Raw genomic sequence first — 64,814 nt, 5'->3', positions numbered from 1 at the left:
TGACTTTTTGATACTATTTCTTTGCAAATAACAACAAAAACCAGTTTGATATTTTTAAAATTATATCTTGATAGTTTCATCTGGAGTAACAGAAAATATGTAAGAGTTTTTAAGTGGCAATTTTTTTTATTGAAAAATTCTATATTTTTTTCCAAAATTTTAAATGCAGTGTTACATGAACTCTCTCATGAACATACTCAGAAAATCTGAAAATAAGCTGTACTTCGTATTATTTTGTAATTTCCTGTAAAGTTTTAAAAGGTTAATGAACAGCATTTTTCGTGCATGTGTCCAAGTATACTAAATAAGTATTCCACAAATGTTTTTTTTCTAAAGCTCGTACAATAGCAATAAAAAATATTTTATTAGGGTTACGTGTGTGACCACGTGCAGCAGTTGAAGGCGATTTCCTAATAAAAATCCAGTTTACCTCGGATCTTTGCCAAGTTGCGCACAGAGCTTCTTTTATGCTCAGGAACTCACATGGGGGATTTTCCCCTCTGGGGCTTTGATCCCCCACCCTTACGGGGGTTTTCCTTTGTTCAGTTTTCATTGGATCTTTGCCAAATTTGGCACAGAAGTCCTTTGATGCTCAATTATTCACATAGGGGTATTTTTGCCCCCAATTGGAAGGGGGTCGACCTCCCTTAGAGGGGTATTCCAAAAAATCCATGAAGTGGGGTAGTGAGGCCTATTAGTAACTGATAACATTTTTTTAATTTAAAAAAAAGTCAGACATCTAAATTTAAATTTTGAGGCATAAAATTGCTCTTTCTTACGCATTGAGGGAAACCCAGGAAAGCTAACACTATTTCCCTCTTTTTACTTTAGCCTGATCTTTGAAAATGCGTCGACACAACTTTTATTTTCGAGGTAGACCATGCAATGCCGGGTAACGCAGCTTGTAAATACTTAAATTGAAAGGACAATTTCACAAAATAAAGAATGTAAAAAAGTAAATGTCAAGCGTATAAGCTATCACAAACTTCTAACACTTACTTATGTTATCTAAAACGATTTGGAATGTTTTAAATTGTCTGTAGAATTTGTTCACTTCTTCTCAAAAACCAAAAACTATCAAAAACTATAACTGTAATTTAAGGTAATTAGAACATCGTACTTTTGATCTTAAAGTATGCAGATTGCGAATACTTAGTTTAGCCTGCTCTTTGAGTATGAAAACTAAAATTATAATAATTTGTTCTTTTGATATATTTATTTTTATTATTACTATTTTTTTTAATACTCATTGAGTCTTAGATTCAATGACATCACACAATATTTTAAATTGAATTATGTAAAGTACTTTTTTCTCTTCCATTCAAATGTTAAGACCCAACTCGTAATGAAAACCATTAAGGAGCGTTACATGTGTCACATTGTTAAAATTTTTCTGCTGAATGTTCGAAGATGAAAGTCAGGTTACAAGTATTATGTATCAAGTTAATTTATGATATGAGATATTTTTCTTCTAGTCATCCAATTTAACCTTGGAGGAAAACTTTTGTTCCTTTTGCATTACGTGTGTGACCAATAAAAAGTGACCTGCATATTATAGGCTGTTAAAAACTTGTCAAAAGGTGTTATTAAAAAAATTTGAGACATAATTATAGTAAAGCATCTGTGTTCATGATAATTGATAGTTTTCCAAAAAAAAAAAAAAATTGATGCTTAAGTAAAAAAAACGGCTTTTACATTTATTTCACTAACAATGCTTTTTTTTTTTTTTTTTTTGACTTTGTCTAAATGTCATCAAATATGGCTAAAATTTGATATGAACATATTTTAAACTCAAAATTGCTGCTAGAATTGAAAAGAGTAGATATTTCCTTGTCATAAAATAAGGTTTGTTTCTATATTGTGTGAAAAAATTTTTTTGGTGTGTCAGGATCACTTTTCGTGGAATTGGCCGTATAATGATCTGCTTTCAATCAGGTTTAGTGATGTAAAATACCCGGGTATTTATTTTTAGGGGTAACTACCCAGGGTATATATCCGGGTAAATACCCAAAATGGGTATTTACCCGGGTATTTATTTCAAAAATTTATATTCAACTAAAATACTTTTCTGTATGTATTCCACTATGTATATTTATGACCAACCACATACAAAACAATAAATTTTTGCAAAAAATTGTATTTTGATCACATATTTGAAGAATTATTGTGTGAAACAACTTAGCAATCTACTAATATGATATTCACATTAAATGTGTTGGATATGCCTAATCAATGTTAATAGCCAAATTTCAGATATAAAAAGCCATTCTACCAAATTAAAAAGCTTAACTGGTTACAATAAAAAGCAAACATCAATTTTTTAAGGTCCTAGTTTTTTATAACCCAGTAATATGTCCCTGCATGACATCAAAATGTAACGAAATGTTGTTCAATTTATTATTACCATTTATTTACTTATATCTTTTGCAGAAATTTCCTCCAAACCTAGTTCAAGTGTTCAGGCGTATTCTGCATCCTTTTTCAGTAAAATGTGTTTGAAGATGCTTAAAATTTTTTTTAAAATTAATTCTAAAGGAAAGAAACTGCTGAGGTTTGTTTCAAAATATTAAAAAACTGATAATGGGAAAGAAAAATTAAAGATAACTGCACTTGCAGCAGGAAGGAATTTTGATACTGTCTCAGAAATTCTGTGTTACTGATGGAATGACTCATAAAATAAAATCCCAAAATAGTATTTTAAAAAGAAGCAAAATTGAGCCTAAAATAGTTCATTTTAAATTCTGGCAGTTTTTTGATAAGATTTCACTAAGCCTTTAATTTAAAAAATTATAACATATAAATTTTTATATTTTTAATCTTTCATTTTACGGTTTATGTTTTAAAAAGAAAATCATCACCTTTGATACCACCTAAATTTCTTTTTGCAAAGCGCTCAGTTACTATGGGATTTACCCTGCCTTCGGATAAATACCCAAAAAAATATTTACCTTCCCACCCTATATCACTGATTGCGTGCATTAAAAATAGTATGAATAAATTTTCATAATGAAGTACCGGGGAGCAAATGCAAATGAGCAAGACAACAGAAAACAATATTTTTTAATTTTTTTTGCTCATTAATGTGAAAACTTTCTATATTTGCCAGGTTATCACTTAAACAGTAATAAAATAAATAAATATATAACATCATAGTCTTAATAACTTCTCAGTTTATTCTTCCAAACATCCCTCACACTTCCTTTTTTTTTTCATTTCGGGTATGACTTACCAAGATTGTGATTTTGAAATCCTGAAGTTCATCATTGAATTGATCATACTTCTTCAGATATGACATTGAAAAGAAATATTCTTTGGTTCACACGATATGTTTCTTTCATAATTTCATAAAGTCTTTCAATAAAAAATATTATAAACTGTGTAGTACATATGCATTAGTCAGTTTTATCATCTATTTCATATTTAGATTTTTTTTTTAAAAATTCCCCTTCACTTTTTGCAAAATACCCAGTTTTTGGGTATTTACCCAGGCCTTGAGTAAAAACCCAAAAAATATTTAACTACCCGCTGGGTATTTACCCGATCCACATCACTAATCAGGTTGTAAATTTTTTGTTCTCACAACATAGTTTCTCACATGTTCAATCAAGCTTTATTGTTAATTAAGGATTTCCTTAACATACAATTCCTTATTGTTAGGATTGTTGTTTAAAAATGTTCCCTTTTAAAGAGTTTAATTGCATGAAGTTAACTGTTCTCATGAAAATTGAAGATTTTCTAAATATACAAGTAATTATTAAACTTAAATTATATAATCATACTCTTTAGGTTCTTTTAAAAAAATATCAAGAACTAGAAGAAAAATATGCTGATGATTCAGTTCCTATTCAAAAGCCTACGCATTGGTATGTTATTTTTTATTCTTCAAACTAGAAAGATTCTGTTGAGGGGGGGGGGACATCTTCCTTTTTGTTTATTCATAGATTATTTGTATTGGATTTTATGCTTATTCATATTTTTTAATTTTCAAATGTGCTTACATGTTTTTTATTTGCATAATTTAATTATGTGCTAAAGGTGCGACATCGATGTTTCAAAACATTGATGTTAGAAATTATAACATCAATGGTATTGATACATCAACCAAAAAACATTGATATTTTAAAACATTGATCTTTTTATCAATGTATAACATACATTTTTGAATATACTACACTAACTTAAGCAATACAAAAGAATACCTACCCGAAGGATGTATTGAAAATAACTGAACCTCAAATAATGAATATAATTTAATAAGAATAATTTCGCAACATCTTTATATTATAGTAGGACAAAAATTGATAATAAGACAAGCATCGATTAATACAAACTAGTTATAGTAATAAGGAAATATTTTCAAACTGAATGAAACTAAAAGTAAATTTACATCAAAAAAGAATCTAAGAAAAAATGTATCATAGCACTTACTGTCAGTTGAATGATGAGAAAAAGTTGTGCTAATTATTTTAAAAATACAAAATTAGTTCTAACAATTTTTTTTAAGAGCAAGAAATATGTGTTTTACTGTTAGTTATTAATAAAACACAAGTTGGAGGTAATATAGGGATGACTTGTTGGAGGAAATCGATAAGTAACCCTGAATATTGGTGTTGACAGTTTGGAGAAAAAGAAGTTTGTTTACTCTGTCCCCCAGAAGCACATTTCTCTTTTAGCAAACTATCCCACCAGTTAGAGAAACATCTCTTTCCGATAAAATAGAAGTTGCCATCATTATCAAATACTTTAAAGCAACTACTTTTACCAGCTCTGAATTTTTAAAGTTATAATTTTCACCGTAGTAACGTATAGGATTTTCTTTTAGTTTAAGAACTGGAGCCTTAAAATAGACTGTAAGTCTGGCACCAGACTACCAGTGTCAGGTTCTTCCAATAGCTTTGACCTTTTCCTCACTCTCTAGTTAATCTTCTACTATCTTGTAATGATTTTCCCAAAAGTCATCCTCTAAACAGAAAAATTGATCTCACAAAAAGGAGTGCAAAAAAATATTTTTTTTTGGCAACTCCTTTGGCAGTAATCTTAATTACCTAGTGAGAAAATTGGAGCAAATTTTATGATAATTTTCAATTAAAATGCAAAAACATCAACATCGAAACCAAAACATCAATGGTCCGGAAACACTGAAAGTCGATGTTTCAATAAAACATCAATGTTTCCAAAACATGGACATCAATGTTGCACCGCATCGATATTCTACACCTATTATAGAGATTCTGCTTTGTGTGCTGAGAAATGTGTGGATAAAACGTTTTATCCACACATTTCTTTTCGTATTTCTAGAATTCTCAGTAAATTTCACTTTCGCGTAATTTACAGACCCATAAATAAATTTTCTTTTTCCAAACTGAAAGACCCAATCCAACCACTTGATCAGTGGGGCACATATCACATCCTTGTCAATGTAATATTGGTTACGTGGGACAGACAAGGCGTTCACTTAAATTTCGTTTGAAAGAACATGAAAGCCACGTTAAAAAACAGGAACTGAACAAATTTTCAATTGCTAAACATTGTTGGAACACAGGGCACAATTTTGTCTTTTCGGAGGCTAAGATCATTTGCAGACCTACAACAGGAGGTGAATTAGATTTTCTGGAATCCTTTTACATTCATAAAAACTTAAATAATCTTTGCAATGAGTCTTTTGCTGTTCTGCATTTTTCTCCAATCTTATCCAATCTTACAGGTTAGAATACGTCATATTTTGCCTCAGCACTCGCTGATAGCTGATTGGTCAATGTTTTTCCAGTTACGTATTTAAACTCTCCCTTGACCTTGATTCATCCATTTGTTCATTTCGCAATGAGGAAGGAGGCTATTGCCTCCGAAACATGTCTGCGTTTTTAAAAACTTTTCATCCTTTTTGTGCTTTTAAACGTTGTTCCATTTTTATCTAATAACCACTTATGTTGATGTCTATAATTTTTTAATTATAGGGGTGGCTTTAGAGTTGTTCCATCAGTTTTTGAATTCTGGTGCGGTCGTACAAATCGTCTACATGACAGAATCAGATTTCGCTGTCCTTCTCCTGGTGAAACACCTGATGAAAAATTGACGTTTTCGGGGGAAAACGGATGGGTTTATGAATATCTCTCGCCTTAGGTTATGTTTAACATTCTGAAAGTAATTTCATACCTTATTAAATGCTTCTAAAATGAAATTATGTTGTTGATTTTCTTAATATTGAAAAATGAATTGAATTTTTAATTCAGTCAGAATGACAGCTAAATTATGAAAAATTGTTAGCCAAAGTATGATAATTTAATACTATTAAAAACGGTTCCATTATTTGAGTTGATCATTTTGGGTTAATTTCAATATTTTTAAAGTTGATTAATTAATGAACAAAGGATTAAATGAGTTAGTCTTATGTATCATACCTTATTTGCTTTAAGTTTTATTCTAGTTTGTTTTGTTTTTAGCCTTGTCAATAAAAGCTTAAAAGTTTGATTAAAGTTAAATTATTCACACTTAAAGATGTAACAGAAGAATATACACATGATTATTACAAATACAACAAATACAAATACAAATATTATGTGGCATTATATTATAATGTGGCATTATTTAAAAAAAAAACAAAAAAAAAAACTATTTTTTTTATGCTTTAGTTAAAACAAGCATGTAGGAACAAATATAATTGCTACATTTTCCAAACTGTTTGTTGTTCATAACATTTAATCAGTTGATCTCACAGGTTCGCTATATTCACTTTTTTTCTTAAATGAGAAAGAACTCAAATTTGTGAAAATGTAACTAGATATTTTCTCATTTTTGTTAAAGCATCTTTCCAGATGTTGTTTAAGAAAAATAGATGTGCATCGTAAAGACACATGATAGAAGTGTTTTCTCTTTTTTTAAACCCCCCCCCCCCTGAACTGTCACTTTACCCAATAGTTTTCTCTCAAGGCTACGCTCTCTTGTTCTTCCTGCGCCTGTCTTAGGCATATTTACAATGAAAATTGTATATTTTGATTTAAAAAAAAAACATTATAAACCAACGAGAAAACTAAACAATGCTTGAAATCTGCCTTTTAATCGTTGCCAAAAACAATAAAAAATAATAGTAATTTTTAAAGTTCATTTTGGTAACAAAAGTTAAATTAATTTTAAGGCTGAACTTAAGTAATATAGATTACCCTATTCACACTGATGATTTGACTTGAACCAAAGAAATCTTCGAAAACTTGTGATATTTGAAAAGTGTAGAAAATCAAAATATGTGCTTGCTTAAGTTCAATCCTTGTTAAATTTATTAACAAAACTAACTTTATTATTACTATTATTTTTTATTGTTTTTGGCAACAATTAAAACGTAAAAATATTTTAACTTTATAATTTCTATTATTTTTCATTGTTTTTAGCAACAATTTAAATACAACTATGCCACGTCCATCACACAAAAAGGTTGCGGATCAAAATTTCAAAGCCCTTGCTGAAAAAGTTCAAGTTGCTTCACTGGTCTCAAACAATCTGTGCATTACAGACTGGTGAAGACAGGGCCAGATTTAGGGGAGGGCAGGCGGGGCTACTGCCCCTGGGCCTCCACAATAAAGGGGCCCCCACAATAAAATTTTTACAAAATATCCTAACTTTCACAGGTCGAAAATATCGAGATATACATATATATCAAAATATTTGGATGTATATCAAAGTATCGGGTATTTTCGAAAATATGATGATCTTTTCGAACCCTGATTAGGTGCCTCCACTCTTTCGTTGCCCTGGGGCCTCCACAATTCCAAATCTGGCCCTGGATGAAGACTGCAGTATGCAACCGACCTACCAGATTGAAGCAATGTTCTATAATAAGTGGTTTATTGTATACTAGCAAAAACAGCCGGCGCCGCCTGGGTCAGTAATAATTGTGAGAAACATTCGCTACTTTCATTCATTTTCTGTTTTAACTGAATGAACTCAAAACACACCGCTTAGACATGATTCAAAATCAAGCTTCTTCCTTACCCATAAAAGTAAAATAGCAATAAATATAAAGAACGAAATAGTATTTAGTTAGAAACGAAAGAACGGCATTTAAGCATATAAAAATTTGAAGAATTTCCAAAAAAGGAACTAACAGAAACAAAGATCACTAAAAAAACCTTGCGCTTTATTTATTTAATTAAATAGTACACACACACAAAAAAAAAAGAAAAAAAAGGTCTCTACTTTGTTTCCCAAAGAGTGCAAAAAGTAGTTTCTAAACATTTAAATAAGAATCCAGAGAAGCCTTGATTCAAACTTTTCATTATGATAACGATTAATGTTGCTGTTGTAAGGCAACAAGTTTTTGTAACAATAGGTTTTATATTTAATCATTTAATGTGGAAATTACATGAAATTTCCTGTTTCACATCATAACGTTTTTAAACTAAGTTTTTTAGAAATTATAGCCTATGTTGCTTCCTGATTATGGGAGCTGTCTGTGGTGAAATAATGGTTTAAATTGGTCCAGTAGTTTTGAAGCTTACCCCGGACATACATACAGTAGTAATCATTTATATATATGGATAAGTATACATTGGGCTTCCACTGTCTTAGAATTAAAGTTATTAATTAATGTTCTTTTTTTTTCGAAAGGATGAATCATATTAGTTCTTTCAAGATTTCATTTCTAAATTTTACATTTTACTTTTAAGTAAAAAAATTAAAAACATTAAGGAATTTTCAAAGGTTTGCATCATTATTTTTATAAACAAAACACATTTTTTTTTCCTTTCTAACTTCAGATTTTTTTTTGCTACTGAAATTTGTCTGTAGCAAAGAATTGTAGACTAGTGAAACTCATTTGCAGTTTGTGCATAGATCATTGATTACTTTAATGTTATCACTTTTTAATGTTTAAAATATGAGTTTAGCATCCAGTGTTGTCTTATTGGTAGTCATATAGTGCAGAATTATAAATGTGTGATTAAAATACTTTGCAAATGTTTTGCACAAAATTTTTATTGTGCAAAATCTCTTTGTAAAGTTAGTCTTCCATTCATTATTTATAATATTTTTAAAGAATTATACATTAAAATATTGCCTTTGTTTGTATATATAAAGATTTTATTTGTATGAGGTTTCTATTTTGTTTAGAAGTAAAGTATTTTATTGTACATGAGCTGAAATTATTTCAATATTTCTATACTCTAATGTATTTTGTGTATTAATATATGTGTTTCACCAAAAAAAATGTAATCTGGTAATAACTAAATGAGTAACAGAGTAAGTTGATGTGTAAATTTTATGGAAAATAAATTAATGTTCCTGCTGTTAAGATGAATTTCACACTCCCATGCTAAAAACATTTTTGTTAACTAACTTGAAGCAATAAAAGTTATTACCCATTGCAGAGCCGGCTGGGCTCGAAGTCCCACAGGTCTGTGGACACCTGAATTTTGGAGACAAAAGTTTTATTTTTGAAGCTATGCCATTTTTTAAACCATTTTATTATTCCAGTCATATTTAGAATAAAATTTAAGTAACACTTCTATTTGTTTTTAACTTCACTCAAATTTCATAAATAGTTCTAAGAATTGTTATCTAATGCTGAAAATGAAATTTAACCCCATTTTAAGTCAGAAAGTATTATAACACGAGGTAAATCAATTTGTTTCAAACCTCATAAAAATGAAACACAAAATGTTGCTTACTATTAAACTAGAAAGTCTCTCCTCAAGGTATAATGGGTGAAAATTGTTTCTACTCTTACTCTTCTACAGTTGAATGAAGCAATAGCTTACTTGGTGATATTTGAAATTTTAACTCTAACTCCCACAGATTAACCCTTAACTCCAGTGGATAGCCTTAATTTTCAACTACTTTTTTGATTCTTCATTCCCCTAAAATAACTGTCTTACCAGTAAAAGTTACCGGATCGAGTTCAGCCTTGTCATAATAAAGCCTTTTCCTGCATGTAAAACATTACCAAAACATATTGTCAAATTATCAGGCCAGGGCGCTAGTTTCATTGTAGAAACACGCGGGTTACTCGATCATTGGCTATTATATATAACAGGTTAACTTATCTTATTATATCTGATAACAATACCTACCCCACATTTCCCTGCAATATTCCAGAAAATCAACTTTCTTTCTTGTTCCTTTATCTATTTTCACTTAACTTTGGCCTGAACTGGCCGTTTACCATAGTATCCATGGGTAGACAGTATAGGTATGAATGTTTGACTTGTTTCCTTGCAAACAACTACTTAGATTTTCTATAAGCAGGTACTTTTTTTTTTCGCACAAGTATAGCCTGTCAAGGTTCTTGTGCTAAAAAAAAAAAAACAATACAACCAATCAACGAAATTTCATCCGACCTGGTATCATCATGTATTTACAGAAGGAATATTAGCAAGGCGAATGGTTTTGATTGAGAGAATTTTTTTTAGAGTAGCTGAGGGAGCTTTGGAGCAGGTTAGAATAGGCTTTTAACAACTTAGATGAACAAAAAAATTGATTACCCAATAAAAATAAATACTTTGATTATTTGTTTCTTTTTAAACAAGTAGTGACGTATATATTTGACAGAAAAAAATTTTACTAAAAGAAAACTCATTTTAGAAACTAAGAATGGTAAAAGTCACTGCCTTCACGTAAAATTCAATAAACTTAAAGAAATCCATCCATTTTGAATTGGTTGTATGAAATTGCATACAAATGTTGTGTAAAATTATAACTAAAAAAATTTTTTCCTCAGTCAAAGCTTTACTAAATCTTCCAAGTATATTTTTTCAAATAAATGAAACAACGAGAAAAGTATAAAAAAAATATATACAGTTGGCTCTCTGTTTAATGACACTGTATTTAAAGACGGTAAGATTTTCACGGTCCCAGATGGTTCGTTTTAGTTTTAAAAGCATTCTATTTAAAGACGATTTTTTGTGGTCCCTTGAAAGTCGTTAAACAGAGAGCCAACTGTATATATATATTTAAAATATTGTTTTTCTCTCATTTCTTTGCACAGCAGATCCTCGTTTTACGCGGTTTCGATTATGCGCGGTTTAAGATTTGACACCTTTATTTTATTTTACGCCGATGCGGCAATGCAAACGGATAAACATGTAACAAACTGCATTTTGGAGTGCTAATAATCAAGCTTGGGGCCACTGGAGATATTTTATGCAATTGGTTCCAGAGCTCTTTCCAGAAGTAAAGTTAAAAACCTCACACAATTCAAAACTCACGGGAAGAAGAGCTTTTAGGAGTGACAAAGGAGGCCAAAAACGAGGATACCTATGTCAGTGAGGCACAACCAAAAACGTTCACATTGACGATTTTGAGCCATTCCTAGACAATAGAAATGATCTTTCTGATTTGTTAGAGAAGGAAGATTCTATCATGGAAATGAGGCAAGTGCTCATGGATGCGTTAATGCTCTACAAAGAATTACAGAAAAAAAATCTTAATGACTGCCAAAAAGACTATCATAGCCAGCTCCTTTTTATAAACAAAACACAAGATTAATTTATGTTTTCTTTATGCATGTTGTGCATAAAAGTCAATATAAGTACACATTAAACTTATTATACAATTAGTCATCACTAGAATGAATTAGTTTATCTACGGAACCAAACCCGTATTTAAACACTAGTATTAGGTCTCAATTTACGCGGCATTTCCGTGGAACGTAACCCCCACGTAAAACGAGGGTTTACTGTATATGTATAAAAAAGAAAACTTTGATTCATTGATGAAAAAAAATAACTTTATGTTTCACCAAGTATAGTACTAGTTCCTATTTCAAACACTTCTATTTTCTTTGAAGTATTGGAGAAGAAAAGGCAGGGCTTAGGAAAACTAGATTTTATTGTAGCATATAAAGCATGTTGAGCTACAATAAAATCTAGTTACTATTTACAGTATTAAAAAAAAAAATTTAAACCAAAAGCACATAAAAGATTGTTGCACAATTGAAATGTAGCTAAAATTATGTATGCCAATCTTCTATGTGCCATTTGCAAATAATCTTGCCGTTCCGACCACTGATAGGGACAAACCAAAAATTGAATCCCAGAAATTGAATTTCTAGCCTACATCAAAATAATTCTATTACAAAAATATTTTTTTATGTAAAAATAACAAAAGTACAGTATAAAAATATAAAACTTAGACGGAATATGAAGTCACAAAGTTAATACTATGGCACATTTGCATGTATTGAAATTATGAGTCTATGCTTTGAATGTCATCAAACTTGTCTTCTCGATCAATAGCAGAATCCTTCTTGCTACCATCTTTTTTATCTTCTGACAAATCTCCATCTTTTTTTTCTGTTTCTTTCAAAACCAGATTCTGTTCTTCAAGAGTCATCTCATCTTTATCAGGTGGACAATCTAAACATCTATTAGTCAAGAAAAAGAAAGAGGTTGAATGAATAATTACGCTTAAATGTTAATCACTACTATCTTTAATTTATTTGTTGCAATACTTAAACTAAAAAGATTTAAAACTCAATGAAATTATATCATCATTTTTGTGTGTCATGTAGTTTTAAAACACATTTCATTTGACTTCAATTCAAACAAATTACATATAAATTAGCCACTTGCGCCAACCAGCTTTCCTTGGAGAGCATGTTGGCCGATGCCAGCACTGTGTGGTCGGGCATTATCCTGCTGAAAAATTGCATTAGGTAGCCCTTGAAGGATCCAAGTATCGTTGGGCCATCATAGTGCCCTGAATACGAACTAGAGGTCTTGCGGTGGGACGTTCCACAGTTACTGCCGGATTAGATCTGTCTCCACGTCGACGCCACACGTGTATGCGGCGACTATCACTGGATAAGCAGAAGCGTGATTCATCTGAGAACACGAAATTTCGTCATTCTGTCATCCACGTTGCTCTAGTCCTACACCATACTAAACGTTGCTGTCTATGTTGTGGGGTCAATGGCAGTCTTCTTAGCGGACACTGATTGCAGACCACATGCGACCAAACGACGGGAAATTGTTCTGGTTGGCACGGAACATTCAGGGTATCTTGCACCAGCTGCAGAATCGAGGAACAAGTGACTTATGGGTCTGCTACAGCTTGTCAGTGGATGCGTCGATCTACACGTTCTGACATCACTCTGGCTGCCCCTGCACCCCTCAATCTTGCCACATTTCGATGTTCCAACCATCTTCGGCACAGCCAATGCACCATGCTAGCATCCATATGGGTATCACTTGCGATTTGACGCACGAACCAACCTCCCCTTCTCAGTTCGATCACCATACCCCTTGTAAAATCGTTATCTGCTTGAAGTGCCTCCGTTGACGTCGGCTTGGCATTCTCTCGTGTTACAGGTATCCTCCAAGACAAAAACGAAATTTCTTCGATAATTCTCCAGTCAGAAATAACGACATGAATATTGGCCACTCTGCAAGTTCCTTTCCTTATATCTTACTTCACATGCATCGGATAGCTGTGCATTTCCCATTATTTACATAACTCAGTGATGTACGTGTACTCTAACATTTGCATGAATTTCTGAACACTCCTTGGTGTTACATTCTCAATGTCGAGCAGTGTATATGTGTATAACATATAGGGTCTGGTGGGGTAAAGTGGTCATAAAATCGTATGTTTTCAACTTAGTTGGATAATAAATACAATAAATTCTTTAAATACTTCAACTTTTTTGTTATTATTTTACATTGCATTATTAAAGAACACGTACATTGAATTTCAGGAAAAAAAATATTGATATAAGTAGTTTTATAACATTTTCATTTCCCTTTGTATTTATGACCACTTTACCCCATGGGGTGGGGGAAAGTGGTCATAGCATGGGGTAAAGTGGTCATAGTTAAAAATAGATGCAAAACTGTTACAAATAACCCTATTATTTGTATATTTCGGTTATTTTTATAGTTACAAGTATATGTACGAGTATATGCAGGTATGCCCGAGTATATACGTGTCGTGTAAACAAGAGTAAACATGTTCATATATGAATAAATACATGTATACATCAGATACATGCATGCATGTGCCTACTCAAGTATATTCGTGTATACACGAGCGTATAAGCATGTATACGTGATTGCCGATAGGAGTGTATACGTGTCTACTCGAGTATATGCGAGTATATACGCGCAAAACGAACATCATTTGCGTGTTTGCACATGTATCTCGAGTATATATGTGCATACCTGACTTTCTGAGTATATACGTGTATGGTCGACGTATATACGCATATATAAGTGTACATAGATACACTACTGGCCATTAAAATTGCTACACCAAGCAGAAATTGCCAGAATGAAGCTAAATTTTACACACGTGACAATAAAATTGACATTAGAAAGTGATTACAAAATGAAAGCAAATTGATCATTTATGGTTGGAAAAATCTCGAATAAATGGAGGTTTAAGCACCCTGTTAAGCCACCTCTAGCGTGAATGTACGATGTACTTGAAGCAAAACAATCGGGCGTTGAGACATAACAGTCTCCTACGATATCTTGCGTCATCTCGTATCACAGTTGCTGTAAACGTGCCACTCATTCGATCAAACTCATACGTGTTAGCACTCACGACGGGGCTCCCAGGAACCATTTTTTAACATGACAATGCTCGGTCAAACACAGCAAGGGTGTAAAGGGATTTCCTCTTCCGCATTATCACTTTCTCTAGTCTGCGTGATGCTCTGGTCTGCGATTTGTGACTTGTCACAATTTGAGCATATCTGGGATCACTTGAGACGGTAAATTGGACAGCCTGTAAGTTTGATCAAATTAGTGGTGCGTTTACAGCAACTGTGGTACGAGAAGACGTAAGACATCGTACGAAACTGCTGTACCTCAATGCTCGACCGTATCGGTTCTTAAATTCCAACTAGAGGTGGCGCAACAGGGTACTTAAACCTCCATTCATGTGAGATTTTTCCAGCAATAAATGATCATCTTGCTTTCATTTTGTAATCGTTTACTAGTGTCAATGTTGCCATCACGTGTGCAAAATTTTGTTTCATTCAGATTATTCCTTCTTGGTGTAGCAATTTCAACGGCCAGTAGTGTACTTACATACATATACGAGTATACACGAGTTAATTCGTGGATATATCCAGTACGTGTTTGGTGCGTGTCTACTCACGTATATATACATATGTGGAAGCAAGAGTATATACGTATGCTTACGTGTAAACACAATTCTATACTTGTTAGACGTATATACGTACATTTACGTGTAAACACCAGTACATGTATCCACGTATATCTACGAGTTTATCCGCTAATATACATGTATGCTTACATAGTGAATCCAAGATCTTGGGCAAAATCTAAGTGGTGTGAAAGGGGAGGATAAGAAGCAAAGAATCACAAGGAACTTATGGTCGTTGACGCGCTACATGCACACAAAGCCAGAAATCGATGGAATGAAAACAGGTCTCAAATTTGTTACACAAAGATGATTTTACCCGACATTTTAGTTCTTAAGAAATATTTAGACAGTTGTTAAAAAGTAAGGCCTGTAGTAGCTCTAATATACGCATCGCAACAAAGGCGCAGCGACTGATGAAAGTTTTTCAAGAGTCTCGTAATTGCAACAGAGTGATTACGACGCATGTATTACAGATGCCGGCCGCAAGTTTCATCAATGACTTTAAAACTTTCTTAAGTCGTTGTGTAAAATTGTCTTTTTTGTAATAAATTTGTGACCTGTTTTGCATTCATTAGTTTCTGGCTTTGCGTGCATGTAGCGCATCAGCGTCGAGTTTGTGGCCATATGTTTCTTATGATTCTTACTTCTTATCCTCCTCTCTAACACCTTTTAAAAATTTGCCCAAGAGTTTAAACTCAACCTGCATGCATGTATATCATATGCTAGTATGTAAGTGTCAGCTCGAGTATGTACGTGTATATACGTCGTGTCTACCTGAGTATATAAGTGTTCGTATATGTACGAGTATAAGCGGGTATATACGTGTATAGTCGAATGTATATCTGTATAGGTAAAAAATACTACGAGATACCCAAATACCTGTTTATTGGTGCATTTATGTGAATACGTATATATACGTGCCTACACGAGTATATGCGTATGCATGCGCATATACTCATATATTTAACCTTGTTTTACTGTAAAAACAATACATATTAAGTGAAATTAATATTTAACTTATACCTGCCTTATACTTAAAGATTAAGTGATTTTAAAAGAACAATATTCGTTAAGCCTAATATTATGACCACTTTACCCCATCTTACTAAAATTGTTCTAAAAAATTATTCAAAAGAGATTCAGCTAACTGCTAATGAGTATAAGTTCTTGAGACATGTAGGAAGCTTCCTGTGCAGTCAATCTGTTCATAATTCTAACAAACAAAATTTCCCAAGGAAGTTAAAAAAGGTGTTTATATTTTTAAAAAATTCATAATCACTCAAAATATTTTTTTTTACCAAATAAAATTTTGCCAGTTGTAAAATTTTGTATTCAAAATGTAGTTTCTAACTGCACTACTCCAAAATAAAATTTTCACATTCATTCGAACATTTATTTTTAAGGAATAGCCATTTATTTGAATTATGACCACTTTACCCCATTGACCACTTTCCCCCACCAGACCCTATAGGATTTACGGTGAATATGCAAAAGTTAAAGGATTTGGGAATTAACCCAGCAAACATTCTCTTGAAATGCCCCTGTTACATATATATATTTTCTGATTTTCTGTAATTCAAAAATATGTCTCTTAAAAATCTAAAAAATATGATGTATATTTCTAAAAAAAGAATGTTTTAAAATTTTATTATAGCCTTTTTCAATAACTTTATAAAAAAGGAAAACATGTATTGAAAAGAACTATATGTTTCGTAATTTATTTATTCTGCAGAAGAATAAAAGTTATTGGCTATGCTCAAACTTTTTTAATCAATCGCAATTGGAGGAAATGTTTACAAAAACTAAAGCTACTAGAAAGGTTAGGCATTTTGCGCTGTAGGCTGAACATGATATCCAAAAAAAAAAAAAAAAAAAAAACTGATTAGCAATATGGGTAGGAACTGATGGAAAGTCACGCTGTGAGACTACCTCAAAGATCCTTTCTTCAGACCAAAGTATTTTCAACTGATGGGACAGGTGAGTGATGTACAATTCCCAATGGCAATACAACTATAAGAATTGATAGCTAATAATTTGTGAAGATGCCTGCTTATTGGGAGGAAGGGGAAATGTAGAACCTGATTTTCATTCTAACTTTTTCATTCATGCGACTTGCTCTATTTTTTTCCCTTTGGAATTCTTTATTCTGAAGTTGCTTTTGATTTTTGAATATTTTTTTCTGGTTCAGATGTTTTATTCATAATTTTAAAACATGCCATGTGTCTAGATCACAGACCGCTGAACCAACAAGAAAGATACAAGATAAACACTAGACTAGAGAATAGCGAAAAAGACCGTGCGCCCGAAATGCGACAGCGATTAAGGTGACAGCTTACCATGCCTACTGCCATTAGAGCTCACAAGAACTGATGAGATACTGCCAATGGGGGTCTCAGAGTGGACGATTCCATTTCCAAAATAGCTTCGTTGAAAAAGTCAGGACTTGGCTGTAGTAAAAAATTACTCCCTTCCCGGTCTTAAAGAGTTAAATGGAAAAAAATCAAGAGGGAAAAAGCACAATTAAAAATCTTGAATAAGTTTCTTGAATACAGATCCTCCACTAAAAGAAGCTCAAAAAACAAGGAGTCACAACATTGTCTATCTCCATCAAAACAAAATAGCATCATTCAAAACAGGAGGGGGACATGTAGTATTTTTTAAAACAATTACCTGCTTTCATTAATGCCATAGTTCAAGCAAGTTGAACCAACACATTCACAGCAACCATCATGAAACCACCTGTAACTGGAAGCTCCCATTGAGCAACAAGCACTTTTGCATTTGTTCCATGACATGCACTGAGACATAAAAGCTACTGTACAGTTGGGTGGTGCAACTTCTTCTGGTGTTTCCCCTGGTTTAGCTACAATGAAATAATACAGTAAGAAAGGTGAGATACACTATATAACACAATAAAGTAAAATACAGTGAAGCATCACTTATACTTTTTTTCATTTATACGCTTTTTCATGCAGACCTTTGAGAAACATATAAACTGCTTCACTGTATGAGTTACTACAACGGTTTATGAAATTTTATTTCAGTTTTTCTAATTATTTTACTTTCAAAGAGTGCAATCAATGTAAAAGGTGTTAATAGTCTCGCACAAAAAAGAAAAATAGTTTAAAAGAAACTATTAAGATTGTGGTATTTTTTCCTGTATATAATGAGCTGATTATCAGTTAAAAATGGGTAAAATTCACCAGATCCGGATTATACGCTGCCACAAATAATGTGTGCTTTTTCTTTTCTCAACACCAATGCATTAAACTTCAATATTTACAGCAGGATTCGCCAATGGAGACCGTTCCTCTGCCTGTAGGTTGTTTTACATAGCTTGCATGTTCCTCTTATTGGCCATTCCTTAATTACGTAAGGATTCTGAGGGGGAAGGGGGTTGGAAAAATCACTACATACCCTTACTGGGTATATTTTGGGTATTATATATTCTTACGTAATATTTTCCAAGTCGATATTTTATATTAGGAATCGCGCGGTCAAGTGGTTTGGAAGGGATCATATTTCATTTCCTTCTGGAAAGTAAAAACATATTGTCATAAGCTGTTTCTTACTTGTTTCTCAAAGAATGAATAGTGTAAAATATAATAAAAGAATTGCACTGTGTATGACATGTCTTTTTTTTAAAATTAGTATTGTGTCATATACAAAAAATGTATGTCGTAAAAACATCCAGTCTAGATTTTTTCTAGTAAATATTTCTTTACGCAAAAAACTTTTTTTTTTTAAATTTAATAATAGTGAATTTAATAACAATTCCAGTGATTAAGATTCGTTGTTTTCTTATTTTGAAAAACAAAATGGAATCTTACCTAAGATAGAGGGGAGGGGGGGGTAAAAATTTTACTTATCCTTACATGGGGGGAGGGGGGTCAAGAATTGCCAAAATCATCCTTACATAATTAATGAATGGCCCCTTACGTGATTCAGGCTGTGTAAAATAAACAACCATACAGTCTAAGAAAGAAGCCTTCATGTGCGCAAGATCAGACTGTTAGCCTGTTTGTTCCTTTGTCTTGACTCAGTGGTCTTTAAGTAATTAGCATACCATAATCATGATTTCAAGAAGAAATTTTTGTTTTTCAGATTAATTTTGATTATGTTTTAAAATTATTACATCTTCGTGTCTATAACTTCGTTGCTAAAATTGTATGTTAAATCAAAACTTCATTTTCTTTACATCATAATAATTCAAGAATTATGCTCATATATCGAGCCATTAAGCCAATTTCTAACCCAATTTAAAGTGCCTCCCCAAATAAAAATAAACCAATAAAAGCCAGTTTGCTTAACAGAGTAAAACCATTGAGAAGGGATAAAGTGGAGGGAGTGAAGACTTTCATTAGTGAAGCAAAGGCACCAAGATAGATTTCAAAGCAAAGCATTGGAAGAAATCAAGTTTCTTTAGCTAGTTTCAGACAAAATGTGGCAACTATTTGACGTTGTTGAGTCACATGACTTGGGGTCTTTGTTTCAGCTTTTACTAAGACTTGCTCCCTCTATTTACTAGTTCCTGCTCTAAGAGTCAAATATGTGGTACTTTATTGAAAGCTTTTTGAAAGGCAATGTAAACAACATTTGCTCACTTTTTGTATTTAAAGTCATGGTAACCTTGTCATAGAAGTGCAATAAATTAGTTATGCAGGATCTTCCCTTCATAAAACTATTCTGAAAACCGGACAGCAGACGATTATTTTCCAGAAAGTCCCATTATCTTTAGTTTTAACAGTTATGTAGCATTAAACAGAATAGACTTCAACATCCTCTTTATATTATTTTGATGAATAAATATATCTCTTCTGATACCAAGTGGACAGTTCTTGGTGTTAAAGCAAAATGTTTTATATCCTGCCGTTTTCCAATTTTAATCCAAAATCTCCACAATCATTTCGTTTCTTATTTAACAAATCTACACACATATCCCAAAATTCAATAAGTGCATAGAATTAAAAAATATATATCATTTTTTGGAAGGTGTTAACAAAGAATATTGGTTTTATTAATCTTTTGAGTGATTTGTGTCAACATTTGTAAAAAATACTCAAAAATATTAAGTTAATCTGATCATAATAACAAGATTACTATATTGTCAAGATTTTGCTAAGCACCTGGAAAGAAAAAAAAAAATTTTCATTTTGAGAACAAAATTTTATGATACTACTTTTTATGAATATAATTGAAGTGCATTTTCAACAACTTGAAACATTGCCAACTTTAAACAATAACTTGGATGACGACTTCTGAATTACATTGCTGCTATGAAAGTTAATTCTTGAGTGAAATAAGGTTGAGAAAAAAATGCAAGCAAGAGAAAAAAATAGAACTTGTCCCGGTGAGAATATCAGCAACAAAACATCAACCTCTTTTACAAACTTAAAATGTCAGCAAGAAAGAAATTTCAAAAAATGTTTTTTGCACGTGCACTTACCAGTTACAAATTTCACCTCCTTATCAAGTGAAATGAATGAAATTTCAGCAGGATAAGTAAAAGATGTCCATCGTAATAATCTGTCCTTTTCTTCCGTAAGAACACTGAAGAGATCAGGAAATGGCTCAGCTAAATCTTCAACATGAGACTTCATACTCAAATATGTATCTGTATCATTTGACTGAGGACACATTTCTAAAATTTAAGGTGTTTTTAAACTATACTGTAAGATAATAATATTTGAAGACTACTTAATATGCAATTTTATATAATTAATAATAAAATAATTTGACAATTGGCAATCAATGTCAAATAAAAGCCTTATCAGAGGCTGTTTGCTGTACTCAACAATGTAAAGGCCAATGAAAGGGCATGTACGTAGTATTTGACTAGGGCCAGACGCCTAGTCAAATACTAGGGGTCTGGCCCTATCGGGGGCCAATTCTGAATTGGGTCGAGTTTTGTAAAAATATTTAATTGGGGATGCAGAGAATAGTCATTCAGCCAAACATTGAATATTAGGCAACAGTAAAAGTCATATATTTGGCTATTTGACCAACAAATAGTTAACATATTTGTCTAAAAGCAGAACCCAAAATGCAGTTTTGTCAATTTTGTATGACTGTCAATTAATTGAAAATATGTTACTTAAATATTTTGGAGCAAATTTAGAAACTTTAGAATCAAACTTTAAAACATATTCAGCCAACAAATTACTAAGAATACTTGGTAAAATTTCCTTAAAATCTGAATTTAATATTTAAGTTCCAAAAAAAAAAAAAAAACAATTTTTTTCTGATTGGGATGCAGCAAAAAAAGAGCAGGGAATTATTAAAGACAATTTTATAGCGATTTATTTTAGGTTTAATATAAAATTAAGATTAATAGTTCGGGTATTGATAATGCATCATGGGATAAGAACATGAGATTGTCTCAACGTGTTTTAGGCTAATCTTGATATATTAATAGGCAAGCCGTTTTTTTTTCGGTGCCGATTCCTCCTCTGTTTGTGAACCGAGTTTCTTCACTCTTTTTTTTTGTTCAGTAGCTATTGCCGAGTTTTAGCGTCATCAAAATTTTTTTTCTAAATCAAACGCTTATTACCGGAGACATGATTTTAAAATGCATTTTCGTCCTAAATGGCTCCTTCTATGTGAACGGATGGTCCAATTTTTTTGAATTTTATATGGTTGGATAGGTCTTAAAAATACTCCTAATGAAGAAATTGTCAACATGCCCAAGGTCCAATAACCTAAATACACTAGAAAAAAGTTATAACCTTTTTTTATTTAGTGAAACTCAAAAATTTTAATTTTATCTCTTTTCCATTGTTGAAATTCATTGTTGGAAGCGTGAAACACTGCGTTTTAATTAATTTTTTAAACCGCTTTTTCTACAAAAAAAATACATTTTAGTGCTTTGAGGTTGGTACAGTTGGAAAGTTCGTGAAAAAACTTCCAAAAACGTTTGCCCCCCGTTTTACGGCTAAAAACCGGAAACCCGTTAAGATAACTAGAAAAGGAGCTAAAAGCAATTATAAGTTAGTGAAAATTCATTTTTATTTGCTTTTTCACGCGACATAGTGTGAAGAAATTGCTGGATAACATTATGTGTTGCCATTTTTTGCTTGAACATAAAGAAATAAAATTCTTGCATTTGTTTTTGTATCGAGGCTTTTTGGGCAATTACGGGCATTTAAAATATTTTTTGATTATGTTTTTGCGATTTTAATATTTAAATAAAATCATTTTCCGGAATGAGGGAGGACTTTCAGTTTCAATAAAACTACCTTCTTAAAATAAAAAAAAAAGCTTCCGAATAATACCTGCATTTGCTATCACCACAAACAGATTTTGAGGTGAGACTTTTGATAAAATTGGCGTATTATTAAGACGTTAAGTGCTTTTGCATGCACAATTATATGTTGCTGTGAGTAGAGTTCATTCATTTGACTGTTGGAAATTTTATTATTTCTCGTGGCAAAGGTCATGCCTATTTTTACAAAGAATATTGTTTGTACAGAAGTTTTACGTATTAAAGGAGTTTTGCGGTATCATTTCATTCAGGAAGACTTCCATATTTATGAAATTGACGGACTTTATCCCTTAGTGTCAAATGTTTAGCACCAATGCCAGGACGAGAAATATTTTTCTTTTGCATTTGTAAAAGAAGAGTAGAGAAATGTCTATTTGCAAGGAGCTGACTACGAATAAAGTCCCTCTTTAACATGGGGTTCATTAAATTGTAACCGTTCATGACAAGGGGGAAGAAATAAACAATAATAGGGAAATACAATGCAGAGATTGTGACATCAAGCGTTTTTTTTTTTTTGATAAGAACATTTGTGAAAACTGTGACATGTGGCAAAGGGAAGAGGGGGTATTGTGAAGTGTGAAACTGTGTGACAAAGAGGAGAGGGATAAAAAATTTTGATAAGTGAATTAGTCAGTTACCCCCTAAACTGTTAACAAATCACAAACACGATTGAATTTATAAAATTGCAACGTCTAGTGCAGTGGTTCCCAACCTTTTTTGGCCCATCGCCCCTTTCGGAAGTTAAATTACACCTATCGCCCCCCCCCCCCCCCGTTCTTCCCTTAAAAACACAAATTAGATGGCGCTGACTTTAGTGAAGATAAATGTTACTGAATGCCTAATTTTAGTTTAAAGCTTCAAAAAGTGCATGATAAAGCAATAATTAGCTTTAAAACTGAATTTTTTATTCTTAACCCCTTCTCCTCTCCCCCCCCCCCCAAAAAAAAAGAGAAAAAACGTAATTTGAAGGGCTTTAATTAACCAACGTCATTTACACACTTAGCAAAAATAAGTATACTACATTTTTCAGTAACATGCTTTTTTTTAAATTCAAATGCAGAAAAAATTGAAAATGTTAACTGTTAAGATTTGTTCTTTTTTACCTTTTTAATGACTGCCTTGTGCTTGATGGAACTCCGTTAAAGCTTTGATGTCTGGCTTTATATTAGTGAGAATTAATCTGAGGTCCCCTTTGAGGCAGATGTCCAATCTATTTCTTTGCTTCATGAGAAGCTGCACTACAGAGCTAAATCCTCTTTCAACTAAATATGTTGAGGGCAATGAGGTCAGGAGCTGTTCAACTTTTTCCCAAAGTTGTGGTAAGTACCCAAAAGCTTCACCAAGGCAAGTTCGTAACCGTATTGCTTGAAAGTAATTTTTGATTCACAATCAAATTTCAAATCCATAAACTCTGTCTGCAGAGAGTTTTCCAGTTCATCCACATCTTCAAAACTAAATGGGTCTAAAATCCAATCAGGAATTTGTAAGTTGATCAAATCTGCAAACCTTGATTCTATATTCTTTTTTAACTAATCAAGGTGATCAAAAAAAAATTAAAAAATTTTCGTCAGGAAGTTCAACATCCACGATTAAACTTTTTTTTAGAGTCGGAAACAGGATAAATTCTTTACGGCCAATATTTGCCTTGTGGATTTCGAATTTGGCAATGAATGCTGAAATTATGCTTTTGGCCTTGATGAGGTTCATCTTGTTTCCTTGAAGCTTAATGTTGATGTCGTTCATTTTTTCAAAAATATCTGTAAGATACGCAAGTTTCAATTTGCGCTGTTTCAAATTCTCACTTAAAGCAGGATCATGCAAGTCGACAAACTCAGCTACAGAGTCGAATAATTCAAAGAAACGGCGCAAACCATTTCCTTTGGAAAGCCATCTCACAGACGTATGTAAAAGCAAGCGTTCGAATTTTTCATCATTTTCATGGCAAAACTCTCGAAACAGGCTATCATTGAGAGAATTAGCTTTGATCTTGTTAATACCAGTAATGACTAATTGTAAGGTTTCATGTAAAACACCACGCAATTTTTTTGCAGCCAAGTGTTGACGATGAATGACACAATGGATGGTAATCACTTCTGGCACTTCTTTTTTAAGGTGTGCAAGAAACCCAATATGACGACCCGCCATGGCAGGGGCACCATCTGCTGCATTTGTCAATGGAATTTCTTTTTCTTCAAAATAATCCTTCATCACTTTAAAAATGGACGATCTCTTTGTATCAGTAACCAAAGTTCTGGCGAACATTTCCTCAGTTATCTCTTTCAGCTCATTAATAAACCTCACGTAAACTAATAAAATAGCTCTGTTATCTGTCACAGTTGATTCATCAATCCAGGCCCGTGTCCAGGATTTCATAAAGGGAGGGGTTTTTGCAGGCCTGTCACTTCAAAACATTTTCTTTTGAAGGGGAGGGGCAAAGCGTTTGATCGATACATTTTATCTGAAAAAACAACAAAATATGTACAAAAATGCTTAAATTCATCATGTTTGCAAGGATGTGCCAGTTGCGACAAACTGCTCCAAAAGACTGCTAAATGAACTTTTCTGCTCCAAAATCGGACAAACTTGCGCCAAAAGTGCGATTTTGCATTTAATGTTGCAGTTCCTTCAGCATATTTGGCAGTTTTTTCAGATTATCATCAAGTTTAGGCATTTGGAGCTTGTTTTTACGATTTTTTTTATATAGCCGTGATTTTTTGCGTAGTTCAAAATCCGATTACATCCGCTTTTGAAAAATTCAATCGATTTAAGTTATTATGTGATCATTTCCTTTGAGTTGAAAAATTTTGCATTGACCATTATTTTCAACCATTCTTATCTTTTGTTTTCAGAAGAAGAGGACTTGTAAGTTCGTCTTCTTGCCACGCCCACTCAAAAATGTCAAATCTAGTTGCATCCGAATTTATCTAAGCAAATGCCATGTGTAAAAATTAATATTGTTCACCAGTTTTTAATCTTGGGTTTCTTAAGATTTTAGGAAAGAAAATTGATCCCTAATTTTGGTTGGAGACACATAAGATAGCAAAAATCGGGGAATTCTAATGCTCTGGCGATGAAAATGCAGACATTTAAAGTTTCTGAGACTCAAGCATTACTTTCCATATTCTGAGCCTGCCTCAAAATTTTTATTTTTTCACATGTATTTTAAAATTCCTTTTCTTATGACATCATTTCTCAAAAGCATTTATTTTCATTGTAATTTCATTATTAATTTTGTGATTAAATATCAAATAGTTAAAAATTAAAGGTTTTAATGGTTTCCTTTGCTTGATCTTCAGATTTGTTAATCAAGTAGCTCAGTATGTAACATATATGACTATGTGTATAAGGTCAAATGTTAATAAATAACTTCCAGGTACCAAAAAAAAAAAAAAAAAAAAAAAAAAGATTAATAAATAGCTCTTTAAAACTCACTTGTAATTTGTCAGGTAAAGTTTTTAAATTTAATTACTATTTTTTGCTTTTTTTTAGCCTTTTTGAATATGTTTTTGAGTTTTATGTATATATATCTTGTGTCTTTTACATATATGTATAAATTACATAAAAGCAAACAAAATTTAAAAATAGATATCAAACACCAAAACTTAAATGTGAACAAAAGCAGTAAATATGTGAACTAAATTTAAATCAGTGTAAGAAAAAAGTAGAGCAGGACATGGCTTGTTTTTTGTGAAAAATATTAGACAAAAAAGAAAATAAATAAATAAAAAATAATAATAATAATTTGAATTCTGAAATTTTGAATCCAAATTATGTTTTTCGCAATCACGAATTGAGACAGGACCCTACTCATTGGAGTTATTGTTTCTAGAAACGGCACCTGTACCCCCCAAGTCTGCCTCTCCTCCTGGGCGGTTACGTGTGCATTAGTTGTGTGTGTGCGTAGACATGTGTGTATGCACGTAGGCGTGTGTGAGTGTATGTGTGTGAAGTCGTGTGCGTGTATGTGTGTGAACGTGCGCGTGTGTAGGACATGGACGCCTCCGACCAGGAGATCGGATAGCTCAAAACTGGAGCAGCCGCGCCGCGCCGCCAGCAGAGGACGGTGGGCGGTGGTGCTGCAAAGGCTTCTGGTCCAAATTGAAAAAGGCACGGACACCAAAAACGGTCAAATGAGAACAATAAGCAATCGTGATTGCTCAATAAATATAAAATAAAATAAAAATAAACAAATAAATAAATGTAATTAAGAGAGCTTCAATTAGTAGTTGGAGTGATGGAGTTACGGTTTTTTGCATCCTTAATTTCCTTTTTTATCATTTTATCATGTCACACATGTTTCTGTGCGTGAAATATACATAGTTGCTACAAATTGATGCAAAATTTAATTTTTTGCTGCTGCAAGCTGCTCCAAATTTGCAATTTTACTGCTCCAGGCTGCTCCAAATTCACCGTTTTACTTCTCCAAACTCACCATTTTCCTGCTTTTAAGATTGCTCTAAAAGCGAGTTTAGGACGACACATCCCTGTGTTTGTAAAATCCAGGGAGAGGGGTAGCTATTGACCCCCCTGATCTCCCAAATGACGGGCCTGCTTTTGGCTTCAATTATTTTCATTCTTAGTTGCATTGTCAGGAAAACACACTTCAGTGTGCAAATAATTCTTCACTGTTTAAGGTCACAATGAGGGGCTTAGCAGTTTGGAGGGGAAGGGGGATGGTTCAAATTCAAAGAAGATTAGGTTTTAAGTAATATACTACCTATTCTATTAATGTATTTTACACACAGCAGAACCTCGTTTAGCCAGCGCCTGTTTATCCGGATCAAATTTGTAGAAAAAATATATTTACGTAAATAATCATTAAAAATTATAATTTCAAGAACAGAAGTTTAAATGCACCAAATACTCGGTTTCATTTCAATTAAGCATACTACTCCTGCAAAGGACGTACAATAAAGTATAGTACTAATTTAGCAAACAATATGATATACTTTGGATGTCAGCCCAATACTATTGCAGCTGAATTATAACTGATGAAGTAATTGAGAAAAAATGGTATGATATAGTTTTGTTAGAAAGCATTGTTTTTTGGTGCAATAAAAGATAAGTCTGCATATTTAAGAATAGTATTGATTATTATTAGGATTTTCGTTTATTAGGATTGCCTTTGGTCCTATCTAGTCCGGATAAATGAGGTTGTATTGTACATGTAAGGATCGTTATGAACCCCACCTCCCAGAAGGAAATTTCTGGTTGGGCAAGAAAACCTCAGTATTTATCCATTTTACAGCTTGTTTAGATTCAAACCTATTATCTGTTTACAGTGCAATATATTGCAACAAGTACTGAGAAAATTTCACAAACTCTTTTATAACGTATGTTTTCAATTTTTAATATTGTAAGATAATGCTTAACAAATTAAATAGGAAGAGTTTTGATGCAGTTGTAAATTACATTAACAAACGCAATTACTTTGAAGCGACATAGCGGCAACAGTTATCGCTTTTTGTGAAATGGCCCAGATCAAAACCCCTTATGAGAAGCAATATTAAACAAAGTATTGACAGCCCATTCAACTGTTCCTCCATCTCTGTTTTTCCAAAATACGATTTTAGTTGATTAAGAGAAGACAGTGTCTTAAGTTACTAGGCAACTTCAAAGAGAATGCTTTTTAAAAAAAGTTCTGCACACAAATTTGAACATTAAAGCTAATTTTAAGTCAAATATGCACAATTCTTCATTTATTTTTTTATTTTTTCTCCAATGGGAGGGGTTTAACCCCTAAAACCCTCCCCTTGGACACGGCTCTGCATCAATCTGTGGTGCAAATTTACTTTGTTTCAAAACATTTATGAGTTTGCACTCAACGTCAGCAGCCATTTCATCTATTCTCCTGGAAACTGTGTTGTTACTCAGGAGGAGAGATTGACTTATCTTTTTACTGGAGCCCTCACCAAGCAAAATTTCAACTATTTTTTTGGCAGCCGGTAGAATATGAGATTCGCCATCGTATGAGGCTTACCACATTTTGCCATCAAAAGAGACACTTCGTAAGAAGCCAGAAGCCCTTTGTCAAGATTTGTTGCTTGTCTTCTAAGTAATTCACTCACCTTTGGCCGTTTATCTGCTTTTGTTTTGAGGTCTTGAAAATAACTAAGAGGTTTATTTACTTTGTCACCATGTACCCTTGACAAATGCTCTTTCATTCGCGAGGGCTTCATCGCTTCATTGCTAGAAAATGTTTTATCGCACAAAAGACAGTGCGGAAACTGCACATTTTGCTGTGACGTGAAAAAACCAACTTTTGAATACTCTGCTGAATACTGCCAGCACTTCTTTTTCGAATTCATATCGAACTTTCACACTACGAAACATGCACAGTTAAACAGAAATTCACTGAATTAAATCCAACAATAGAAACTACGTAAGGATGTTTATGCGATGATTGCAAGATTCTGAATGACAACTGATAAGTAAATGCAAAAATCCACGATTTTCTTTGATTTGAAGTGCCATATGCTTGGTTCGGTATTACACAACATAGGTATTCTGAAAGATATTTCTGAATTGTGTACCAATTTGTTTTAATAAATATAGTTTTTAAAAGGTCAAGAATTTCCCATTACCAGGTATCCGAATACCGGTGGCCCCCCTATTGTCCCCCAGAAATTTATCGCCCCCTAGAAGAGTTCGATCGCCCCTTTGGGGGCGATCGCCCCTAGGTTGGGAATCACTGGTCTAGTGGTTTTGAATGGACAATTTTTAATGTAGCAAGTACAATTTGTTCATTTGACTGTCTGAAATTTTATATTTCTAATGGCAGAGTTCAAGGCAAGTTACTCAATAATATTAATTTTTTGAAAAGAAATATTGTTCATGCAGAAGTTTTATGTATAATCTGAGTTTTGCAGCATCATTTCTTTGAGGAAGATTTCGCTAATTGGGAAATTAGCGCTCTTCATCTATTGGCGTCACATTTTTGACGCGAGAAATGTTTTCTCTTTGCATGCGTAAACAAAGAGTAGGGAACTGTATATTTGCATACGGTTTCCACAAAACAGAGGCTGTCCTCGAATGAAGTCCCGTTTTAAGGTGGGGTTCATGAAATAATAACAGTTTGTGACAAGGGAGACGAAAGGAATGAGAAGAGGGACATACAATTGGGAGAATGTGACATTGGGGGTATAGTGAAGTGCAAAACTTTGTGACAAATGGAGGAGAGGGTCAAAAATGTTTAAATGTGTGACATCAGTTATGCACCGGCCTTAACCATAAACAAAACAAAGACAACCTTTTTTTAAAAACTACTATTATTGCGACGTCCAGTATTTTCGAATGGACAGTTGTATGTTGCCACAAGTAGAGTTTGTTCATTTGATACTTGGAAATCTATATTTCTAATGATGAAGAATCAATTTACTCAATAACAGTAGACATTTTATAAGTAATATTGTTCACACAAAAGTTTTACGTAGAAACTTGATGCTTCAGTTTGAGTTTTGATGGTTCACTTCCTACGGGAAGATTTTGAAAATTGGATAATTGGCGATTTTTATCCATTGGCGTCAATCTTTTTGTTTCCAATGCCAGCACGAAAAATGTTTTTCTATTCCGTACGTAAGCAAAGTGTAGGGAAATATCTATTTGCATAAGATTAGCACAAAGCACCATTGTATCCAAACTAAAATTGTTCAAGTCAAGAATTTAATGACCACACCAATTTCTCAATGGGGTTGTTTTCATCAGGCAAAAGTACTACTTTTAGTCACTGAAATTGATAGAATGAGCAAAAATAAATAAATAAATAATGTGAACTCAGAATAAACTGTTATTTCTCCAACAGTTATTTTTATTAATTTTTTTAACTGTCCTATTTTGGAAATAAGGCATGGTCTTTATGATACTACAAGTTGTGTACTTTGGCGCGCTAAATGTTTATGCTTTGCTGTCAACTGCATTTCCAGGTTATGAAAATTTGCGCTGTGCATTAATGCATGGCATTTCATCGCTTTTGATGCCATGTGCAGAAGCATAAAAAATGAATTTCAATCTGCATACCAATTAAAATAATTGTTAAAACATTTTAAATTTTTAAAAATTATTTAAAAAATGGTTGAAATCTTTGCTTTTAAGCATGCTTTTTCATTAAAAAAAAAAAAAAAAAACTTTTAAAATTTCGGAAAAGACCCTTTTACCGAAATATCCCTTTTTATCCATTTATTTTAAGAGTAACAGACAAAAAGCAAAATTGGAAAAAATAATTACTGCTTGGTTATGTGTGTACATATAAAAATTGTATGTTTCCAGATATGCAGTAAACATGAGTAAGAGTAAAATTACAATGTTGAAAATAATTAAATTCATACAAGTTTCCTCAAATATTCATTTATGAATTAGGGTTGAATTTTGACCACTGGGCGAACTCTAGTTGCATTTAACATGCCAATTTAACATGATAAGTAGAAATTAGAATCTGACAAACATTCAATCACTATTCTAAACTTGGCATTTTCACCTAATATTTGGTAGTCAAACAGTGAATGCTGAATATTATCCCAGGAGTCCATTTAAAATAAGTATTTTTTTTTAAATGTGAATTTGAAAATGTTTAAGAACAACGTAAAACTATATTTAACAACATATTTTTAGAAAAGTTCTCCTTTCGAAGAATTACTATTCGTTTAAGATGTAAAACTTATGTCTACATAAGTTACATATACTGGATTAGTGGTATTAGGCAAAGATCTCCAAACAAAATTTACTAATAGTTCAAGTGGTAAAATTTAAGCCTACATAAGTACATATTTGTTTAAAACCTCACTATTTGCTAAAAAAAAAAGAAAAAAAAGAAAAAAAAAAAAGATTAAAAAAATTACAGAAATCACATTTAACTCAAAATTAATGGCTGATTGATGACTTCACTAATTTATTTTTGTGTTCCTTGTTTAACTGCAAAAGTTTCATGTAAATTTATGTTTAAAAGAAAAATATAATGACTCAACAATTGCCATGTATCTTTTATGGTTTCATCATATTTTATGTTTCCTACAAAAATATAGCTCTATTAAATACATTTTACATACAAAAATCAATTTTTCCAGAAAAGAACTGGAAATACTTTTTTCTGTTGCCTTAAAATTTCCAGAAGTTATACATTTTTTGTATAACAGGATTAGAGACAAGACAACAGACCGGATTAAATCAGACCAGACTGGAGTAACAACATCACTGAGCAATGTCAGCATAAAAAAGCTCAAAAATAAGTAAAAAAATGTACAAACCAACACAAGAACAACACTCTGCATATAGATAATCCAAACAGATGAAGCAATCTCTACTACAAGAAACATTCTTTGCATCACATTTGCAAGACTGAGTCAACATGCATTTGCTGACTATAGAGGCACAAACAGCTTCATTGCATCCCCCAGAAAGAGCCACATATGCGTACAGAGAGAGCAGAAGAATGAGGATAAAAAAATATTTCATCTCAAAGAATTTCTGCAAAGATAAAATAAAAACAAATTAGTGCATACTTATAAACCAGCAAAACATTACATATATGTAAAAACTCATCGACTCTTTTATCACGAGTAATGGAAAACATGAAACTAGCAACAAGTCCAGAATTTTGACCAGGGAAGGGTTGAGGTCATAAAATCTTATACTGCCACCACATTATGAAACTTTACTGGTAAACGAATGTGTTTTCTCAACAATAGGGAAGTTTTCGATATTTCAATTTTATTTTTATATGATATAGTAACATGTATGAACATCATAGGTGAAAAAATTTTTGCAATATAAGTAGTTTTTTTTTTTAATTAATTTTTAAAGTTCAAATGATTGTGACGTCAAATGGCGCAGGAAGTGACGTCATTGTCTCTTCCGCCGCGGGAGAAGCCGAAGGATGTGCAGTTGCCTTCGATGAAAAAACGTAAGGCTTACCTCCTCGCGTTTCTGGAACATTAAACCTCTCATCCTCTCAGAAATATTCAAATACCATCATTGATGTTACTTGAAGAAGATTATTAGATTGTGCTTTAACAAATCCGGCCTTCACAGTGTGTTCAAAAACATTATTGAATTTCTAAAAAATAAAAATATCAGAACGATCAAAATGTCCGTAGCCAAAACAAGGCATCTTCAGCGGAAGGCTGCCCATTAGTGCCCTGTGACGTAAGCTCGTGACATTTCAGAAGAGCGCACTTTTGTGTGTGGATTTTTAAAAATTCATTAAAAATCAATCACAGTGTTTTAAAATTCGGCGATGGTGAATTTTTTAGTTTTGAGAGTCAATTAACAATATTCAATAGTCAAAATATGAACATTTAATAGTTTGCAACTTCCCTATTATTAATAAATTTATTATGTAAGTGTGCATGGTATAAAAATATAATAAAGAAAAACTCCTAATGTCGTGTTAAAAAGTTCTGGACTCATTAAGAAAAACAACTTTAAATAATGTAACCTTTTAGGTACCTTGGGGCATATTTGTCCCATAACTGATTTTAACCTTCAAAAGTTAAGATTAATATCTCTTTTTAATAGAGTTCAGGTACACTTCACCCCACCCCTCCAAGGACAAACTGAAAACCTATTGGGAGCGCTGAAATGGGATTTTTAAAACAGTCAGGACCATCAAGACAAATAACCAAAATCACAACAAAATATTTTTTATCAGGAAAATCAGAACAATTACGAAGTCTGCATTTAAAGGGAAAAAATATAATGATCACCTTATGAATAGGTCATATTACACAAAAAAAAAAATGCTTTGTTTTTAAAACGTTGCTCTCCCCCCTCCCCTTAAAAAAAGGGGGAGAAAAGAACAACGGTTATGAGAACAAAATTTGCAAATGATTGCATACACATGCTATGTGGTTATAAACAGAATTTTTTTCATGCTGAAAGTGGGAGTTTATTCAGGGAAAACATTCGACAAAAACTCCCTTGACGTTGTTACCTATTTACTTTTGCTACAAGGCATTTATTTATTCCTCAGTTAACCCGTAAATACTTTTTAAATAAATTTTATCCACGTTTCAGATTCTTTACAAAGCTGCACCAAAATAAGTCCAACGGCAAAAGGAAGATGGGAAGATAATTAGCAATCGCTAGAAAATTAATGATGCTCGCAAAATTTATACAGCTCGATGATTGCTCGTTTGCATTACAGTAAAAAGATTTGAACCGATGCTTGAAATTGCATTGACGTACTATATTTATAATCATGAAACTAACACAACCAATATGCATAGCAACAGAACATTTTAAGAGGAAACAAAAGTGCATAAACTAAAAAAGAAAACATACGAAGACAGTGTAGCATTTAAAAATGCATTTAAATTACGTACCTTCTTAGGCATGCTGTAATCAGTGGCTATGGCAACTTCGATTGCACAACAATTTCCAGTTATGCCATCGTAACCGCAACTGAGTTAAAGAGCAAATAACGTAATTGGAGTGACATAGGGCCTGCATAGGCTATAGTGTCCAGAAAGAATATTTCTATAGTCCCTATATTTATATGCTTATATTCTATATTTATAGTTCCTCTTTTAAGCACTATACCTCGGCGGCTCAGCTCTCAAGAGTTTTGGTTTGATTTATTTTTAGAGGAGTTGGCAACAATAAATTTCATCCGGGCTCGTCGCGTGTCCCAAGTGCTAGGTCGTTTCGGTCATATTGAAAAAATTGTGCGAATATCTTAAACACCATTCTTTAAATCCACTTAACTTATCAAAATGCTTGGGGCATTTGCTCGAGCTTCTACTTCATTGTTAAAAGTAGCGAAACCAGCAGTATCCCTTTCGAAAATCGCAGGTGATGGAGCAAAATTCTTACCAAGTTTATGGTGCACATGTAAGTTAAATGACCGGTTTACTTTTTATATCATACAGAAAAGGGTTTTGTCACAATTTTTTTTTTTTTTTAAATTCATTAGGGTAAACACTGTGTCAAAAAAATCTGTATATTAAATTCTCTCTTATTACTTTACACATTTATCAACAGTGAAAACATCGATGGAACACTTATCTTTACCTATCCTTTATTTACTTTTCTGTACACCAAAATTTTTAGCTTTTGATGTTGAATGCTATGTTACAAACCTTTAACTCTTGATTTATGTTAGTTAAAAGTTTCCAGTATTTTATTACTTTAGTGCAGCCAACTCCCGATTATTCGCAAAATTAGGTAGCCCGGGTGCAGTGAAAAATGAATATTAGCAGATGTTCCACATGAAAGGAAAAAGGTTTCTTTTTATAACAGAATACAAACTACATTCTTCTGCCACAATAAAAATTATTTGTATTTCAAAAATTGAGAAATATAAAACTAAAAGAATTAACTGCCGATGAAGCTGAGTTAAGATATTTCACACACTTAAACAGTACAACACCTACTGTACAAAATATTAAAACTGAAGTTTTAGGTTTACGATCATGTGAAAGTCTTGTTTGTAGCTGGGGCATTTAATATGACCCTTTTTTGCCATTATTTTTATTTCAGTTGGCGTATTGGTAGGAAAAGCTCAAAATAAAATAATACACTAATCAAGTTATGGCAATAAAAGCTCACTTTACGGACTCTACATAAATGTCTAAATTACTGTAAAATGATCCCAGCCGTGAAAGCGTAATATGCCTAATTGTAATGCTCATTGAAAGTTAATCTTGAATAGTTTTTTTTTCCTTCTCAATGTTCCAGTACAATCAGCAACTTGGAATCCACTTGTGTATTTACATTGTTTTCATTCTATCAGTGTTGGTAGTTTTTCCCATGTTTAGAGGGTGCTATGCCCTGCCCCTTCAATATGTTCAATGCGCCCTGTTCTATTTTACATTTTGCCCTCTTTGACCCTTTGATGTTGTAATAATACTTGATTTTAAAAATACTTTTTTTGTTGGAAGGTCATGATTTACGCAAACCGTGAGCACATGCAGCCTTGAAAATCCTTGAATTAAAAACTCAATTTTTTTTTAAATCCTCAAATGTAGATTATGTACCAAAAATCCTTGATTTTTTAAAAATTCTAGTGAGCTAAGCACGTAATTGCTGTAATAAAAAAAATATGTGAAAACCACAGAAAGGTCTCCCCCCCCCCCCCATCACATAATGGAAATACCTAGTGTTCACTCTAGAAAAAAAAGGCAGGGTACTAGTCTTTGAAAGGGGCACTATTTTTATAAAAAAGGAATTATTTCAATGTGGTGTTCCCCCACCCCAGACCAATGATGCACCCCTCAAAAAATACTGAGCTTCCCCCCCCCCCCAAAAAAAAAAAAGAAAATAAAGAGGAGAAATAACATTTTAAAACGCCTTGCAAAAATTCAAACAGTGTAGTTTGCACCATGAGCCCCCCTCCCTCGATCACCGCCACCACTGACTTCAGTATCAAGTATCATGATTTCTTCCAGAAAATGCACTTGTCTTTAGTATTTCTAATTGATTTAGGGTTTACATATGGTTTTATGAAAAATTGTTGCACTGTCTTCAAAAGTGTAGAAAAGAGTAAGCTGATATCCAACAAAAAGCTGCGACAAGCTTTTGTCGGATGTCTTTTCATCCATAAGCTCACTACGTTTTGCATTGAAAAAGGCTTTCTCTGAAACGCCGAAACATATGTCTGCAGTAATCTGCAAATTTGTGCTTTTTAGATGTTGTTACTTTATATTACTTGACTGTTCAGCACAAAGGTATTTATCTCAAAACTTTCAGTTTACTGATGAGGTGGACAAAATGGGGCAACCCTGGTTTTGTTACATGATGCTAAAACCGGAAGTAGAAGACAAAGAATATGAATAGGATTATAATTTGTAATCTGTGTATCGTGTAAATATTTTTAAATAAATCCACTTCATTGTCCATTTTTGTAAATTTTCCCCCTTTTTCAATCTTTCAAGATATTTACTCAGAACTCAATTCTCGATATTTTTAAAGATTGTTTTGAATTTATATTTTTGTGGGGAAAACATAGTATTTCCCAGGGCGGTAAGTACCGGTTTTTACCGTAGTACAGTCGGCGCTCATTATAACGACCACTCATTATAAAGACTAATCCAGTATAACGACCAACTTGGTTCCTATGAACTCTATGTTAATTTGCTTTCGGTATAACGACCGCTCTGCATCATCTAATCCAATGCAGCGACCGAATTCATGGAACACTATTCCTGGTGTTTTTTCAATGATACTAATCTAACTTGAAATGACCTTCATTATCGTTTACGGACTGGAGGAAGGTGAAGATTACAAAGTGGGTATCCTTACAGCTTTGCATCTTTCTAAAACAGCATGAAATGAAGCATCAGAAAAGACCACCAAGAATTGTCTCCATCATGTTGATTTTAAAAAGCAAAATTAAAAACGCTTAAATGATTTGTCAGGCAATCCAAGATGAAAATTTCTAGGAAAATGAAATGCTGTAAAAAATTTCTTCAAAAAATGAAATTGGTAGAAGTGTTAAACTTTGACGATTATGCTAAAATCAATAATGATTTAGAATGTGTCAAACACGTGTCTATCAGAAAATGAACTACCTCTCGACATTGTGCACAAAAACAAATTGATGTAATGTGATCAGATGAAGAAGAAGAAGAAATTGAGATCAAAATTTTCAGTATGAAGAATGTTTCAAATGCTCAAGAGACTTTTTAGTTTTTCTTTGAAAGGCAAGAAAAGTACATCTATAACTGAAATTGAAAATTTTGTTTTGCAAAAATCACATGTGCTAAAAAGGAAAACAGCTGTTTCTGATTTTATCTTCAGAAAATAAATCATTTGTAAGTACTGTAATACAATTTGGCCAATATTTTCTACTATAAAATCTTTTAAATATTTTGTTATAATATTTTGCATCCATAATTTAAAAAAAAATAAATCTCATGATAAAAAATAATTTGGGCATTTTACTGAGATCTTTTGAAAAGTGCAAATTGTATTGGAACAACGGAGCATGCAGGATGTATGTGTACGGTTTTAAAAAATTCTATCTCTTATAACGACCACTTATTATAAAGACCTTTTTCTCTGGCACTGAGATGGTCGTTATATCGAGCGTTGACTAATTACTGGGGGTGGGGAAAAACCTTGCCAACCCTGTTATTCAGCCTAACTTTAACATGTTGGAATTTTTATGTCTATTAACTGTTGTGATACCAACACTGGATTTTTGAACTATACAGTGTATCCTTGATTTTACAATTGTCAAGGGACTGGAAAAAGATATTGTTGAATCAAGGATATCGTTAAATCGAGGAGCATAGGGATTCAATCCAGACCAATGAAATGCAGCGTTATAAATCAGTAAAAAAACTCGACTGGTCTCTCGGACCAGTCAATGTGAATATGTACGGGTCCTCAAACAACACCACTGGTCCGCTTTAAATGAAACACTAAATATGTTTGTACCACAACATTACTTACGCTTCATGATTACATTTATTGAGTTTTAGTTCATTGTTAACTTAACTGCAAAATTACTGTACTGCAAATAAAGTTCAAAATGGTAAACATAATATTAAATAGCAATGTGTGAATGTGAACACTTAATATTAAATAACAATGCAAAACAGTATAAAACATTTTTCTTTTGATTTTTCTTCTTTTTTAGCATACTTGAATGTTTAAAATTTTTAATAGGCAATTGGTAATAAACATTAAAATCTGCAATCTTAAACATCCAAGTATACAGTCTGAAAACCAATTTCATTAAACAACACTTAAAATAGGTTACCAAAAATTTGTGAACTTAATTTGACCATTTTTACTTTGTTTCAGGACATTATTTTTTCCTCCAAGTGTGAACAAAATGTAAATGTGCAAATTAAAATTAGATAAAACTTTTGAAGATAAAGTTAACTGTAAAAGAAGTCATTCAGCGGTTTGACTTATAAATAGCTAAACATTGACTCGGCTAATGCTTTTGTATTTTTTCCAGCAGAGTGATCAAAAATAGCCTGCAGTTTGTGTTCCCATGGACCACTGATTATTTTTTTATGTTGGCCAGAGGCAGGTTTCACTGGTCTGGGACCAGTGGACCAGCAGTAATTTCTAACGCTGAAATATATTATTAAATTGAGGGAATCGTTAAATCAAAGTCACACTGTAGTAAGAAATATGTAAACTGGTTACAGTTAGAAAAGCGAGTGGAATAGTTTTAAATGCATCTTTCTGACTTGTTACATAACTTGTCTTAACTGTTTGTGTCCCAGTCTTGATCCTCACCCTTGTGATCATTCTGTTGATATTAATGACACCAATGAAAGGTTCTGTCATATCTTTTCACCCCTCTTTTATGGCTGCACTTGAATTTCAAGCATTGTGTTTTTTGCACAAACACTGAAATTAATGCTTTATAAATGTTTTTTGTTTAGCAAACCAAAATTATGCATCGGCAGCAACTGCTGCACAAGCAAAAGGAAAAATTGTAGCAGTCATTGGTGCTGTTGTAGATGTACAGTTTGAGGACAATTTACCACCTATTCTAAATGCCTTAGAAGTGCAAGGAAGAAAGCCACGATTAATCCTTGAAGTTGCACAGCATCTAGGTAAAAAAAATAATTTCAGAAGTTTTTATTTTAATGTAATTTTTGTATCTCTTAGTTTGAAAGTAAATTTCCTTGTATCAGAATATTTACAATGCATGATGTGGAGTAAAATAACCTTTTACCAGAATAATCATAACCTAAGCTTAAAATATAACAACTTAAAATGTGCTAAACATTTTAATAATGGTCCCCTGTGATTGAGCGTCCTGTAGGGAACAATATTGGGTCTTTTTTGACATTTAAAAAATGTATTAAAGCACCATAATGCAGGAGGCCTCGCGTTTCAAAACTTTTTTCCTGAATTTTTGAAGGTTTTTTTAGAACAAGATTGACCTAATCGAAGGCTCTGTTTATAGAGGTGCGAATTAGTGGTCGCCACTCGCCAAATGGGCGACCACAAATTTTCAATGGCAACCAAAAATTTCAGTGCCGATCGCCACTGGGTGATCAAAAAAAAACTTCTTCGAAGTTTTCGTAATTGCTTGCATTGTGCTTCAAAAGCAGTTTTTCATGCTCTTCTAGGGTGTGACATCACTTATTAATGTGTAAGAAGAGTTGAAATATTGCCTCTCTCCTTGCTGATTCACAGACAAGTCGCATTTAATGCTCAAAATCAGGCCTGGATTTATCTATAAGCTACCCAAGTTATAGCTTACAGACCCAGCTTTGTTGGGGGCCTCCAACTCCCGAAAAACTACATGACTCGTTCCTAACAGAATATATATACACTCCTGTTTGTGAAAATCCTTGTTTGTCAAAACCATGAAGGAAGCATCATAGTTGAATAGTGATGTAAAATACCCGGGTATTTATTTTTAGGTGTAAATACCCAGGGTAAATACCCGAAATGGGTAAATACCCGGGTATTTATTTCAAAAATTTATATTCATCTAAAATACTTTTCTGTATGTATTCCATATTATGTATATATACAACCAACCATATACAAAGCAATAAATTTTTGCCTAAAAATTGTATTTTGATCACATATTTAAAGAATTATTGTGTGAAACAGCTTAGCAATCTAATATGATATTCACATTAAATGTGTTGGATATGCCTAATCAATGTTGATAGCCAAAATTTCAGATATAAGAAGCCATTCTACAAAAAGAAAAAAGCTTAACTGGTTACAAAAAAAAGCAAACATCAGTTTTTTAAGGTCCTAGTCTTTTATAACTCAGTAATATGTCCCTGCATGATATGTGCATGACAAAATGTAACGAAATGTTGCTCAATTTATTATTACTATTTATTTATCTTTATCTTATGCAGAAATTTCCTCCAAACTTAGTTCAATTGTTCAGGTGTATTCTATATCACTCACACGTATATATATATATATATATATATATATATATATATATATATATATGTACACACACATAATATACATAAACATTTAAAATTTATTTAAAAATTTTAATCTTTTATTTTAGGGTTTATGTTTAAAAAAGAAAATAGTCACCTTTTAATACTACCTAAAATTTTTTTGCAAAATGCGCAATTACTAGGGGATTTACCCTGCTTTCGAATAAATACCCAAAAAAATATTTACCTTCCCACCCTACAGGGGAACAAATGCAAATGAGCAAGGCAACAGAAAAGAAAATTTTGCTTTTTTTTTTGCTTATTAATGTGAAAACTGTTTCTATATTTTCCATGTTATCATCTAAATATCAATAAAATAAATAACACCATAGTTTCTTAATAACTTCTCAGTTTATTCTTCCAAACATCCCTCATGCTTCCTTTTTTTTCATTTTGGATATGAGTAACCTAGATTGTGATTTTGAAATCCTGAAGTTCATAATGAATTGCTTATACTTCTCCAATTAGGACATCGAAAAGAAAGATTCTTTGGTTCACGATATGTTTCTTTCATGATTTCATCAAGTCTTTGAATAAAAAATATTGTAAACTGTGTAATACATATGTATATATCAGTTTTACCAATTTCATATTTAGATTAAAAAAAAAAAATTCTGATTCACTTTTTTGCATTTTTTATAAAATACCCAGTTTTTGGGTATTTACTCAGGCCTTGGGTAAATACCCAAAAAATATTTACCTACCCGCTGAGTATTTACCCGATCCACATCACTATAGTTGAATGAAATTTAATACAGTTCAGTAGTTATGGTACAAATAAATGATTACATTTTCAAACCAAACAAACAATAAAAAGATATAGAAATCAGTATTTTGTGTGGCCACCACGCGCCGCAATAAGAGCTGCTACACGATTCGGCATGGAGTGAAACAAAGTTTGAATATCTGCCTGCGGAATATTCCATATTGTTTGTATGCATGACCAAAGTTCGTCTGTCGAAGCTATAGGACGAGGATCACTAGCGAGACGCCGCTCGACGAAATCACACACATGTTCAATCGGTGACATATCCAAGGAATATGCAGGTCAAGAAAGAAGCTGTACCTGTTGCGAATCAAGGTAGGATTTGACAGTCCTGGCGACATGTGGATGGGCATTATCCTGTTGGAATACAGCCCCTGGCAATCCTTGCAGGAAAGGAATAGCTTGGGACTGTAAAACTTTGTTTATGTATCTGGTACTGTTCAAATTGCCCACAATTCGTAGAAATTGTGATCGTCCTTGATATGTAAGGTTGCCATTGGCGACTAAAAAGGCGACTTTTGCGACTATTTCTTACCGTAGGCAACTATGGCGACTTTTTTTGGCAAAAAACAGGCCATAAACGACTATTTTTAAAAAAACGGCGACTTTTTGCAATAAAAAGCTACTATTTTTTCATCTTTTATGAAATTCACTGAAAAAGAAATAGGAAGAACGATTTTGAGCCAATCAGTTGCATTCCAACACACTATGGAGATTGCATCATACAGTTTTCAGCCAATAGCATTTCACCGCGCGGCGAACGTGTCGATCTACTGAGGTCGAATTCAAATGCAAAATTTTCGTTTTCTGTAATAAAGTTGCATTATTAATATGATGATCTCCAGTGATTTGACTAAAGTTTTCCTAATATGTACGGCAAAAAACTAAAGCCGTTCTTATTTGTTAACATTTTAGCGTTGAACACGTGCTTCGCCGAAAATTGCATGCCGTGTTCGAAATTGAAATCTTTTAGCATCCGGTTAGTGTTTGAACTATGGTTTTTATTTCAATAATTTCTTAATTTTTTCTTAAACTTTGCTCTTAAGTTGTTATTAGTTACGTATTTTCGTAAAAATACGAAAATTAAAACTAGCAAACTTCCTTACTTTTAAATTTATGTCAAAAATAAATATTTTCAAAGCTACTTGAACTGAATTTTCCTGTTTTTAAGTTCACATAGAAATGAAAATATAGAGAACAAACACTCAAGCGTTGAACACGTGCTTCGCCGAAAATGTCTTGCCGCGCTCGAAATTTTAATCTTTTAGCATCCAGTTAGTGTTTTAATATTTTTAAATGGTCTTCTTAGATGTTTTAACTTATGCCATCTTAAAGCAATTTATTTTGATTTTTATTTCAATAATTTCTTATTTTTTTAAAGCTTTGTTCTTAAGTTGTTATTAGTTACGTATTTCCGGACAAAAACGAAATTTCAAACTAGCAAACTTGTTTATCTTCAAATTTATTCCCAAAATAAAAATTTTCAAAGCTACTCTAATTTAATTTTCTTGTTTTTTGAAGTTCACATAGAAATGAACGTAACTAAAAATTGAACTCTAGGAGAAATTCATATGAAAATGAAAATTTGACTCCTTTAGCTGGAAACTGCTTCAAGTGATCACTAATAGCACTAAAATATAAAATGTAAAAAAATGAAATGAAAATTGATTTAACAATTAACAACTCATAAATTTACTTGAATGTTCATGTATTGGTTTGCAATAATTAAGTTTAGCTTATTAGGTAATTTAAAATATGTTTTCACATGTAGAAGTCTGATAACATTACATCAGCATCTGCTAAAATAAAAAACCTGTCACTACAGGAACATAAACTGGGTCCTTGCCCTAAAAGTTAGGCTAAGAAGTAGAACTGGCCCTGCCATTATTTAAGAATTTTTTAAGATGTTTTGCTTGACGTTGTCATGGTGCCATGTTCACATGTGCCCCCCCCCCCTCCCCTATACTAGTTTGTTGTTTACTTGGCTTATTTCAGAAACCATTTTACCTATTACATTAATTACTTTCCCTATACAGCATAGCTGCCAAGTGCTCCGTTTTTCCCGGAGTTTCTCCGATTTTTATTGCGTGCACCGAAAATCCGATTTATTCCAAAAAACTCCGTTTTTTGACTTTGCTTGTACACTTTTCGATTTCTGAGGAAAAGAAGAAATTTCCCTATCCTGGAAGCAGAGCCGGCCTTAGCACAAGCGGGGCCCGATTGGAGAATTCTGGCGAGGCCCTTTATAGAATGATTACAAATTTGAGAAATAGCGTCGATTTTTCCGCGGCGAGCAATTATTCGAAACTACTGCAATTATCCGTCTTCCATCAAGTTGCTACATCACTTTTTATTTTGATTCATTCATTTATTTATTGAGAAATGAATGAATGAATGGCCACAAAAATATGTGTTAGTTTTATAGGAACGTAAGATAAGTAGCTATGAAATTCTTTATGCACTATCCTAGGCGGTAGGTGCACAAAAAAAGTGGTGGGTCAAAAGAAGTGTGGGGATAAGGAAACGGTGCAACGGGTGCTGATTTTTTTTTTTTTTTTTTTGTAAAATCGGACTTTATTACGGGATTTCAACATGATTAAATAATCTCCAAAACATGTGGAATATGGCTTCCAAAAATCAATCCACCCAGTAAAAAATCATTTTCCTATAGATCATTAATTTTAACTCTGAAAAGTAAGGGGGCGGTTTCTCCCCCCTCCCCTCCCACACGTACGAGCCGCCTATGTGCGCAATTTATTGCTTTGACGGAAAAGTAAAATTCACCGAAATTTTCCAATTCTAAAAAAGAAAATTTGGACTGTCTTTGTTGATGTCGAAAGTAGAACGGAGTTGCAGGGAATGGGAGACCTCCTCTTGGAAATTCTTCAAAATAGAAGTCTTTTTTTTCTGAGCAGTTTTCAAACGGAAATGAGGGGGGAGTTAGAAGTTAGATAAACCGCCTACGGTCCCCGGAGGAGTCTTCAAAACTGGCCTCTGAAACCGCAAATGAGGTCTTTTTTTTTTTTTTTGTGAAATTAAGGGAGAGGGGGCGGAGGTTTCTACTTAGATAATTACTTTTGCAAATTTAGGATAAGTTGAGGCTAATTTTGATAACGAAAAGAAATTGGGCGTTTCTCTCAGAAAATTTTCCCGAAATTGTAGTTCCAATTGGGTAATGTTTGATGAAGATGAAGAAAGGAAATTTGGTGATCGCCTGCAGAAAACTTTCAAAATTCAAGGATTTAAGGCGCTATTTTAAACTATCATTAGTGATGTGTGACGTTAGAAGATTCGACGACTCTTCACAAAATTTTCGATATTGATGAGTTAAAAACGCAGTTTAAAGCCCTGTTTGGTAACGATAGAGGACAAGGGAGGAAACTCTGCCCGGAATCTTTTTCGAAAATGAAATCAATTTTAGGCTATTCATGGAAAGGGAAGAAATCAAGGGTTTTCTCGTGGCAATATTTTCTAAATGCGAAATTTTAAGCTATTGTGCTGAGGCTTAGAAAAAGGGTCATTAGAAAGAGGTGTTCAGAGACCTTCCGCTGGAAATGTTTCGAAATTTAAATCGTAAAAACACTATTTTAGACTACTTTTGGAGATGTTAGGGGAGAAGGGGAGGGCGTTGTGAAATTTATGAATCCTCCTTGATTGGAAATGCTTTGAAACTGAAAACTTCGTGATGTAATTAGTCTTTGGTGGTAAAGTTGAGGTAAGGGTAGGCGTTCTATGGTAGCCTCTTCCTGAAATTATTTGAAATTGAAGTCTTAAAAAAGCATTTTAAGTTACCTTCGTTTACATTAGGAGAAATGTCAGGATTTGATGGCTGGCCCTAGAAATTTGTAGACATTGAAGATTTAAAAACCAAATTCCAGGCTAAATGTATAACGTTAGGAGAGGAATGAAAGCAATAGGCAATTTGTTCTCTTTAGAATGGTTATAGAAATGTTTTACACGTATTAAGCAAGCACTATTTGAAGTTTTTTATTTATTAAACTATTTATTTATTTAATTATTTTTTTTAGAAACGTACCTACTTTAGTTTTAATTGTATACTAGAGAAATTGTCATTGCTGCTGAGTTTTAGCATTTTTTTTCAACAAAAATGAAAAAATAAAAAAAATAATAAAAGTAAATATGTTAAGTGAAATAAATGAAAATGGGGAATTCCTGAACTAAAACCTTTGAGAATTCCTAAACTTTCGGGGCTTTGGGTAAATTCCTGCATTATGAGATAGTACGGTCCTGGGACAGGGCCCCTTGACCTGTATGTTAATGCTCACCGTATTAATTGCCGATAACCATTAAAAATTTGTCCATTGGTTCCACACTACCTAGTCCCTTTCTCTAGATCGGAATTAATGGGGTACAGTGGGTACGGCTTTGGACATAGACAAGAAACTCTCCCTAAATCCATTAATCGAACTGAAAATAGCTCCATACTATCAAATTAAGTAGTATCACTTAAGCGTATTATAATAAATATCAGTAAAGTTCATTTGAACTTTTTCTTTTCTTTTTTTCTTATTTATTTTCAGGAGAATATGGAAAAAAAGACTTTTTAGAGCGGGGCCCCTGCTGGCGCGGGGCCCAATTGGGTCTTTTTGCTCTAATCGGCTTTAAGGCCGGCTCTGCCTGGACGGTAGGAATTGTGCACAAACTCAACAAAAGAAGAGGCAATTTTATGCCCTGGAAGCAGTAGTGTCAAGATAAACACTGAGTGGGAGCGCTAATCGATCGGAGAACATCGTTTTTTCATTGAGCATTTCAGCTACGTGCAAAACGTAGCCGCCATGTTTGGTCATTCAGAAGATGGAAGTAGACGATGCTTAAGTGCTTTCGTTTTCAAAGACAAAGCAGAATTGGGGGTTTCTTTTAACTGCAAACTAATGAAAATCAGCAAAGTGTGCTGCAAAATGTTTTTTTTTTGGTTATTTTTAATAATTTTATTGAGAAATGAAAACAAGTATGCTATTTAAAATTTCATCTCATCCCTATTGCTTTGGACACGAATGTGCTAAAGATTCTCAATTAAATATTTTTCATGGGGATTTTTTATTTTCAAATTATTTTCATGCAACAAATTCAAAATTTTATATCTGAATTTTTGACTTAGTCGCCATATTTGGTCATTTGCGAGATTTAAGTATACAAAACTCTTAAAGTAGCCAAGTTTTCAAAATCGGAATTAGATGTTTATTGCAATGCAAACTATTGAAAATAATGCGAAATGCGCTTCTTTTCTTTTCTTTTTTTTTTTCGGAAAATTCTCAATTTTTTTTCTTGAAAAATGAAAAATTTTTTTCTTCAGAATATTATGTTATCCTGATTGGTTTGGATGCTAATGTGCTAAAAACTGTCTATTTCATCTAAATTTTAGTTTTTTTTAAAGATTATTAATTATTTATAGTTACTTTTAATGCAACAAATTCAAAAATCTATCATCTTAAATTTTTTGCATTGTTGCCATGTTTGGTCATTTGCAACATGGAAGTAGACAAGACTATTAATAACCTAAGTTTCCGAAAACAGAATTGGTTGTTTGTCTCAATGCAAACTATTAAAAATAACAAAAGGCAAAAAGTTATGTTTTTTTTTTTTTTAAATTATTTTTTTGAAAGAGAAATTTTATCTGAATTTGATCCTTATTGCCTCGGAGGCTTTGTTATAAGCTGAAACCATTTCATCTAAAATGCAGGTTCCTGCTGACTTCTCATTTGTTTATTTTTTTTTAAAATAAATCAGAAATCTATTTTAACTTGAATTTTCCATGTACAAAAAAAGTATTGAATGACTCTATTTTAAAATGTGTGAAGTCCTATTCATCTAATTTTTTCATGAAAGTTGTAAAAACTGCCCCATCTCCCCTCCAGTTTGTGTTTCAAAACTTGGTGACAGTTGTGGCCACTAAGTTTTTGGAGTATAGTGGCCACTGGCCACTGAGACGATTTCCAAGTCTTGACCTTTACTATGAAGTTGCTTTACTTCCAAGTATAAGAAGTAATCGTGTTTTTTTTTTTTTTTTAAATCTTCAATATGTTCTTATGCAATGCATTTTCAATACATGTAGGATATGTATAAAGGAATATTTTTAAAAAGGGTTGCAGTTTTATTAAATTAAACAGTAATCATGTTTTTTTTTTTTTAATTTTCAATATGTACCTACGTAATGATGCTTTTTTAATGTAAAATATTTTTATCTTATACTTGGTTGTAGTTTTGTTGAAAATCTAACATAAAAATTCAGAAACGCATTGTAATGGTGCTTAGAACTTATAGAAACTTACGGTACAGAAGGAAGGTTTAGCACAGGCCACAATTTGGTGCTCCTATTTTAACCCTCATTGCTCCTATTTTTTCCCTTAAGTGCTCCTATTTTTTTTATCTTGAGGTTGGCAGCTATGCTATACAGCTATTGCTTAATTATTACATTTAAATAGTAGTATGAAAAAACTGTCTCATTTTAGTTCACAGTTCTTAATTTTTAAAAACGACTAAACTTTGAAATACACAAATCAACGATCAGCATTGAAAATAAAAATCAACATTTAAATGTATTGACAATTTAAAATTTAAAATGCATGGGAAAGTGTCAATACTGTCTTCCAACTTAAATACTTTGAAGACTCATGAATATGTTTTACAAGTTCAAACTCAATTTATAATTCCTTTGTCTTGACTTTAAAAAAAAGATCTTCATTAAATTCTATTATTATTAGTCCATTAAAAAATGCTGAATGAACCAAGTTAATCTTGAAAAAAAATATTATGTTTGGGAAAATAAGTTTTTATTTTCTTGTAGTTACTATAGGTAGTCATCTTTTGATTGTGTGACACAATGTATTTTTTGAATTTGTAAGTATTTAAAAAAAAATTTAAATACCAACTTCATTACTATTCTGAGAGTTGCTTTTTTGAAGTAGTAGTTCCAGTAAAAAATGTTGAATGATGTTAAAGCACATGTTAGATCTGAGAAATTAAGTTTTGATTTTTTTCTTTTTTTGCATTTACTATAAATAGCTATGTTTTAAGATTTTCTGTTGTGTGATTTTGTTACACTTAGTATTTTTTGAGTTAGTAAAAAGTTAAAAGAAATTGGAAAAAGCAACTAAATGGGTGAAAAATGCAACTTAATCATTGTGCTGAGGAGACTATTTAGACGACTTTTTTTTTACAAATTAGGCTACTAAAGCAACTATTTTGAAGCAAAATTTGGATGGCAACCCTAGATATGCTATGGCACCCCAGACCATAACTCCGGGTGTTCGTCCACTGTGGTATTCAGTAATGCACTGTGCAATGTGCGTTCACCGGCATAGTGCCTGACACAAATTCGGCCATCATGGTGCCACAAATTGAAGCGGGATTAGTCAGAAAAGACGACCTACTGCCAATCAGCATGCCAGCTCCTATGCACATTCGCCCATTGTAGCCGCAGGCGGCGATGGTTTTGCGTGAGAGGAATCCTGTATAAAGGAATCCTTGTGCACAGCCCACGCTGCAGCAGATGTCTCCGAATTGATGAAGCACACAATGAAACACCTGTAGCTGTTGACCACTGTGCTGTCAATTGTTTAGAAGAAGCTGTGCGGATCGTCAGCACCATACATACCAGGTGTCTGTCATCGCGAGCTGACGTCGCATTTCAGGGTCCACTCCCAGATTTCCGAGCTGTCCGACCCTCGTTCGTCCACTGCTTCTAAACATGCATGATTGTGCTGCTGTTACACTGCACACAAGCGGATACTGTGCGATTAGGCAATCCAGCTTCACAAAAGCCTACAATTCTTTCTCGTTCAAACTCCGAAATTTTCTCACATTTCGCTTTCTTTCGTTGAAGAGGTATAGTAAAGATTCAGTTAACGGGGGGGGGGGGGTATATACTCTAGCATATAACCACCGATAATCATACACGCCTCGCTACAGCCGTCTACATTCAGTTCGATCCGCCGTTCCGAGGGCACTGCTCAGCATACGCATGTGCTACCGGTCTGCAATTCTAATCATTTGCATATCATGCCCTACTTTACATTTCCTGCAATTTTCAGCTCACTCGTGTAAGTCCTTCATGGTGTTGCAATTTTCGCAAACAGGAGTATATATATAAAAAATCTTTAAGTGCTCGAAAACGAACTTTTTGAAAATATAGTTTCAAAACTTGAATTTTAAAATGTCTAGTGAATGTGAGGGGAAGGTGGGATGACCTAACCACACATGCCGAGTTCAGCTCCTTGCTACTTGCCTTGCGGCATCAAAAATGTTTAAATCATGGTTCTCACTTTTCTTTAACTTTTTTTTTCACATGTTTTATATTTTGTTAATTTTTTGATCCCTAATTCAGTATATTGGTAGTTTTTCTGTTAATGCTTGCTTTTGTCTTACTTCTACTGTTAATCTACTTTGCACAAGTGAAAAATATTACACTAATTCTATTCTTTTTTCTTTTTCTACGATAGTACTTGTATTTAAAAAAGTATTGTTGTAAGGAGAAATCTACAGTATTTTTAAAAAAGTTTAGAAAAATTCAGTAAAACGATTCAATTAAGTATGAAAATGTTAGAGACTAGACTGCAAATGAAAAGCTTTAAATAAGTTTATTTGTTCTAGAGTCCGTGAAAATAAATAAGTTTAAGAGTAAAATGTTTGAATGACAGGGATGTTACTCTCTCGTTACCTATCTTCTAAAGCTCTGCACCATTTCTTTTATGAGTTGAATGCATTTTTTACTTGTGATCATTTTGTTTGGGTTTGGGAGATGATCAAAAATCAACTGTATGAAAAGCAGATGTGAGCAAGTGATGTTGCATTGCCTTTTCTCATCTCTCTGTTGATCAATGTCAATGATTTGATGATCCAAAGAAAAAATCTTCATTTGCAGAAGAGTGAAACTTATAAAAAGTTTTGGCTTGTCTATTTTTTTCCAGATATTTTGTATTTTGAATTATGTTTTATAAAGTTTCAAGATGCTGAATTTTATATCTACTTTTCAAAAATTTTCCCAGGAGAGATACCTCAGACCCCCTCAAACTAAGGATATTCTATATTGCATTTAAGACTGTCCTTGAATCACTCTCCTGATACTCCCCTTCCTCCAAGGTCAATGATAAAAATTTATGTATGTGGGGATTATATCAAAGATGTTTTGTTAATTTTAGTTAGGATTAAATTACATCAATGTAAATTTGTTTTATTTATAAATTAACAGAGGTGTAAGGCATGACTGGAACTGAGGCGTTGAAATCTTTAAGAGGCTGTTCCTAGGAATTTTTTTGAGGGGTCTCGCTTGTAGTGAGGGGGGGGGGGGGTGACATTACTTTTGCAATGGTCAACACTGTAATTAATATGATCATTATTATTTTTTAATTGAGGGACCTTAGAAAAGTCATTGTCTAGGGACACCACTTCCATAGTGAGTGGCATTTTGGCAGAGTACTGAGTACCCAGTCACTTTTGCCGAGTATCATATAGTTGAATATCAATTGTGTTTACAAAAAGAACCATAGACATAAAGGGGAACAGCGTTCTTACTAAAATATGAATCTGGAGCATAGAATACATTTTTGAATTGAAATTGCATTAAAATTTATCAGTCCATAAAGATTTTGGTTCAAAAAATTTTACAATGTTAAAACACTTTTTATAATATGAAAAAATAATAATAAAGATGATTTCTTGAAAAGAAATTCAAGCTAATTTCATAGAGATATTTATAAAGTATTGATTTTAGCTCCCCCCCCCCCCCTTCTAATGAATTGATAAGTTTGTTGTATTTCTATTATCTTTAAAAATAACCAGAATTTATATTATTGGTAAAAACAATGGTAATGTTGTGTATATATCCTTATTTTATTTATTGTTTTGTCATATAATTTTTATTATGTATCATTTTACTGTTATTTAATGTGATTAGGCGAAAAGGTATACAATTATTTCTGTAAGCGCAAAATCCTTTTTTTTTTTCTATTTTAATGTGGAAAAAGGAGCTTTTTGTTAAACACGAAGGGATAAAGTGCACGAGGTGAAAAAGTCGGGAGTAAAGTGTGATAATCGGCAGAACAATTTGAAGCAGGAGACCCAGCAACAAACATTGTGGATTTTTAGAAATGTATAGTATGCGTCATTTGCAGCAGCTAGAGTAATCACTTGATGAATCATAAGAAAGTGTAGGGCTCTTATCTGCGCCTACAATTAGGAATAGAGAATTCATAGAAGTAAAGCTACACTGGCCCAGTTGGAGCTACTTTCTGATAAGAAGAACTAGATATATGATATTTTGGAATCATTATTTACAACTAACCGGTCTTGCAGTGGACTGTATTTTGTTCTTCTATTCAAATCTTTTTTTCCTTTTTAAAACTGATTTAAGTTTCCAAATTCATAATGTTTTATTAATTCCTCTCAATTAATCGTCAAAAAGAAATAACAATCAGCTTCTTACTGGTAATATTACTTCCTTTTACAGAAAAAGAAGTATTGTATTCACGAAAAAGTTTTCAATCGAAAATCAACCTTAATTTCCATTTTACTCGCCCCCGAATGAATGTTGAGGGGTTTTTTTTTCGACTGGAACAAACATGGATAAGTGCCTAAGTATGTATAGACACGTGAAATATCCATTTTAACGATTCCCAAGTTAAGTACAACAAGTTTTCTCGTGACGTATGTGCGTATGTATGTCGCATAACTCGAACGGTATGTCTTAGAAAGTTGAAATTTGGTACCTAGACTCCTTCTAGCTGTGCACCTCCTCTTTTGGTTTCATTCGGGTGTTTCTAAAGGGGTCTTTTGCCCCTTTTTGGGGGGGAAATCATTGTTAAATTTGATGTAAACTCAAGTGGTGTTATAATTTGGCGGACACTTGGCAAATATATCGCCATTATTTTGGTCGGCAACTTGGCGACAAATTTGGCGATAAATTTTTTTTAAATCTGGTTTCAATTTGGCGATTGCTGGTGATATTTAGAGAGTAAACTATTGAATCACATTTAAAATGCCAATAATGGGGAAATGACACTAAATTGGAGTAAAAGAAAGTCGTGATGAACAAAAACATCAGCTCATTTTTTTTTAAGTAGATATACAATGTGATTAACTGATGAAAATATTACATGCTAAGAAACCGGTTGTGATAGTACTTTTAAGTTTTAAGTATTTCTAATTGTTTTAACAGCACTATTAGAAAACAGAAAAATATTGGTTTTGTCACTACCATGCTCGCTCCTCCTTCTCCTTATGTTTTAATTTTATTGATTTAATTGACTTTATGAACATAATGAAACATAAAAATGTCATTAAAATGTAAAACCAGAAAAGGGGAATCAAACAGGGTGCCTACATAAGCATTATTTTTTATTTTTGACAATGTAAAAAAGAAACAAGCCTAAAATGGAAAAGTACCTTTTGAAGCTCTTGTTATTGAAAGACTTTCAGTTCTGTGATGCCGTAATTTTCTAAAAATGTAGTGTATTAATTTGGTGTTAACCTAAGTTCTCTTGATGAATGAAATTCAGTCTGATATTGAAATTGAATTGTTATATGAGGCAGTGAGATAAGCAAAGTATAAGCAAGTGAGTATCGAAATTAAAAATTTCGAGATAACCTGTTAAAATTGGTTAGAACCTCTTCTCTGTTTAGAGACAAAAGATAGAACTAGTGTCCCTAGTAGGTCCTGCAAAAAAAAATTCAATGTTGGTCTATCTTCTATCTGAACTTTGAAAGCATTTTCCTCAAACCTTTAAAAAATCCTTTGCTTTTCACTGCCACATGCAATATATGGTAAATTTTAATCCCTTAATTTTTGGAGATAAAAGTGTTGAATGTTTTTTAAATATATTTTAGGAGAGAACACAGTTAGGACAATTGCAATGGATGGTACTGAAGGTCTTGTCCGTGGTAATGTTGTATTAGATACAAATTCTCCCATCAAAATTCCTGTGGGTCCTGAAACATTAGGAAGAATTATCAATGTTATTGGAGAACCTATTGATGAAAGAGGACCTGTAGTTACTGATAAATTTGCTGCTATTCATCAAGAAGCTCCTGAATTCGTTGAAATGAGTGTTGAACAGGAAATCTTAGTAACTGGAATTAAAGTTGTAGATTTGTTAGCCCCATACTCCAAGGGTGGAAAAATTGGTGTGTATTTCTTTTTTCTCATTTTTTTTATGAATCTATTTTGTAAAAATATTTGTTTAATGATGCAATTTTTTTCTTTTAATTTTTCGTGTTCTTGCAAGTTATTTGATTTATGAATGAAGAACAATAAAATCTTTTTTAAACTTAAGTTACTTCATTGAAAATACTGTAGATCTGAATGTTTTTGTAGCTTAATATTTTGAAAAGATAAAAACTTTTCTTAAATGCTTAGTTAAGACTTGAAATAAAATATTCCAGTTTTACTGCAACGGTACTTTGGATATTAATTTGTTTGATCCAGGTACAAATTGGGCCTGCTTTTTAGCTCTTTATAAAGTTCTGTGTCATAAGTCCTCCTTCTCCAAGTTTTTCAAAACTTTTGAGCTCTAGCAAATTGTCTGAAAACACAACGATGCATTTTTAGTAACTCAAACTTCCAAGTCATTCCCAGCAATTTCCTTTACGCCAAAAGGATTTTAGATTTGAATTGTGATAATAGCTGAAAATGTTCGTTGTTGCAGGATTTGTTTGCACGAAAAGTAAAAGGAAAATACCCATAAATAGTTCACAAAAAGAAAGATGTTTGTGATTTATTTTTTTGTATAATGCAGTATTAAAAATAAAAGGGATCAACCCCTGTGATATATATTCTGATTCGGGAAAATTCTCGATTCATACTTATTTTTCTAAAATTAATTGGCATTAATAACATGTCATTGGATATTTTTGATTTGAATAATTTGTAAGTTTAAAATGCTCAAAAACCATTACAGTATTGTTTAAATTAAAAATGTTTAAAAAAAACTCTGCAAACAAAAGTAGCAATTCAATCTTAGTTAATTTCTTTGTTCAAGAGGGTTCAGAATTGTTCTAAATAAGTTTGAATAATCAAGACTGCTCAAAAACACACAAAATGAATGATTTTTAAAAGAAATTTTGGGAGATTTCATATACAATATGGACACACCAATTTTTTTTTTAAATGACATCTTTAATGTATAATTAGAAAGTTAAAATGTTAACCTTGCTCTTAAGTTCTATAATTTGGTTGATCTTTTTAAAAAAAATTTAATATTGCGAAATGTTTATATATTAGATTATTTGAAAAAAAAAAAAAATACTTTGAATCATATAACCTGTTAAATTTACTTTTAGGTCTTTTTGGAGGTGCTGGTGTAGGAAAAACTGTACTCATTATGGAACTGATTAACAATATTGCCAAAGCTCATGGTGGTTATTCAGTGTTTGCAGGTGTAGGAGAAAGAACCAGGGAAGGCAATGACTTGTATCATGAAATGATTGAGGGTGGAGTCATTAGCCTTAAAGATAAGACTTCAAAGGTATGCCATTAAAAAAATTTTGTTTAGGGCATTTTTAGTTCGTACTTTCAGCAGTTAGTTACATTTTAAACTGAAACAGAATTGTTTGCTGCATTGGTTTCAAATGTTTTTTTTAAAGAAATTTCGAAGAAATTTGCTCAGGCTATAATTAAGTTAATTCTGCCAATCAATCAGTTATTAAGGAAGATGGTGTAGGATGTGAATATGGCTCAACAGTTAACTTAAGTCTGGACTAAATGCTAAATGATCGTAGAAGTCACAGCTGCCATTGCTAAAATGGTTACTATGTATAAAAAGCAGTTTTTTTTTTTTTTTCTCATTTTCACTTATAGCAATGGTAATTTTTCAGATAAAAGCTATATCCAGTAATCCCCCATCAGTAACTTAGTTCAATTTGTCTTCTGCAAAGAGAAAAAAGGAAGGAATTGATAGAACCCAATTTAAAATAATATCAAATATTTAAAATATTTTTTATTACACATTTCATGAACATTTAATTTCCAAAATATGAAAATGTAATCCTTTTATGATTCATTTATCTATTGCTATAATAGTGAATGCTAATGTTTTTTATGAGCAGCCCAAATGTTTCAACTTTTACTCTAACTATTGACTAATTGTTGCATTTACATTTACCATGTATTTTGAACTAATCCATTTGCTATTATTGTTCAAAGTTCATTTGAAGACTAAAGTAATTGCTTTCAAATAATATATTTTCATAAAAACATGCATTTAAGAAGGATTGGTGAAATGTTCCCCATTAGTTTGTAACATGATTTTCTAATTAATACCCATTTTCATTTTTTATAATTTTTGTTTGTTAGATATTAGAATTCCTCTTGTTTGTTCATAATTGTATAATTATTCTTTTCAGGTATCTCTTGTGTACGGACAAATGAATGAACCCCCCGGTGCTCGTGCTCGGGTTGCTTTGACTGGTTTAACTGTTGCTGAGTATTTCCGTGATGAAGAGGGACAAGATGTATTACTTTTCATTGACAACATTTTCAGATTCACACAAGCAGGTTCTGAGGTAATATAATGAAATAGATCTTTTATATTTTATTTTTATACTTATTCAAGCTACACAGGGCAGAAAAAGAGCCGGACCCACAGGATTTTATTTAAAAGACCTGTTTTTTTTTTGGCCTTTTTAATAATATACTTTGCTATTTATATTAATGACCTTTTTTCTGTAACGGGCAGGTAACTGATTTTTTTTTTTTTTTTTTTTGCAACAAGCTTGCTTATTTTGTTTCCGCTGTAAAAAAACCCTTTGAAAAGAATGCTTAATACCAGCATATCCTTATTAATATTCGATTCAATTCGTGTTTCTTCAAATATCTTAAATTCATTCTGTTCTTATTTCCTACTTGCATCAGTATACATTTTAATGAGGTTACTAACGTCAATTTAACTAATGAAACTATTTTTGTTGAAAATAAAATGATAAAAGAAATACATATGCAAAAACTGCAATTCATTTTAATCTGACAAAATCTTGATGCTGAATTGTTCAGAAACAAATTGTTACAGAATGCTTGCATTAAAGGGGGGGGGGAGAATACTCTTGATGTAAGAATTTTTTAATGGTGTGAAATTTTTTTTGAATTCTGGGGATGAAAAATATTTTGCTAATTAAGTGCTTAATTGCATGTGCTCACTTTAAAACACTAAATAATTTTGTAAGATGTGTTAGATTTAAGGCTCAGTTTTATATTCAATTTTGTTTTGATATCCATTTGACGTTTTATTAACTTTTAAATTTAATTCTTCCCTCTGAATTATTTTTAGGTATCTGCTTTGTTGGGTCGTATCCCATCTGCTGTAGGATATCAACCTACATTGGCAACTGACATGGGTACTATGCAGGAAAGAATTACTACCACCAAGAAAGGCTCCATCACATCAGTACAGGTAATTTTGTTTTAGGAATTAAAGGAAGACATATATATTTATTTTTAGATATTTGCTAATCATTATTATTTGATCTAGGCTATCTATGTGCCAGCTGATGATTTGACAGATCCTGCCCCAGCAACAACATTCGCTCACTTGGATGCTACTACTGTATTGTCTAGAGGTATTGCTGAATTGGGTATTTATCCTGCTGTAGATCCTCTTGATTCGACATCTAGGATTATGGATCCAAATATTGTAGGACAAGAGCATTATGACGTTGCTCGTGGAGTTCAAAAAATCCTGCAGGTCTGTATAAGATCAGCTATTATCTTTAACATACTTAAAATACACCACCAGCTCAGTTATTCCATCCAAGGACTGCAGTTTCGTGCTTTTTAGCACTTATGAGCCCGGAATAGGAATCACATGAGCTGGTGGCGAAAATCCCCTTAAGGGAGCCAAGAGAGCCAAACAAACTGGTAGCTAATGTAGAATTAGCACACCAGATGAGTGACCGCAGCAATGGTGCGGTTCAACTCAAAGATTGATGGCAAGGCATGGTATTTTGTAGTAAGTTGTAGTAGTAGTTTTTAACTTACTACAAAATATCTTTAACGTGGTTCCTTTTATTGGCTACAAGCGTCATTAATAAACCTTGTGCTCTAGATAATCTAAATTTTAGGTTTTTGCTATTATCACTTTGAAAGCTTAAAAACATCCTTATTCAATATTCTTATTAAAAAACATTCTTATATTGCTCTGGTCTGACCATTTGTTATTTTTCCTCAGAAAAAATGCTCCAAGTAAAGACTTGCTTTTTTACGAGAAAAAATGTGGGTTAGCTAGTAGTAAGAACTTTCTTTTTGGTTAAACTGTAAAAGAAAATTACTTTCATGTATTACAAGTTTAAGATGTCAATTTTCTGAATTTTTGAATTGGTCACAGTTGCTTCTACATTATTAACCCGCGAGAATGCACGCTACTCGGGTGAACAAGAGAACGTGCAATGGGGTGTCCTGCACCCCAGTGGAGAATATCCATTATTTACTACACAAAAGTTTCTCTTTCACTGATTTTTTTTTTACTTCAACTTTTGTGTGCTAAACACAATTACTTTAATCTGTGCAAAGCAACCTATTTGATAAGTTATTTTTATAAGTTAATACCATAATTTAATATTTCATGTGAATACTTACATTAGTTGATGCATTCGGCACACATAACATGTTCGTTAAAAAAAATTTTCAAACTACCAGATTTTAATTGTCTTTATTACAGAAATAACAGTATTTTTATTTTTCACATTTTTTTTTTGGTGTTGGCTTTGAATTTGAAAAATTGCTTTTCAATATTTCTTCATGTTTTTTGCTTGACATTGCTTTCTGTTCCATGCTGTTCTTGCCAAGTTGGACTCTTAAGTCTTTAGTGAATGATCTTATCTTTTCAAATTTTATGTGAGAATCTTTGATTGAGAGCAGCAAACTTCTGCAGTTGATTGTAGCTACATTTAGAAGAGACAAAAATAACACCCATGGCCATATATTTGAAATCCTTGTTGTTGAATAAGCAGCAGACCAATAAATGCTTTCACTTCTTTTTTGCAAATATCATTAGCATTGTTTTATTGAATAAAATTATATCTATATTTTAATATAAGTATTAGTATTCTTCACTATAAAGTCTAGGATGCATTTGTCAAATAAAATTGACCACAATTCTGAAGGTGTCGAAGTATTGCTTGCTTCGTATTTCCCATAAGTTTCTAAATAATGTTCTTTTCTGATATTCTTTCGTTGGAACAATATTTCCCTTTCATTCCTTTTGTTTGACTAACTACGATGAAAAAAGTTTCTTTTTTATAATCAATTATTGCGTCATCTTCGGGTAAATCCTCAGTTTTACTACCAGAATTATGGCAACTATAATTTATCAGGATACTTATCAGATTCTATTATCAATTCATCATCAATGGAAACTTCACCCAACAGCCTTTGCAAATATCCCATATCCTCGTCATATGTCAGTTAGTCGAGCATTTTCAACAAAAATGAGAGAATCACAAGGACGCACGAAGGGTACTTTACACCCCGTATAAGGAATTTCATCATGATTTAAATCAATTGATTTTTTTAAGTCATTGAGTTAAAAAAAATTGATTTGAATCAAGTGATTTTTTTTATCAAAATCCTTAATTAAAATCAATTCATTTTGTTTTTATAAATTAATTTTGCATTTTTAGATTTGTGTTGCTCTAAATTTAACTGCACAGCATTATACAATAGACATAGAGGGACTACATAGATCCCTCTTGATGTGTGTGAAACAGATTTTCTTTCTTGCAATATTACTTTTACTCAAATTACCGTTCAATTCAGTATAGAACCAAATAAAAATTTTCAGTTTTTCCCATACTTCGCTATATAATTAAGAAAAGTAATTGCTCAACATATTCTTTTACATTAAAACATACATGATGATGGAAACCGTATTTTTAAGCAAAGCATTAAAGAAAAATCGCTTCTTATCAAAGTGTTATAACGTATTTATAAATCCTTAAAATGTATTGAATAGTTAGAGAACTTATCTTAGTTTCAAAAATAAGCTGAATAGAATTATCTACTGTGTGAAATATATTATGTTTTTAATGTAAAGTAATAAATAATTATAAATTTAATTTAAAAAAAAAAAATCTGACTTTTTTTTTTTTTAAACCAAAAAAAATCACGAACTTTGTTTTCAAGTAAAGGAACTCAAAGTTTGAACAATAAGGTTCTGTGGGGTGTGAAACACCCCCCTTGCGCTTCCTTGCGGATTAAACTTCTAACTTACATATGGCGCATTATTACTTTCAAGTGCACAAGAGATCATTATCTTTAAATAAAATATGTGTTTCATGCTATTCACTGTTCTTAGCCTTGATTTTCAATAAGTATAACAAGGCAAATTCATTTAACTCGAATTTCTTTTATACTTGAATGAGTTGTTTCCTAAAATTTATAACAGTACGTTTATTTTGTACATTATACAAAATGTTTCAAAAATTAAATTGTGTAATGTACATTTTTTTTCTTTTGCTCTATTTTGTAGAAATACTGCTGTTAAAATAAAATTTATTCTTTATGTGAATTAAAAAGTACCGAATGAAATGTTTTTTTAAACTGAACATATGCAAACTTTAAGAATTGAATATATACCTTTGTGCTTGAAACGTAAAAAAAAAAAAAGATAAAACAACTTTTCAAACTTTTTTGTATGCTGATTGCTATTGTTCAGTTGCTTTTCCCAGTATGTTCAACATCCTAATTTTCATTTTTGAAGTTTTGAAGCTATGCACTTATGAAAAATAAAAAAAATTCAGAAGTACTGCCAGGGCCCTATCATTCTTTGATACCACAATATAGCATAATTTTTGCCTAAGCAGTTACATATAGTTTTGAAGAACTGGATAGCATTTACGAATCAGTCAAACCTCCTAAACAATTTTTAAAAAATTGTAAGATTTATTAGTCTTATTCTAGTTATGGAGTCTTTCTTTAGACATTAATGTTTTAAGCAAGTGAAAGGTGTAACAAAATTCATACATGTGTTGTGTGTCAAATATGAGGCGCTGTAAATACATTATTTTTCGTTGAATGAGGAAAGGAGAATAAGACATTGATTAGTGGTGTATCTTTCTGTAATGTTGCTAAAAAAAGAATTCCTAATCTCTACTTGATCTACTGGCACAAAGAACAAGGAAACTCTTTTTTTTTTTTTTCTTTTTTTTCACAGTTCTCTAAACAAAATTTTTGTTATTTTGGTTCTTTTTGTTTTTATAACCAGAAAGTTAACATGCACATTTTATTCCATAGTTCTTTACCTTTTAGTGTCACTAAGGACCTCAAAATTGTAATTTTTACATTTTGTGATTACCATCATAAGCAGAGGTTCTAAAAAGTAGTAGATAGGAGGAAAGTACTTACGTAACATTTACTAAATTCTAGATTATTAAATTATTATTCTGTTTATAATTGCTAATTTTAGAGGTAAACTCATTGGAGAAGATAAATCAAATAATCAGTAAGTTTTCTAAATTTTAGTATCAACTTTTTTTGAGTAGGTCCTTTAAAATATTTAGAAACTCCTCAAGTCTGAAAACTCATTAATTTTGACATTTGAAAATGAGTCTTTAACCTGTAATAAAGCTGAATCGATTAATATCCAGCATTGTTTTTAGTCATTTTTGTATGTAACATTTATGTAAACATATCTTGTTTTAGGATTACAAATCTCTGCAAGATATCATTGCCATTTTGGGTATGGATGAGTTGTCTGAGGAAGACAAGCTCACCGTTTCACGTGCTCGCAAAATTCAAAGGTTTTTGTCACAACCTTTTCAAGTAGCTGAAGTTTTCACTGGACAAGCTGGAAAATTTGTGCCTTTGGCTGAGACTATTAAAGGCTTTAAAAGTATTTTAGGTGGTGAGTATTCAACTGCAATTTAATACTTGAAAAATCCTCTAAATTGCTTGAATATGATTGACTATTAAAAGGGTCCATTCCATTTTCACTAAAAATCATGTAGGAAGGAGAGTGTTTCCAAATATTTAGCGTCTGTCTTGTTTCTGTTAATTTCAGAACAGTGCAGACTTTTTTGGGAGGGAAATGAAAAACTTTAATACCAGTCGGCTAAAAATATAGAATAAAAATATGCCTATAATTTTAAATATTTTTTGAAAACATTTGTTTAAAGTTTTTAGTTGCAATAAATGTTTAGAATAATGTGCGTAATTCTCTCCAAATAGGCCAAATAAGAGGCGAGGGTTAATTTGAGTTCATCAATATTGGAAAAATTGTTGACCCTGATCAATGGACAGTATTCACCTGACGTCACTGCGGGTAAAAACCCTCACTGCAGTGCATTGTGGGAACTGTTGCAGACGAAAATCCGGTACTATAGCATATAATAACACTTGCTTTTGTATGGCCTATAAACTCTTCTTTCTGTTCAAAAATGGGAGGTTTTTAAGTTTTTAACTAAGAAAAGTTTCATAAAGAATGATGAACGATTCATTTGATACAAAATACTCTCTTTACTATCGTATTTTCATGGATTTAAGCCTCTTTGGTTCCTTATCAGAAACATGGTGAAAACTCGAATTCTCCTTTTATTTTTTTCCTTTTCTTGGTATTTTCCATACAGTCTTAAGTCTTTTTATACCCTAAGCATGTTCATTATGCGCATGAAGTCCAGCAATCCTTAAATAAAACGAGTTTTTTTAGCACTACTGACACTACGTAATTGGTCAAAATACCCGCAGACGGACAGCTGATGGGATCGTTGCCAAACCGTGAATAAGGTCCATTGTTTTATTTTTTGCACATTTTTTTTCTTTTTTATATAAGCGAGGGAATGATACCTATTACAACCTTTATCTATGTGAAAATGGCTGCAAGATTGGTCTATTAATTAGCGCTTGTTCTATTATCGCAATGGTTTGTTTTAATCCCATAACATAATAGCCCTAATTCATAACTCCCTCACTTTTGAGGGAATATGAGGGAGTGACAAATTTTAACTTTTACTAATCATTTTGTTTTTACAATTATCTACATTTAGTGTACAATTAGTGGGTTTTAACTACACCTAAATACTTATAAATCAATAGCAATAAGAATTTTCAATATTTACCAATATTCAGTAGGGACTAATGAGGTAAAAAAGTTCATCTTCTAGAATTTGATGCTAAGATTTTTATGAAGAATGTTACACAGTGTTATATGGTTGGATGTAAATGCTTAATAAAAATGTTGTCTGCTTATCTTATGCAGGTGAGCTTATCTTAGGCTTATCTTATACATTTTATTACTGTTGACTTAAAAAAAAAAGAAATATTTTTGATTTCTTGACACTATGTCCACTTAATCACTCAAAATCTTTTAAAATAAAAATTGGATCAATTTCTTAGGAAAGAAAGCTAGTAAATTGCCTGCACTGGGGTTACAAATGTTAAAAATTATTTTTGATTTTATTGATTTCAAAACAAAAACCATACAAAAAGTATGTCAATCTTTTTCTTTCAATAAAGATATTTCATACATTTACTAGTAAATTTCATCTCAGGTTTATTATCCTTTTGTAATGCTCATTATTAAGTAAGTGGGGCTCAGCATCTTTCCTGTATATTGTACAAAAGTTCTAGTTGCATGTAAAAAGTTAACATTCTTTCATAAGGCTTTTCGTGTTTTGAAAAGTCTCTATTTTCTACAGCTGCATTCCTAGACTCACAAACAGGGAGAAAGGATTCTTGTTCTGAATTTAAAAAATCTTTTCCTCTGTGGTGAATTGCTTCATATTGTCTTAATAATGTATTTTCAGCATCCACATTCAATGCTCATTTCTGCCATGGTAAGGTAATGCACAGTATTCTGCAGAAATGAGTTTTTCAGAAATTTGAAGAAACATGTTTTGGATTCCATACTAACAATAGGGAAAGGGAATTCAACATTTTTTTTTTTTTTTTTTCATATTTTATTTTCAGAGGAAATCAAATAAGCAAGGGTGTACCATGCAGCTAAAATACAATAGATCACACAAATAATAATAATAAAAATGTAGTTACTGTGCTTTATTTTCCTTTAGCAGTTTTCATATAAATTATTCATCTTCAGACTTGAAACCCTAGAAACATAATGAATACCCTTTCATTGATTTCACTCACATACAATGCTTCATAAGCCACAGAAAAAAGAAAAAAAAGCTAAATGGAGTATGATATTCCTCTCCCTATAAAACTAAGTAATAAAAAATTCAACTTATTTAACCTTTTCGGGACAGAAATTACATATCTGAAATGGTTTGTGTTGGAAGCTTATTTCATTCTCCCAAGAGTTAGGCTAGCATGCCGATGAGTATTTTCTTTATCATTCAAGCAATTTTACTCCATTTTTCATGAAGAGTCCTTGAAAGTTTGTTTACCCTGCAAGTAGTGCATGCCTCAGGAAATATGTATAAAATTTACAGTCAACTCTTGATAACTCTAAACCTTATAACTTGAATATTCCTTTATCTTGTTTTCTTTTGTTCCTAAAATAATTTAATGTTTTCAATAAAAAGTTTTCTCTATACCTCAAATGTTCTGCTTTTAAGTGGAAGTTTTTAAGAGAGGTTTGTTTCTCTTTTATACCTAAGAATGCAGCCAAAATAGGGGGAAAAAAGTTCTATTATGTATAAGATGAATTATTTATTTACAATAGTACTCCTCAATGCATGCAGTGTTGCAAAATTACATGAGGAGTAGGCGATCGGGCAAGTTTTTGCTGTTGCAGACAACCTAAAATTTTAATAATATTTGAGAAGTGTAAAATTTTCGCAAAAATTGTAAAAAGTAGTTTTTGTTTTCTGGTTGACTCAAATAGTCGGCTTTTAGGATTAACAAAAAAAAAAAAAAGCAATGCAAACTGAAATTAATCCTACAACATACAAGCTGAATGACGTTTTAAGATGTGATATAAAATGTAAGCAGTTCAAAAATAACTTCCTTTTTTGGAGTATCTTAATGTAATTTATTCTCTGTAAGGACATTTTTACTTTGTCCTAATAGTTAATTTTATCTGAACTATAAGTGTTATAGTTTAACCATAATGCGCTATTCCTATATTAGAGACGAAAAACTGTTCTTCAGAAGGCTGGTAAAGGAACTTACAATACTCAAAGGCTTTAGTCAGTCCCGTGGGACTTTGAGTTACTGAGCGTTGACTGTATAATTCTTATCTCATGATCATAAAAATCTACATACAGCTTCTTGAATTTTAATTGCAATTAATTTTCATTCTTGTCTATTAGTATTTGTATTATTATTTACTCTATTTTATTAGGTGAAATGGATCATCTACCTGAAGTGGCATTTTATATGGTAGGACCACTGGAAGAAGTAATGCAAAAAGCTGAAAAACTTGCTGAAGAATCTTAAGTGGTACATTTAGAGACATTAGCACTTTTCCATTTTCAAATTAGGTGTATCATCTCGACCAAAACAAAACTTTTAATTTGTAAAGAGTAATTGTGCAGCCTCATGACTCATAGTAAATGAGGCACATGTCACAAAAAGTTTTGCTGATAATAAAATTTCTATTTAAAGTTTCAAGTTTGTTTGTGTCATTGTGTAAACTGTGGATGTAAATAATGTTTAATCATGATTTTATTTTAATCCTGTTGTCACTGATTGCTAAATCCTGAATAAAACAAAAACTTCTTGTGAACCAAAACTTCTGTTTGAGTTGATATTATTAATTGAATTTTGTTTAAGAAGTGACTGATGTTATATCTAGCTTATTAATCAAACTAGTGTTTAACAAGGTTCATATGCCTAGAAACCCCTGCATTTTTAGTACAGTAAAACCTATAAAGTTGACTGCTTTTTGTCAGTTCATCTGTCTATGTCGAC

The 64,814-nt window shown here is 32.3% G+C and overlaps 2 protein-coding genes across 2 annotated transcripts; one reads left to right on the top strand and one right to left on the bottom strand.

The window, feature by feature from the left end:
• Nucleotides 1–11,947: 11,947 nt before the first annotated feature.
• Nucleotides 11,948–33,736, bottom strand: LOC129226447 (protein twisted gastrulation-like). The gene is made up of 5 exons (XM_054861053.1): nt 33,673–33,736; nt 31,597–31,816; nt 20,543–20,737; nt 17,767–17,959; nt 11,948–12,349 (listed from the first exon to the last, which is right to left on the bottom strand). Exons 1-5 carry the CDS (start codon nt 33,682–33,684, stop codon nt 12,172–12,174), a joined length of 798 nt encoding a protein of 265 aa, XP_054717028.1. The 5' UTR covers nt 33,685–33,736; the 3' UTR covers nt 11,948–12,171.
• A 217-nt stretch (nt 33,737–33,953) lies between these two features.
• LOC129226445 (ATP synthase subunit beta, mitochondrial) lies at nt 33,954–64,514 on the top strand. The gene is made up of 9 exons (XM_054861050.1): nt 33,954–34,180; nt 38,695–38,868; nt 52,847–53,143; nt 54,299–54,483; nt 55,361–55,519; nt 56,281–56,403; nt 56,482–56,694; nt 60,648–60,849; nt 64,246–64,514. The coding sequence occupies exons 1-9, from the start codon at nt 34,063–34,065 to the stop codon at nt 64,338–64,340; spliced, it is 1,566 nt and encodes a 521-aa protein (XP_054717025.1). The 5' UTR covers nt 33,954–34,062; the 3' UTR covers nt 64,341–64,514.
• Nucleotides 64,515–64,814: the final 300 nt, after the last annotated feature.

Source organism: Uloborus diversus, chromosome 7 (assembly GCF_026930045.1).
Source record: "Uloborus diversus isolate 005 chromosome 7, Udiv.v.3.1, whole genome shotgun sequence".
Classification (NCBI taxonomy): domain Eukaryota; kingdom Metazoa; phylum Arthropoda; class Arachnida; order Araneae; family Uloboridae; genus Uloborus; species Uloborus diversus.
This window is presented reverse-complemented; position numbering and strand designations above follow the sequence as displayed.

Bases quoted from the DNA above. Each gene is read 5' to 3' on its own strand.
- LOC129226445 (XM_054861050.1), top strand. From the start codon at position 34,063: ATGCTTGGGGCATTTGCTCGAGCTTCTACTTCATTGTTAAAAGTAGCG. The intron at 38,869-52,846 runs GTAAAAAAAATA...AATATATTTTAG, and splicing joins TGAAGTTGCACAGCATCTAG to GAGAGAACACAGTTAGGACA. The intron at 56,695-60,647 runs GTCTGTATAAGA...ATCTTGTTTTAG, and splicing joins GAGTTCAAAAAATCCTGCAG to GATTACAAATCTCTGCAAGA.
- LOC129226447 (XM_054861053.1), bottom strand. The intron at 20,738-31,596 runs GTTTGTACATTT...CTTAAATTTTAG, and splicing joins AGAGTGTTGTTCTTGTGTTG to AAATGTGTCCTCAGTCAAAT. The intron at 17,960-20,542 runs GTAAGTGCACGT...ATTTCATTGTAG, and splicing joins GGAGGTGAAATTTGTAACTG to CTAAACCAGGGGAAACACCA.